The sequence below is a fragment of the Leiobunum rupestre genome, chromosome 9, assembly GCF_980474605.1.
Source record: "Leiobunum rupestre chromosome 9, qqLeiRupe1.1.hap1, whole genome shotgun sequence".
NCBI lineage: Eukaryota > Metazoa > Arthropoda > Arachnida > Opiliones > Sclerosomatidae > Leiobunum > Leiobunum rupestre.
Window position 1 is genome coordinate 1730516 of NC_143392.1, and position 72089 is coordinate 1802604.

The window sequence follows — 72089 nt, forward strand, 5'->3', positions numbered from 1 at the left end:
TTGTTGAAAAGCGTTAAAAAATTGACGTAAATATGGTTAATTTCCTAAAAATATATAGATGGCCACCCTACCCGTTTGAATATGCGACATTAAAGATGGCGGCCAAATCACGTAAATTTTCGACGTAATAATTCGATGACATAATTAATAGGTGATTCTCTCGGTATTGTCACTAAAGGTATTTGCGCCGCTCAGTTATTTCTACGCCGAATAACACCTGCTAGTAATCAATCAAACCTGTCACCACTTTAACATGCCCGAGTATAGCGAGCCTGGGAATTCCTTTAAAGGAGTACTGACCCCTTTTCGCGCCAAAACGCCAACCAATCGGCGCCATTTTGAATAATTTCGAGTCAGCTAATTAGCGCGCAGTACACGCGCCGCGCCAGCCAATCAGCGCGCAGTATCCGCGTCGCGTAGTTACCACGTGGTCCCCGCGCCAATCAGCGCGCGCGCGCCACCTGGCGGGAGTAACCTGACACCCGTGGCCACGCCCACAATGTCGCCACCTGCCGGAAGTGACCTAGTTTACACACAGGGGGGGAAGGAAGCGGGGACTTCCAGTGCCGACCCCCTTTCTACCTCTACATTGAAAAACCTCAAAGATTGGGGTACATCCTACTAGCATCCTTGTAAGCAGGATACTGACGCATTCATACCTCCTACCAGACGTGCAAATAGGGTCACTGTCTCCTAGGGGAGTTAAAATTAAATTAAAAATGTAATTAGATATTAGATATATTGTTAATATTTCCAAAACGTTTATCATTTAAATTTGGGGCCCTAGTGACTCTCGACCCTTCTTTGAATGATTTATTTCAAAGGTCCCAGCATTTATTTTGCGAGACAATGAACCCCGGACTGCCAGTAATTGCAAGTCTGCCTACTACCTCATATCCCTTTCTATCCTCTTCGGTTTCGGTATGGAATTAATAGACGATTGTTTAAAGACTATTTCAGCGACGTAGTGACGGACCGAATATTCAACGTTCAGGTGAGGGAGAAATAGTCACATCGCAAGTAGGGCCTTTTTGCATATGTTATAATTGCTCAAGGTAATTTATTGATTAATTATTTCATATATAGGTACTATAATATATACACGGCGGAAATGAATAATAATATTATTAACATGTAAATTCATTTGAACATTATAAGCCTTGAGAATGGTTCTTATGGGATCTGACATCACTGTTCTCAGAGGGTTAACATTACTTTATGAGAATAGATGTAGTAGAACACGCGATGAACGTATTGAGGCGCAATGCGTGTTTAGACAATAGTAAACCTTCTGGTATTACAGTTATCATTAAATTAAATCAATTAAATATCTTTATGGAGATGTTAAATATGTTAAACACATTTTAAAATCTAACGTACAAGTTTAAATATTTATATAGAAATACAATTAATTGTAGAACTTCTATTCCACTAGATGTTTTTAGTTGTTAAATTTATTGAGGACAACTCAGTTTAAGTTATACCCGATACTTGGTGTACAAATGAAAAAAGTTGTAAATGGCCTCCAAAAAGCAGTCATCGGACACTGGCAAAGAAACTAAAAAACTGTGAACCACCAAGACCCGAATGGGAGGACTATTCCATTAAAATCTAAAAAAATGGATGTAAATATAGTAATTTTCACACAACATATCTTGTTTCATTTACTGCCTTCCCCAAGTATATAAAACTGAAATATCTGCTACTTCGCATTTAATATTTAACCTGTCCTAACAAAGAGTTAGACCTCATCAGTTGACAATTGACGTACCTTTCTGAAACATTTTGTTTTCAAAGTGCCTCTTTCGCGAGCAAGATAAATTTGTAGCAAAGGCTGAAGAAGAAGTAATAATTAAGTAAGTGTATTTAGTTATTTAAACTTAATTTTAGTTACGGATTAACAAAATGACAAAACGAAAACCAGCAAGTGAAAACCCAAAATTACTTTACCTAGTGCACCACTGTTTAAGCCCAATATTGAAACGATTGGTATGATAATGGCTATGCAAACTCGTGTGGCTATAGCCATTTAATTTTAATTTTTTGTAGCTACTAATCCTTCTTAAGTTACTCCTGTAATTGAGAAACATTCCAATAAAGCAAGTAAATTGGTGTCTAAAGAAGAACTTCCACAGAAAGAGGGCTCTGAAGTTTATTTTCCAGAAAACGGAAGTTCACCTAATCCTAAAGACATGCCCAGGACATTTGAAATAGTACAACCTGGTAATTGCTTTAATGAATATAGAACTATATTATTTCTTAATACTGTTGTAATTGTATCTCAAAAGAAAACGAGAAGAGCAAAGAAGATGCAGAAAACACCTGTGTGATATCGGTTTTGCAAAATATGAAGAAACCTATTGGTAATTTATTGTATTAAATTTTTATCTCTAGTTTTAATTTCAAATAATTTTCACTAAAATGTGTCTTACTTCTATTGAACAAAGTTTAATTCATCCTTTTCTCTTTAAAAATGTTAATATTTACATTTATTTAGGAATAGATTCTGTAAATGATCACACAAAAGACATTGAAAATGACTTGGAACGTCTAATTATCGATGAAAGCCCACCAGGTATTAAATTAAACAAAAACCTTCTATGATCGCTTCTAACACTGTTTTGTTTTTAGGTTTTGAAGTTATAAACGAAAATAATCATTCAAAGTCAAAGATTCATCTCTGTGTGTTCCATTACGTTAGAGCCCTACGCTTCCTAATGGTAATTATCTACGTATCTCATACAGAGGGAGAGTAAAAAAAAAGAAAAGCAGATTATTTATATATATATATATATATATATATATATATATATATATATATATATATATATATATATGATTTTAAGCAGTGTAGTACTTATAAATGGTTTTTGTTTATAGATGACAAATTTCAGAAAGCGGTATTGATAATGTTTTCTAATATCAAAGCACAAATACATATTATGCAGAAAAGCATTGCCGAAAAATTCGATAGTCCAATTATCACTGGTATTCAAGACATTCCTCCTTTGCCCATTGACACTGAACGTCAACTGAATGCATTAGAAGACTATATTTGTTGTCCAATGAAGCGAAACAAGGCTGTATTACATTCGTATTAATATTATTTGTCTATATTTTCTCATATTATGTAAAATTTACATTTCATGTAATGGTTTTGGGAGGATCGGGTGGGAGAAAGATCGGAGATACAACCCGAAGAATTTTAATGAATACTGTATCCCATGAATTGTCTCTCAAAATGAATTGGAATGGTGCCAATGGCAAAATTGGGATGAAGGACCTAAAACTACGTCGCCTTATTATTGGTTTGGAAATCTAATATCTTTGGTGCTTTAATTTTTAGCAACTGATATTTTGCTTACAGATGCTGTGAGACAAAATTCCAAATTAAGACTTGCAAGAGACTATGATATCGAGCAATTTATAAGAGGGTGGTTGAAACATGCCGGTGATAGGAAAGGTGGAAGATCGCAAAGAACAAGTAATAATAATGAGCGACGAGAAGCTAGAAGTGGTAAAATTGAACGACAAAGACTGGAAGCACCAGGGAAACGTAGAGCAACACGATTCGATTTCAGCCATAGAAACGAAGCATCGGATAGTTTTATTGAAGATAGTGACGGAAATTAATTACGAGCTAAAGAAACTATTTCAAAAACTAAGTCTTTAACATCATTTCAAAAGCAACGAGAACATGTTTTGGTCTTCAGTTCCAAATAATATTTTTTAATCGGAAGTATATAAATGCTTTAAACCCTAGATTCATTATAAATTATCCTTTGTTAAACCGATCTAAAAATTCTTAGCCCTTGTTAACTCTTATTTGAATTACAAATGTGTTCTACGTATTTGCTTTCCATTTGATAAATAATATTTAAAGAAAAAGAGAAGAGCTAAAAATTAAAAAAATATTCAAAACTGGAAAGAATTACTAGTTAGCCTTTTTTCTTACTAATTTTTGCGACAGTGTTGGAAATTGTTTGGTTCCTCAATTTACATATTATTAGATAATCCAAAAATTTGGCCCTAACCTCTGCATTTTGTTTATAAACAATTTTGGATACAATCTAAAAATAATTTGTTAAGAAATTAAATATTTGGTAACCTCAAATAATAAAGCGTAACTTGAAAAATCGAGTTTAAAGTAAACTCGCCCATAAGGTTTGACTTGAAGTCTTAAATAATCTATAAAGGTTCTTAGGTTGAAATTTACGAAGTAAAGTTTAGCCCAAGAAACTCTTTAGATTATTTTAAATTTCAGGTCAAAAAAATGCAACTGACATCTTTTAGTTAGACGCTTAGTCTATTTGTTTCATATTTGATATGAATCTTGAATTTGAAGTAAATGTTTTCAATTTGAAAAGTGAAACTGTTTTATTAAGCGTAAAAGTTACAATTCAAGTAAAAAAGAACACCTAGAAATTAAAAGATTGTTAATGTTTAAAACAAAGTAGTGCTTTTACACTTGATCTGAAAGCGTTTAAATATTAATTTGAAAATTTAAAGTGTAAGTTCCTATGGAAGTGAAAACTAGGAGAAATGTTAGAAATATTAACAGTATTAAAAACGTTTTCTAGTCCGATTTATAGTTTTATAAATTTTATAAACTATTTCTCTATAAATATATTTTTAAGAAATAGCCTATTGTACTGTTTAAATTCTAGATGTATTAATATAATACGTTTTTATAGGATCACACCAGAATTATAGGTCGAATGAGTTCGGGTTGGGTATGACTCCATAACGGGGTCGGGTGTGTATCCGAAACGGGGTCGCGTAAGGATACGAAATTAGGTTGGGTATGTATCTGCAACGGGGTCGGGTAAGGATCCGAAATTGGTTGGGGTGTGTATCCCCAACGGGGTCAGGTAAGGATCCTAATTGGAGTCGCGTAAGGATCCGAAATGGGGTCGGGTAAGGATCCGAAATTAAGTTGGGTAAGGATCCTAATCGGGGTCGGGTAAGGATCCTAATCGGAGTCGGGTATGAATCCGTTATGGCGTCGGGTGTGAATACGTTATTTGGTCGGGAATGAATCCTAATCAGAGTCGGGTGTATATCCAAAATGGGGTCGAGTATGAATCTTAATCGAGTTGGGTGTGAATCCGAAATATGCTCGGGAATCATTGCAATATTGAGTCGGAAAGTAATTTTTTCCGGTAAAATAATTTCCCCGACTGTAATTCGGCCATGAAAAAGTCGCCGTAGGACAGTTGGCCCAACCGAAAATTGGCGCCGTCGGGCAGGCGGCAATTGCTACTGAGGTTACCTTAAACCTTAATACCGAAAATGACTCGCTTACCATTTAGCTTCTTCTTCCCGCGCCGTCCATCCGTCGATGATCTAATGCGTCCTCGCGACAGTAGCCGCCTTACCGAAAATAAAAATAACTACTTTTTCTGTAACCATCAATATAGATAATACTTACCTTTTTCTGTCCACCAAAATTCCTCGTCGTCCTAACGTCGATGATCCAGTCCGTCCTCGCGACAAATATACGACAATACTCACCTTTTTTAATTAAATGTCTGTAATTCCGCGAGCTACTTATCAAATTGATGTAATATAAACAATGGAACCGTTCCAGCCAATACATCCCAAACTCGAATCAAATAACGACGTTACTATAAAGAACATTTATATAAAAGACTAAATAAAAACTATTTTACTATAAAACGTTTTAATGCAAACAACAATTTTTCCCTTAAACATATAAAAATTGAACTATGATTTGCAAATTTTAGTGGCTTTCGGCATAACAAAGACCATAACATCAAATTTCAAGATTAAACATTCAACATTAAAATTAGTATTTTGATTTAAATAATAAAATAAATAATAATAAAATAAAATTAACTATATATATAAGAAATCTCAATAAGATGAAAGGTACTCAACAAAATATTAAATCGTAAAAAACAAAATTGTTAGAAAATATATATTAAATTAAATTATGCTTAAAAAAAGGTTTTAACGGAAATTAGTCAAAAGGAAAGTATAATGAAAATTAAACATTATAGTGCTCTTCGGCAGGTCAAACCAATATCTTCGTTATTAACTACAGTAATCTTAAACATTCCGTCTTACTCGCTTTCTGCATTTTAGGCTTTCTTACCCGATTTTTTCCCTATTCCTTTTCCCTTAACAATCTTTCTTTTCTGCCCTTTCTTCTCCTAATTAGATTTTTCTAATTCAGTTTCATTCTCCTCTTTTTGAGCTTCAACTATTCCTTCTGCGAGGTCAAACACTTTCAAAAATGCATCTTCTATTTTTTCTTCTACGTCAGGGTTACACCGTCTATAAACTTTTTAAAATCGTTCGGATGTTTTATATTTAAGGGATTCCGAAAATACGCTATTGCGTACTCAGTTTTCCCAAGACCAGTCGCTCCCACTAACACCTGAACCCTCTTTCTTAGACTTCGCCCATTGATTGGCTTATATTTGAAATTTTCTAATGTAAAGCGGGCACGATCTGGTTTCGCAAATTTCGCATAAAAATGCTTTTTCAATGTCGACTCCTTGAATGTAAAACGGAAGGTTTTTCCGTTTTAAAAATTGCAATGCTGCTAAAGCATTTTCGAAAGCATTGTCGGCATAAATTATTAAGTTGTCAAAGTTTGGTTTCTTAAACGAAGGCTGAAGTTCCAAATTGTCAGAGTAAAGCCCTTCATTGGCTCGATTAAACCCACTTTTAATATCCTCAATAATTATTGCAGGGGCTGTTTACTGTTTAATATCAAGGCATTTTAATTTGTCTTTCAACACCGTGATTGTTTTAACGCCATCAAACCCGAATGCACAACGTAAAACCGTACCACGTTCTTTACAAATTTCTTCGTTATATTTTTCAAAGTAGCAACAATCTGTCCGAAATGTTCTACGAGAAAAGTCACTTCAAAATTCCTAAACGACATTGTTAACGTCTGGAGACAACGGCTGTTTTCGATCCAACTAAAAATAAATTATAAAACTGTTCAATTTATACCTGTAATAAAAAAGATTACACCACCTATTATTAAAATAACCAACGCCATCTGGTGGTAATATATGGTAACACCAGATGGCGTTGGTTATTGTGCGTGTTATTTAAGTTTCTTTTTCGTCCCTAGATGTCAGGTTGTTTAAATTCATATATGTTACATTCCCAGCAGCACAGTCTAGTCTGTTTTTGGTAGGGAAATGGTTGGAAAGTCGTTTAATGGTCTCGGTCGACAGCCGACCTAAATGCGACCATTGCAAATGGTCAATTTTTAGTTGGCTTTTGGTCATTTTTTGTGAATCTGTGATAGTTGGTACGTGGTCATATTTAAAAACAAAAATGAGTAACACCTACTTTGGGCCAACTCACACATTGATAAATCATATATTTATCAAATATGCATTTAAATTACACGTAAAATACATTGAATTACCTTAGAAGTCAGATTTAAAATATATACACCTGAAAGATTTGACGAGAGGCTAAACTAGTGAAAATAGTTGGGTTTTGACATGGTATCGTTGGGACGTCGTCGCGCCTACGTCGGGATTTTTTTTTTTAAATTGGCTGAAGAAATAATCATTTCGATTTCATTTGCAATAAATGTGCGAAAATGAACTATATCTAAGGATTTTACGCACATATTTTATCAAAAATAATAATCATGAAAATTTATAAATGTCACGATTTATTTTTATTAAACTTTTTCAGTCTTTTTAGGCTATTCATATACAATAGTTGGCGGGTAAGCTCTTGATAAGTCAGCAACACTGCAAATAAACTAAAGATAATCTAGACTACGTCGGTACGTTAGAATTGAATGCATGTGTAAACTTTATCAGCAGGTAATAACGTTGAATTGAATACTTTAATGATATAAAATATTATTAAATATTAATATTTAGAATTACTACATGTATGTAATAGCTACATAAAAGGTAAGATCGTTTGATTTGCGAGCTTATAAGACTTAGCTAAAACTTAAGTTTTGGGCCTCGGTTCCTTCAATGACCTCGGGTGGCGTTAACTTCAAATTAGTGCAAAGTTGCCAGATTGAATATACCAAATATATATGGCATCCACTATCCAAAATCAAGCAATTCTTAGACAAATTATAGCACCTGGACCTAAATAAACCTATATTTATAGAAATTGAGGAAATTGTTGACTTCAAAATTAGGATGGTGACTACAGAATATTTTAAAATCCTTAATAGGAATTATATAACATATCTCAGTGAAATAGAGGAAAATATAAGAAGTCAATTTGGGGATAAAACCAATAGGACACAAATAATTTAAAGCCCTATATCTATAAGCAGACGACGAAGCTGACGCTCGCGGCTCACAGGAGGTAATTGAAAAGGGTAGTTAATATGAAAAAAGCGTATCAAAAGAAATAGTCGAAAACTATCGCCAAACAGTGTTGGAAATAACCATATTTAAAAACTGTTACGTTGGAAAGATTTCCAAGGGTAAAATAAAATATCAATTTTTTAATTTCTTCAGGTTTGGACTTTAAATATAGGGTATTATTGTATTGCAGCGGACGGTGGAATTATTGAACCTTATTTAAAATAAGACCCATGAATTCTGGAAATCTACTATGTAAATTGTATTTTTTCTAAGTAATTATTGAAAATGATTTGGCTTAAAAAACAGTCCCTTTTTTATCTTTACAAACATACGATCATTTCAAATTAGATAGGTTTCTCTTTCTTTTTCATGAGACGTAAACCTTTTTGGGTAGTACCAACTTGTTTTTTTTTCCATGACGTATTATTTCAGTGAAAAATTGTCCGTTTTTGACCAAACCAATTTCATTAAAGGTTTTCGAGTACGCTCTACAACTGTTGATTGATCGTTAAAAAAAAATTCAAAACGGTGAAAAATTTCACGATTTTTCTGAAAAATCCAAAAGAAAAGGCTCCTCCCCGAGAGAGTATATCCTGATAATTTCACATTTCTAGCAACTAAAGTTTTTGAGAAAAATGGCTGGGTCGATCAAATTAAGACACCCTGTATACAAATTTTAGGTACCTGAACTCATTGTGTAAGTCATGTGTTAGTGACTTTCATTCGAATAATGTCAATTACGTATAGTTTCAAACTTTTATGTTAATTAACATACGTTTATATTTGTTCTTAACTAAAATTATTTTGTACCTTAAAAACAAGACGGGGATTTATAACTAAACTATTTTGTATATCTAATTTGTTTGTGCACCGTAAAATGTAACGAATTTAAACGGCATTGATTTGTTTTCCGTTCTTTTTCAAATAAATAATAGCGATGAATACAAAATGTACAATTCTATAAAGTCCAGATATAGCGTATTAAGTTATTGGCGGAAAGATTTCACTAAAAACGATTAGCCAGTATTCTGTATCTTAATTGATTGTTAGAAACACTCGTTTAATGTGATAATTGAGTTCCTATACATATAGTTTTGTGCAATAAATAAATGGTATTAAAGTGAATTAAACATTTCTTTAAAACATGCAAATCCACATGTGTTTAATTAAATTAATTAGTAAATTCAAAGGGTGGATAGGTTTTACACCGTAGCTGTTGGGTTTCAGTACGCACCAACGCTGGTGTACGTCAGACCTACTTATATTTCTGGAGGAAATGTAGCGTTGGTCCGACGTTTAACACCGTTGGACCGACAATATGTTATTGGTTTGACAGTTGGTGTTTGTTTACGTACCAAAGTGGGCATTCGTCGGGCCGACTCATTTTATATTTATGTGTTATGGGGCTGACAGTTGGGGTTTGTGACGTACCAACTTTGGCAGTTGTCGGGCCAACATTTAATTCTATATATGTTATTTCGCTGATAGGTGGGATACGTTACGCACCGACGTTGGCTGTTGTCGGGCCGACATTTATATCTATATATGTTGTTTCGCTGATAGGTGGGATTCATTACGTACCGACGTTGGCTGTTTATATGAAAGTAAACCGTAACGTTGGCACACTGTCCAATGCAACTGTCGCCGGAACGTCGGTCCACGATGCAGTAAGTTAAGTCGGATCAACGTATATCTGATAAGTCGGGCTCAGGTGACATTCGACCCCAGCGGGCCGGCTTTTTGCCCACTAGTCAGGCCTCTGTGATGCCATCGACGTAGGGCCAACTTTTTTGTGCTGCTGGGGATGTATTGAACATCTATATGAATGCAACCTTACATCAAGAAACGAAATATAAACTTTATACTCCAGCCGTTTCAGGGGAATAATTAAAAATGAATACTCACAAATAAATAAGGCAACACGCAACATAACTCAAAACGTCCTGAGCATAGAGTTCATGAACCGACCACTTTCATAATTATATTATCTACCGTAAAAAAACAAGCTAACATGTAAGATTACTTGCATAAAAAAGGACAATACTCTAAAACACTTCTAGAATGCCGTCGTAATATCGCTTCAACGGCAAATATATAGTTTACCCACTGTCCACCTTACACGCGGTATTAGATTTCAATATTAATCTTCAATAGAGCCACCGAATATAACATTTTATACCTAGAAAACTACGAACATCTTACTTGTAAATTTCCACATAAAAGAAAATAAACACCTTAAGATGGATCTTTCCTTTGCACAACTAAGAGCCTAATATAAAACTTAAATTCAATGCAATAATTTTACTCCTCCGTCAGAAGCTAGCTATTCACCTCCTAAACCTCTCCTTCGGTATAACGATAAAGGTTGACGAGTCCTTCCTATAGACCAACCTTATTCCAACGGCATTTTACAAGAATAAAAGTTACGTTTATTAATTTTACTCTTCCATCAAAAGCTAGCTATCCACCTCCTCCTAAACCTTTCCTTCGGTATAACGATAAAGGTTGACGAGTCCTTCCTATAGACCCACCTTATTCCAACGTCATTTTACAAGAATAAACGTTACGTTTATTAATTTTACTCCTCCATCAGAAGCTAGCTATTCACCTCCTCCTAAACCTCTCCTTCGGTATAACGATAAAGGTTGACGAGACCTTCCTATACACTTGTTTATTAGAACCGGCGTCACTAACAAACTATAAATATAACACCTGCCTAACAAGTAGTCTTACACATAGCTAACTTGTGTCTTATACATCACGCACATTCACGCACTTTTCACGTAGACTTACGTGGGCCTTACACCTCGCTTTCTCGTAATATTCAAGTGTCCTTAATATGGCATACACATACAAGTAACACGTAGACTAAAACGCAACTTACAACTACCTTACATCTAAGTTATACCTGGCTTAAATTTCACTTACACGCAACTAACACCTAGCTTACATCTGACTACCAACTGGCTAACATGTGGGTGGTCACCATCGAAACATAATTCGAGAAACGAAAAACATAACACCTCACGTAGTCTTAAACATAGGATTACACGCGAATGACATCTCGTGTTAGCTATGTGTAAGTTCTCATGTAACTTCTTGTGCAAGCTACGCGTAAGCTCTCGTGTAAGGTGGTCAATGCATAACTTAGCAGTTGCCGTAAAATTCTAACTTGAAGCGCCAGTACTTTTAATTTGATAAACCAAGCACCTTACACAGTTTAACTTTCAATCTCAAAAGGTACGTGAGGCAGTGAGTGCCCAAAAAAATTAATTTCCATTATCTCGGTTATCGGAGTTGAAACTGTTCTATATGATACTTGGTTATTATTTAAAAAAATATTACTTATTAGGTAGACAAAATTTCAACTTGAGGTGCAAAAAAGATATCTGACTCCACAAGAAGAATTATGCGAAACGTAATGACAAATGAAGTTGCTCTAAATTGTAACTGGATCGGAGCAAATTGAAAAGAAGCTTATGTTAACATGCTAATTAACTTTTTTATCATTGGTATAGTGTAAATAATAATAAATGTTTAACAATGTAACCTTATGATTGGTCTCTTTTCTAGAAGCAGTAAAACGGTCAACCAATTTGAAACTGGGAAAAGATATAGATGTAGAATCTGCAATAAAATTATGGTTCAAACACGCGAAGGATAGAAACTAGGGACGCCTAAGGAGAAGCTTAAAAGCAATGGAGTCAAAAGACACTGACAAAAACGACCAGGAAGATGGTGTTTAAAAACTTATTTGGTATTAATAATCATGAATTTAAAGAAAATGAGACATGTAAAATTAAAAAGACAAGATGTTTCATGACTAAAATCTAATATTTATATAACATTTTAATTTCAATAGGCGAGCTTTCGAACCAAAATCCCTTTTCAAGCCATAGTTGGGTTAACTCCTATTAAAAATAAAATATTACATTATTAAATTAAAATTTTAGTCATGAAGCATCTATCTTTTTATCAATCATTTTAAATCAGTTATTTACAGTGTCTAAAAGTTGATCTATTAATATATCAAATTGTTCAACTAATTTTTTTCGAGCATAGCAAAAGTTTTTTAGCCTAAGTATTTAAATATGTTTTTTTTTAAATCTCTAAAACAGTTAAGAATGTATGTTTGTCATTTAATTATATCCATGTGGAATTAAAACTGTTAATTGATATATTGGGAGAGCCTATGACTATGCAGCCTTAATTTTTGGTCGGCAAAACAGCATAATATTGGTCGGGCTGACTGATAAGCTTGATGTTTGGTCGGCAAATTTACTTATATTAAGTAGGGCCGACTGACATAGTCTTGATGTTTGGTCTATAACGTAACTAAAAATAGGTAGGGCCGACTGTTATGCAGTGGTTTATTGGTCAGGAAAGTTACCAAAAAGTGGTAGGCCCGACTGATGTAGTCTTAATATTTTGCTAGGCAAAGTGACTCCATATGGGTAGGGCTGACTATTACACAGTATTGGTTTCTGGGTCGAAAATTGGTAGGGCCGACTGATATTTTAGTAAGCAAAGACGTTCAATAAGGGGTCATACAAATACAGCGACTCTCTACCGACCATAAAACAGGCTGTGACATTTCGACCTGTTAACCAGCTGAGGGCCGACTACGACCCGACCAAGACGATCGGCTACGGCCCGACTATGGTCGACTGATTTTATACGTCCATCGGCCCGACTAAATTGTGCTACTGGGGCAGTGGGGCTTCCTGCTACTTCTAATTGTTGTAGAAGAGATAAGCCATACAAAAAGACTGACTGGAAACATAAATTGAAATTTTCTGCTTTTCTAGCGAAATCTCTGGCAACATCTGATATGATTGTCACGTGACTATGATATGTGATGTTGCAGTTGGCCATAGCTCCCATTTGGAAAGCCCGAGAAGGCAATCGATGATTAAACTCACCAGAGTAAACTGGTCTTGTGTACTGGCTGAGCTCGTCTGGCGTTATAGTTGTTTTTTCTTCTACGAATTTGGCTAACAGTCGTTTCATATTGCAATCACCAGCTACCCAAGATTGAAGTTGCAAAATTTTCATGAAGGATTTTATCATAGAAGAGACTTCCACGACTTGCAACGGAGCTTTTTTCTCCCTCACTTCTGTGACAGAACCGAAATATGAGATTTTGGGTCCTTTTTACTGGAATGGTAGTGTTCTGACTATAAACAGAATAGATCTGGCTGGCCAATCTATTGGAATCTTGTCCCAAGGGAGTAGTTTGCATGCTTCTTGAGTAGCCGCCATGGAGGGGGAATTTATGGGTCGATCCGACCATTTTTCTTTCAAATCATGGCCGAGTTTTCCAAAGCAGCCCTCATCAAGGGGGAAAATATCTTTGAAGGTCTTGTTTGTTGGAGTTTTTCCCTTGTATAACGCACTTTGAATGTCTTCCATAAATTATATTCTGGCTAGCAGTTTTAGCTCATTTGACCAGTTAGTTAGGGCTGCATCACTGATAGATTTAGATGTTGCAAACTTCCCTATTATTTTTTCTTCGAGTCCAAAGTTGGAGAGAGTATACAAGTAAATAATAAAGTAAGCTAGGATTTCACGGGGTCATAGATAGGCAATAATTCATAAAGTCTTATCTAGAGGTCTCTACCATGGGATCAAATAAGGGCTTTATGTCTTAATTTTTCACACAAACTTCTAGACCCTCTCTTATTTCCTATCTTAACATATTGTCTGCCTGGTGCGGAGGGATAACGGGAGACTTAGAGTATCTTTTATTAAAATGGATGGGTCAGGGTTGTTCTTGAACCTAAAGTGAATGCATGCATCCAAATGGAGTCTTGGTGTAGGACCTCAACAATTATAATTTAGAGCTTAAGGGGTCCATGATAGCTCGAACACAGAACTGTGGATATACCATTATTGGGAATCCTTTTAGGTGTCTAGTTATGCAGAGTGATAGCTGTCCTAAGTATATCTTATTTTTTTATACCGTGGATGCCTTTTACGCAAATAGAAGGCAGCTTCGAGTGAAGTCACAAAAAAGCTGAACAAGGATCTGGATCTTCACCAGCTGCAGCCATACCTGTGGAATAGATTCTCGACAGATCTCCGTTCTCAGTGGGTACTTCCTGATTGGCTTCTGTAGCTATTCTGTTTATTCTTTTGAGAGCAGAAAAAACTTGGCACCCATTAAAGAAATATATTTTTAAATATTCAAATAAAGTCCTAGAAACCCATGTCTCATCTGGCTTGATCACCATTCCAGCTTTTTCAGAATCGAAGGCTATTAGTTTAATGAAACCATCAATATACTGGTCAGGGGTCAGATACTGAGGATCTAAAACGCTGTAAAAGGGAATTTTGAGTAATACAACTTGGTTATCACCTTGGCCCATCAATGTGGCTATAGCTCCATATTTCCAGGCTGCTCTTAACAATAGACACATAGTGACTGTAGTCCATCCTTTTTGTCATAGTCCCTCAAACCAAGCCTCGACTCCTATGAAGCACCTTTTAACAAGGAATGGTCTACAGGCGCCTTCGTTTAGTGGATTGAATCTATATTGTATGAGTATGGTGCTCTCCATGGGATTAAGATAACTATAAAAGAACAAATTTTCGAACCCAAACATGTCATCAAATGTTTCAAATGTCGGAGTTGCACATTCGTATCTAATATTTGAACACAACGAAGAAAAATCTATCACTATAAATGCATGTCCACTGGATTGTGTGAAATGTCCGACATCACTTACGACGTTAGTTTAATCAAATTCAAATTTTTGTTTTATGTTTTTTTACAATGGGGTTAAGGGGCCAAGTCATCTTGCGACTTATAGCCCTCTTATTTTTAAAGTTAATACATAGTTTTTAGATGAACAATGGTTAATATTATATTAACTAAGAAAGAGAAAAGAAAAAAAAGAAAATATACTTGTAATATTAGAAGAACAAATATAAATATACATAAAAAACCTTATTATTTATACAGAGCTATTGATAATTTTATGGATTCGTAATGTTTTCAAACACATATTCTTTTAGGAATTTTTTAACAGCTTGGTATGTTTTAAGACTTTTGATTTTTTTATCGGTTTCGTTATACAGCTTTACCCCGTTGTAGAAAACCGAATTATTTTTTTTGACGTTTTACTTGCGGATGGTTTTACAAGGTACATGTAATCGTACCTAGTTTTAGATTTTATATTATCAAAAGTAAATAGATTTATATTGTTATAAGTAACGTTTTTGTGTATAAAGTTAAGGCTAAAGTAATTAAAAATTTGGTAAATGTTTAAAAGTTTACTTTTTCTGTACAGAGGCTTAGTAGAGTCAAGCCATGATAAATTATATATGTTTCAAAGTACGCGTTTTTGTAAAATATGAATTCTACGCATATTATAGCCCGACGTATTGCCCCATGAAACTACGGAATTAATTATATGGGAGTAAAACATACCGTAATAAAGTTCAAACAATATTTTTCTGGGAAAAAACTCCTTACATTTGCGAATCAGGTAAGCCGAGCTTGACAGTTTTTCACAGATATGATTATTGTGCTCGTTCCAAGTTAGATGGTTATCAAACCACACACCCAAGTACTTAAATTTAAAGACTCTTTTTATTTCAAAACCATTTATATATAATTTGCATTTTTCGCTCATAACTTTTTTACCAAAATTAGAGAAAACTATATATTCCGTTTTAGACTTGTTTAACTTGAAGCCATTTTTGATAAGCCAATCATTTACAACCTGGATATATTTGTTTGCTTGATTAATAAGAGGTTCTAGATTGATATTTTCTAATAATATAATTGCGTTATCTGCATACAGTTTAATAAAGTCAAGTGGAAAATACTGAGTTATATCCTTAATATACAAGTTAAAGAGCAGTGATGAAATTATGGAGCCTTGGGGGACCCCAATTGTGATATTATTTGCTTCTGATAATATTTGATTAATTTTTGTAGCTATTTAACCAGTCATGTGCTAGTCCTCTTATACCCATTCGGTTCAATTTTTGTAGTAGTCGACTATGAGGGACGCTATCAAACGCCTTTTCAAGGTCAATGAAAATTTCCAAGCAATAGCGAGATTTGTCTAAGGCGTCTAATATAATCCTATATACACTAGAAATTGCTAACTTAGTTCCCCGTTTGGCTATAAAGCCGAATTGGTTGTCTGATAATAAGGTATGTTTTTCGCAGAAATTATTTATTCTAGATAGGAAGCATTTGTCGTAGATTTTGGCGAAAAATGAGAGAACTGAGATTGGTCTATAAATAGTGAAAACTTCAGGGTCTCCTTTTTTTAAACTGGGGCGATGGAAGTTCTCTTTAGCCGATCCGGGTAAATTCCGTTGGCGAATGATAAATTAATTAGAAAATCTAATGGGGTTAGAATATAGTTGGCGATGAACTTAATTGGTCCAATCCAGGCGCAGTTTAGTTTGGCATTTTTTTATTATATTTAAAATAACGGTATCTGTAACATCATATAGGGCACAGGTTGATAGATTAGTTTGGACTTCGGTAGGATAATCGAGTGTTTGGGTCGAATTAATTATTGTTGTAATATAGTTATTCATATCGTTAGACGAAATATTATCAGGTATTAGTTTTTTATTATTACCTTTACCAGTTACTTCATTAATTACTTTCCATTTATCTCTACTAGTTTTAGAGTTCATAATTTTATTATTTAGAAATGTGCTTCTTGCGTTTCTTATCTGGTTATTGCAGAAGTTCCTATATAAGCCAGGTGGTTCGCGGTGTTCGGGCTACGTTTAAATTTTTGTATATAGTTGACGTTTTATTTTTATGATTTTTTATACTTTCGGTTATCCATGTTTCTATAGTAATTTTAGTTGTTTTTAGCGGGAAGTTTTTAAGGTACGCTTGGGAAATAATGTTTTCGAAGCGATTATAGGCACCGTTAGGGTTATCATAACAGTAGAGATTTTCCCAATTAATTTCCGATACGCTTATTGCAAAACTGTTTAGGTTATTTTGGGTTGTTCATATTCAAGCATTATGGGGTTGTGATCCGAGACATCGACGTCTGGGACTACTTTTGCAGTCCCTTCGATATTAGAGAAGATATTATCGATACATTTTGCTGTCTTATTTGTATTTCTAGTCGGTGTATCAATAATTTTTTTAGGCCATAGCAGTTAAAGGTGTTTAGAATAGTCGTTGAGCCGGGTGTGTCGGAATTAAGATCATAGTTCAAGTCACTCCCGATGATTTTTTTACATTACAATTACCCATTCCATTCATAATTTCTTCGCATTTGCTGATAAAATTGTTGAAGTTTGAGGAGTGGGTTCTATACACGACTACTACATTGTCACCGGCGGGTTCCATTTTGATACAGTAGCTCTCGATATAAGAGTTCATGAAACATAGTTCATGTCTAACCGTGTAATGAATGCTTTTTCTAGTAGAAAAACCGACACCACCGACCTTTCGATTTCCGATACCATTAAAAGTATAATTAGATATATAAGTACTATGGCCGTGTCGAAACCATGTCTCGTTTAGAGCAAAGATATCGATGTAGTTATCGGGAAAAGTGTTATTAGCTTTCGAGATTACAGTTCGCACTTCTCACATTAGCATAAATTATTTTCACCAGGACATATAATTTTTAATTAAACTCGTTATGCATTTTATAATTATACAATTTATGTGGTTTTAACCTCGACTTTAGATTTTGTTTAGTTATATACGTAGGTTACGCCATCTAGTTCGACACAAAATTGGGAGGAGAATTTAGCTTTATCGTTACCTTTGGATTTAATAAATTGCCTGAGGTGGTACCTGGCAGTTTCCTGCCTAACAGTAAAATCATGAGATATATATATATATATATATATATATATATATATATATACGGGAACCTTTTAATTTGTATGCGTTTTGTATGATTTCACGTTTCAAATTTGGATCTTCCAATTTTAGAATAACTCGACGGTTTTTCCCTCTTCTGTATACCTGATGCGGCGAGATTCTAACCTCTATTCCCAATAACTCTTTGAAAAGATCACGTACGGAGAAAGCTAACTTAGCTCTGTCCTCACCGGCTGCTTCTGGCATACCGGATATTATTACATTATTACGCCGCCTATCCGCTTCTAATGACTAAATTTGATTTTTTAAGTTCAGAATTTCCTTATCTTTGTCGGTAAAGCGGGATTCTACTTGGGCTTCGAATAATTCGTTTTCTGTTTTCAGGTTATTAAGCGAGTCAGGGAGACCTTCTAGTTATAAAATTCTAGTTTCATGTTCGTTAATTTTCCTATTTATTTTATCCATTTTCGTATTGGAATCTTTAATTGCAGTATTTATCGATTCAACTTTAGAGTATAGCGGTTGTATCTGATTTCACTTCCGCTCGAATTTTATCAAATTCGGTCTTGTTATCAGCCCTCAGGTTCTTAATTTCATGTAAATAAGTTTTAAGTTTTTGTCTTTCTCCGTTGTACAGTAGTACTTAAGGAGTTTCACTTATATGTAGGAGCAGTCACTATACAGTTTCCGTTATATGTATGAGAAGGCACAATAAAATTTCAGAGAGCACCAGCAGAAATTCTAAAGAATATATTTATAAAAAACGTTGTTACCTGAAATATAAATAGCGAGTTAGATCAATTTCCAGTTGCTGGCGCTTTGAAGTCGACAGTGTGTGGTAAGCTCCATGGGGGCGTGGTTTTCCCGTAATAAGTTTTTCCGATAAGAGAGAAAAACACACAGAAGTATCTTCTTAATCAGGCGTTGATAGTGACAGATGATTCGTGGTCAATAAAAAACCTTACGACGCCAGGGTAAATTCGAAGTGCACTTTCACACCAAAATATAAATTGTCACGCGAAGAGATGATGTGACTAATTAATTAGAACGCCGACCTTCTAGAGGATATAATTTTAGGCGGGTATTTTGACACGATAAAAGTGATGTTGATTTTTTCTTCCGACATAAGAAATTGGATGCACTAGGCGATAATCTGGGCAGGCTTGAGTTTCACTAATAGTAGCCAGCAGAATTTCGACGGTTGGGTGGTCCAGACTTGCAGTAGGCGATAATTTATGTGGCAATGCAGGACAGCTCTGTTTAGTTCAGATCTCCTGAAATATATATAACGAGTTAGATCAATTTACAGTTCCATAGTTCTTAATAATTCACCTTCTGACATAGACATAGATTGATTTTTTAGGTAGGGGAAGATTTGAGATCCTATGTTTTTCTCAGTTGCTGTTGCCATAGTCTTATTTGAGGAGTCTGCTTTGCAAAAAATCTCACATTGTTGATTTTAAACTCTCTCTTTGGGGCAAGCTACGATTATTGGCCAGCCCTCAGGGATTCGTTTTGTGTCTATTTGGTTAAAGATTTCTTCTTCGCTCACATGTTCTTCTTCTAAATAGTGAATCATAACCCTTTTAGTTTTCCGTTCTCGTCCTTTAAAGAAGTATCCATAACGAGTCCTATGACACTGTCTATCAAACTCAAATACCCACTGGTCATATTCGTTGATTATAGACTTATCATTGAGTTAATTTATCACATCTGGGAGCATATTAAAAATATAAAACTTGGTGAAAAAGATGTGCTTGAATCCTCTAGCCACTTATTCTGAAGAATACTGTCCTCTATCTCTTTTGGGACTGGTCCGGTGTAATAAGTAGGAGGCCAATTTCATGTAGTACGTGCGAGTAAAAATTAGCCTAAGTTGTTCAGCTATTATTTCTCCTTGCTCCTCTATTCCTTCTTTAAGTACTATCGTGTTTTGAGCGAATGACTCACTACTTGCATCCTTGTGTATATTAGGATGTCCAAATATCTTCCATATTCCAGACATCTCTAATCTAAGATGACATTGAGCCCTTGTGTAGACTCTAGACGTCATAAACATCACCACCTGGGAGTGTTTAATGAGACCTAGGTATTCAAGAACTTAGTAGAATGTTCTTGATAGTGCAAGATAGAACTTATAAGGGCACGACTTCATAATAGCATAATAATCTTGTCCGTACTGTCTTATGTCTGATAAAGCGTATCCTATAAATTGAGAAGCTGCGTACTCTTGCATCATTTCAGAGCTATAACAAATCCGCTAGAATACTTTTAGCTGCAAATAGTTCATACAACAGCTTGGGAGGATTTATTACAGATTTTCTGGTTATGTGTGGATTCCAATTCAATGAACCCCATTGTCCTGTCTTATTTGCAATACTTAGGAGATAATTAAACTCATCAGTGGTTGGTTTGAAGTCAATAGGTATTAGAGATCGCCATTGGGGGAGGCATTCTGGCAGAAATTTCTCTTATGCCTTTGGGGTGAGTTTTTTTTTTGTTTCTATATCATTTAGGATTTCTCTATTCTGCCATAGATAATCGATCTCTGTGACAACTAGTGGACTTGACAAATGCCTATCTTTTCTGAATACAAGGTGAGATAATTTATCTTTGGGATCATTTAATATAGGCTAAGGTTTGATAGGCCCCACATAAGTCTCTCCTCATCGGAGTCCATAGTACTGGTTGTCGGCGCGAGGTGTCAGTGCTTTTCGAGTCAGAAGACGCTTTCCGCGCTATCCCGGAATCCTTTCCAAATACTCGAAGAGATTTCAACCGATTCGCTTCTCGATCCATCTCTCAACAGCGTCGCATCTAACTACCTTAACGTTTGGGTCGTTTGCAAAGGTCGTCGTTCTAAATTTCCAAACGACAATCAAACGAAAAGGAAGCTACCGAAGAAGCGCCTTTACGACCCTCAGAGAAATTCGTGGGCTGACCGAAAAGGCCCGTTCAAGCCCGCGTTTTCTCACGATGACGTCACGCGCTTCATTAAGCGTGCTCTCGGTGACCCCGCCCAAGTGGCCCGTACGATCTGCGGCGAGTTCGCCAGTGAAGCCTCCACACTCCACGCTTTGTCAAGGCAAATCCTCCTAAGTGCTTACACGGACTCTGCGATTGCGTCTATCTCTTCTGACTTCTTTCGTAAAAATGAGAGGAACCGCTATTACCGCTTAAGTACAACGATACGTTCTATTTTTGAAGACTTATCGGATGTCGATAGTTCTCAAGAAAATTAGATCGACAAATGATAATCTCTTTTCTCTATCTCATTGTACAGTCTGTTACAAAAGTCTTCGACAAAGGGAGTTTTTGCATTTTTCTTAAATTTTCTCGAATTGTGTAAACGATAGAAAAATGACACCAGAAACAATTTTTAATATTTTTTTGTTTCCTTTCACGTGGAGTTGTCGGTTTTTTTCAGAGCGACAATAGTTTCGGCGGTAACTCCAATGTCGTTTTTGACAACTTTTTTAATAATGCCGTTACGCCCCTGAAACCGGAATTTTCGGATTCAGGGTGGTCGATTCCTATTTAGAAAGTGTCACTGTCATTGATCTACCACCAACGGTTGATGAGCTATAACCGGTTGCAATTTTCGATACAAATCACTGTGAAATTTGCAAATTAATTTCACAGTGATTTGTATCCCCAGTAGGTGTAGACATAGGGAAATTTCGGACCCTTCCCAGAACAATGTTTAACATAAATACTCTTAAAGGGCTATTCCAGCGTTTAAGTTTATTTCCTACCGACTGAAATAATCCGTGACCGCAATGCGCTTGCGTGTTAGCTGAAAATTCATCGGAGTTCCGTTAGTCACTTGGGAAAATTAAACAGAACTTGAAACGCTGTTGTGAACTTTCAATATCTGTCCCTTCTTAGCCGTAACATTTACAAGAATAAACACGGTTTTTTTTTCAGTTCAGAGAACTGTTTTTCTATAATTTATCTATCTTTCTCACCTCGTCGTATTTTCCCGTAGCGTCCTCCAACAGGTTTGTCTCTAAATTTTTTTATCCAAGAACCTTGCTACGGGAATGGCGGGTGGGCGGGTTACGCTCCCGAACGACTTCACTGACTCTGAAAATGGAGATGGATTCTTAGGTAAATCCGACGTAATGGATATTCCACACTCGATGGAGTCGTAAATAAAAACCGACCGTACGAAGTTCTTATTCCGAGTTCTCGTAGTCAATTTTCGCTAAAGCTCTTTCTACATCCCCCCCCCCCCCCCGATATCGACATTTAGTTATATCTCGTATTTATGATAAAGATAAGAGATTAGCGGAACATTTGCTTAAGGATGATCTTGTAGAACCTCAAAGTGGTGGAAAAAAATCAGCTGAATGCATTGAAAATGCTTATGTCATTCGTACTTTGGAAAAAGGAATTACAGTAAATACGCATGAAGAACATAAATGTAAAATAACTGCTAGCTGCGGCATATTGAAACCACAAACTGTTGTGTGTTTGACTGGAATTCAATCAATGGAACTTCTTAATGAAATAGTTAAAGAACTTCCAACTGAAGATTTACCTACCGGGAGAGTGTTAAAATTAATTAGTCCACTTTTCATTAAGAAAGGCAGGGCAAAAAATTAAGACGAGGGCACAATTTTCCCATTAAGACGCTTTGCTTACATAAAAAGTTGCTAGTGCAAGTGTTCATGTCGAGCGTATAATTTAAAGATTTAAAACATTTTTCATAAAAGCATACCCTGGGATTTATTACCATGTGCTGATAAAATGTTCACTGTTATGAGTGCTGTAGTAAATTTGTCAACATCTATTTTGGCATTTAATAAATCTTATTTGAAAAAATATTTAAAATAAACATATTGCAATTGAAGCATAAGCTTATGAACAAACTCTTTGTCAATTTTCAATTCAATTATTTGACAGTCATGCTTTTCTTTGAATAAATGACTAGATGCCCTACGGAGAGGCCTAAAATTGCATAGTTTAGTTGCAAAGTTACATGATGTTGGATCTTCGGAAAATGAAATACTAAAGCCTCTATTTTGTAATCTTACAGTTTGTCAAATACTCCAGTAAAATTACATGATAACTTCTTAGTTTTCCTCTCCTTGTTGAATACAATTCACTTTGTTTCGATAATGGTAATCTGATTTCAACTGTATTTTTATAAAACAAAAACCTCATAAAATCATGTGGGCAATAGGTCATGGCTTACTTCATAAATTCATTTAAAAAAAATTCACCTTCAGTATTGAATATAAAGTCGTACCACTTTCTTCCTTGCTGATGATTTTTACAAGAAAAAGTATTTAGTAATATCATTAATTGATTGAGCAATGATATTAATGAAGGAAACTCCATGTTTATATTTAACTGTCCTTATCTGACCGATTTGTTCCTTGAGATCGTAGTTGGGCTTCATCGCCACTAGGTGGCGCTAGTGAAACTTTTCGTTGCGAATAGGTCCTTTAGACGCATATGGTGTTTCAACTCAATGTACACCTGGTACACTTTAACAAGTCGCCCCAGGCCGTAATATTAGTTCCACATCAGTGTATTCGAATGGGCAAAGCCATACACCCTTAGTAGACACAGGTAGGCAAACTAATACAAAGCTTTTGAGGCTGTGTGATTTCTTATCGTTGGATATATAAATTGCCACCCTAAGTGAAAGGGTGGATGCCGCCCACCATCAGGAGACCCGGGTGGGCAAACTAATATAAAAACTGTTGAGCCCATGTGATTTCCTATAGTTAGATATACTATTTACCATCCTATGTTAAAGAGAGGCCACCGCCCACCCTCAGGATACACGGGTGGGCAAACCAATTCATAAGCTGTTGAGGTCATTTATTGACTTAACTTGCAAGGTAATTTGACAAAAAGCTATATTTTAAATTTCGATCTATTTGTGGTAGAGCTATAAACGGGTAGTCTTTACGAGAACGTGTAAGTTAATATACCTAAGTTTTGCGAATGGTATACGGCAAAGATTATCGTAATAAAAATTTACCTTCATAGATATAAAACTACATATGCCCGAATGCCCCTAGTTTTTGGATGAGTATGGGAGTCCAATAATTAATAATGGCGGTACGTAAGTGTGTGAAGGGAAATAGAGTCTTCAATGCTTTAACTTTTTAAGCGTACGCGTGTTCTTAATAATATAATACCTTCTCCCGATAGTGACTTCAATTTATAATTGTTTATCTATGGTTCTATTGCTTTTATTACCCAAAAGGAAGTTCGTCAGTGTGGATTGAACTCGTAGTTTGTCTTGAACCTTTTGTTTGGTGTAACGAGTGATGAAGTTTTTTAATGTCTCTTGTTGATTTATTTAAATAAGAAAATAAGTATCTCATTGGTGGGCTTTTAGAGCATTTATAAGTACATATGGGCATTTAAAATTTTCGAGCTCGTTTATTCGAGTACTCACTTTCAAGCGAGGCATCTTAAGCGAGCGTGCCCACCAACCACTGCTCACCACCCGAACATTTAAAATTTCCAAGCTCGTTTATTCGATTACTTACTTTCGAGCGAGGCATCTTAAGCGAGTGTGCCCACCTACCACTGCTCACCACCCAAACATTTAAAATTTTCGAGCTCGTTTATTCGAGTACTCACTTTCGAGCGAGGCATCTTAAGCGAGTGTGCACACCACCCACCACCCACCACCCGACGCGAAGTTTGAGGTTCACTTGACCTTAAACTCCGAAAATATACGAAAAATAAGGCGTAAAAACGGACGAGAATTTCGACAACTTAACTAGCCAACTCCCCCCGCGTCGCTAAAACTGACGAGAATACAGTAGAAGTTCCGAACAAATTTGGTAAGCTTCCAGTGGCCGAGAGCGTAAAGGCGTCAATAATCGAAGTTTTTAACTGTGAGTTCGAATCCCGGTTTCGCAAAAACTGCAAATTATTTTCGCAACGCCATCTGCCGTGTCGTTGCTTTCCACACCAAACAAACAAACAAACAAACAAACACACACACAACACTTAACGACAATCCGTCCATAGCAATAGTCCCACTTCGATATATATATATATATCTCGATGTGGAACTAAAAACCCTGTCAAAGGACGGACGGATCTCGTTTTCATAGCGTTGGGAATTTAATCAATGAATAATATAACATTTTCGGTAGAACAGAACCAAAGATGTTACAAGTAATGGATGAAATTGCAGACTCCGGTATATTTGAAGCTCTTTTTTTGCTGAATTAGTCACAATTGTCGAAAGATATTTTTAATTAATATTGATTTTCGCCAAAATAGTATCTTACTCTTATACGAATTCAGACGATAATTTCAGGTAGGACTACTAGGATATTAATTTTCACTTCAGTTACCGTTGCTTTATATTAAAGTTCGTAACAAAACTAACAATCAACTTATGTCAAATTCTATTATTGGAGAAATAGATTGAAAAGTTAGTTTATTTTTGCCTTTTTTGCTACATGATTACCAAATACCATATTCTATTCCATACTCGCACAGCGCTCGGTAAGGGGCTCCGTCTTCTTTTCCGTTTCTAGTCGAGGACACCCAAAGGAGCCAGTTCAGGCTGGATTTTGGTTTAGAAAATTTAACATTTAGAAAAAATTACTACTATTCCAGTATGTCACCCAAGAAACTGAGTGGGGCGCAGCGTCGGAAGCTTGCTGAAGAGAGCGCTATTGCAACAGAACGTTTGCTCACTAAAATTTCAAAACTCACGAGTATGTGGTCCCTGCCTTCAGCTTCACCCATTAGTGCCGATTCCATCGCTCAAGAGTTAAATTTTAATGACTCTGAAGTGCGTGTGAGGGCTGTTGCGGACGATGAAACAATTGACCTAAACACAGAGTTGGTCATCGAAGCAGTGAATAGAGATCCTCCACAGATTGTTGATGACAGTAGCGCTTGCGCAGAAGCCTCTGGTATTGCCGACCCCAAAGTTCTTGTAGGGATAGGCATTGCTCTTAATGATCATGAATTATACAATCTAAACGCCGGGTTGATCAGTGGAGGAGTTGATCAAGAGGCTAATCAGAGTACTGATGGTGGACAAACACCACCAGCTTCAAGTACTACGTCTCTACCTGTAAATACTGATATGAGTAGTAGGTAAGTCCCTTTTAACGAGTTCAATGACCGAAATCCAAGATGGCGGCCGATAGCTTTGAACAGTACTTATGTTTCCCAACCTACGTTAACTGGTTTTTCCTTGTGGCCACACCCTTGTTTGGAATGTGGTAATACCTTGATTGTTCGAGAGACCCATTCACCAATGATGACGTCAAAAAAATTGAAAAAACCAGTTTTGACCTTGGGAAAAAACAAATTTTTGTTTTCAATCTCAAATTTCACCTTGAAGATGGTCTTTGACCTCGACGCTTGACCCCTGACCACAACCCCTAAGCCTCGGTCTATCACCCCAACAAGTTTGGACACGATCGAACAAGCTCGGCCCGAGATATCGGCGGTAATATGTGACCCCCCCCCGATTACCTACGTTAATTAACTTTTGATATCGTTTTTTTTTATTTTTTTCGTTTTTTAGCCGTTTAAAATGCTAATTAGTTATTTGCGAGATAGGGAAACGAATTCGCGACCTTCGCTTTATAGCCTTCACAAGTTTGTCTGTCACGTGCTATCTAACTTACCCCTGTCGAAATAAAATACATATTTTAAAACACAACAAATTGCAATAGGCCTGATTGGTCAATATCCGCCCAATAACTTATATTTTACCCCTGTTGAAATGAAACTTTATTTACTTTTGGAGATAAATAAATAATAAAATAACGACATAATAAACAATCAATACATATTTTAAAAACACAACAAATTACAAAGGCGCTGATTGGTCAATATCCGCCTGAGATATAGCCAATTTTGTTTATAATAAATAAAATAAAATGTATTTACTTTTGGAGATACATTGTTTTTAACATTTGCAATACAAAGGTATAATTTTATCAGGGAAATTGGTTTTCAATAGTACACTAATACATTCTAAAATAATATAATCAAATAAAAATCTGAAAAACAATTATTTTAAAATAATAAATTAATTACATAATCAATCAATAAACATTATTAAAACATTACAATGAACTTAATCGGGTGATATCCGCCAGAGATATAGTCACTAATGTATTATGAAAAAAATTCATTTTATTTAGCCATTCAAAAGTATAATGTTATCCACCTACAATAAAAACGTATTACTTTACCAATATAAAAATAATTCTTACATTTTTGAAGATACAATGTTGTTTTTATTGATACTTTTACAAGTGTTCGCAATTGTTTATTCATTATCCACAAATTTTCCGATTTATTTTAAAAAAAGATGGGAAAAAGAATATCATTTTAACTTATTTATGTTTATTACGCGACCATGCATTTATTTGAATAAAAGCGGTATTTATTTAAGTAATTGTTTGTTTTTATTTAAATAAAAGGCTTATTCACTTTCAATTATTTAAACATTTTGCAATTTTTATTAAACTATTAGTTATTTAAATAAATATTGAAATATAGCCGAGCTTATTTTATTCATGGATTAATCGACTGCCGAGCACTAACTTTTGCAACCCAAAAGACTATAATTTTACCCAAATGGATGTCTGGTTAATTTTTAATAGTAAAATAATATATTCTAAAGTTGGAAAATCATTTTTAAGTTACGTAATCAATAAAAATTCCAAAAACCATTTATTGAAAATAAATAAAAAATAATTAACTTTTTTAAATTAAAAATAGAAACATGGTAAATAGAATTTTCTCTGACTATACACAGTGAACGAACGGGTGTTTAACGGTGGCTAAATTAAAACAAAATTAAGTTTAATAATTTTAATTATTTTTCAAATAAAATAATACTTACTTTGATTTATAAGTTTATTTTTCTGCTGAACAGCGTTACCAGAAACACGCAAAGCCATCGTACAAGACACGGTCTATGAAATTCTGCCGGATTGCGAGCTATATCTTTAAATTCATAAATTATAATTACCTCTAGGATATAACTGGTTCAACATTGTAACCTTGTAGAAGTAATTTGATACCCACCCCTTAATTATCGTCACGTGTAAACGTTATCAACTACAATTACAGCCTTCTAAAACTAGTTTGGATTTTTCAGCAATTTTCTATCACACTTTCACGCAAAAATGTTTATTAAAATCGATTTTACCCTTATCTTGTCACCTACATTATAACACATCTCCGCGGTAAAACGATAAAATTATTAACCCAGATCACGTTTCGCCAGGAGACATTCAACAGAGCCAGTGAGAAGAAAAAATTGGTTTTTACAAACAACCGCTAGATAATTAATAAATCCTCTAATTTGAAAAAAATTGTAAATAAAACTGAATGGTTTTAAAAACAAAGCTTCTTGACCATTTACTTTTTTAAGATACAATCGTTTATAATACTTAACAACTATTGATAATAATAGTAATAATAATAATACTTCTTTCGCAAAAGACTAAATGTATTGGCTACCAGGATAGTGTAATAAATAAGATAAAAAATGTACACCAATAAAATTATTTTTTAAACAATTGCAAATTAAATTATACAATTAATAAGCATTTTTTAAAAATAAGACAATCACAAATTTGTACAAAATAGCCTATTTAATTAAGAGATAATTAGTAATATGAAAAAAAATTAAAGGTTGTAAAAATAGAACATTAACAAAATTATAAATATTATAAGGATACAATTAAATATATTTATATTTACCTTAATTCGTAGAAGATATTTCTTTACTACGAAATTAGGTATCAGGTTTGAAATTCGGGCTAAAACTTGTAATTGTTAATTAGTATAATTAAATGAATATAATGATAAATATTAACTAAAAAATTATTTGATTTTATGCTGTTGTAATGTGTTTACGTAGTTAAAAGAGCGGTTTTTATGCTGAATTCTCCCTACACATTACATTTGAACAACAGCGTCATTGCTAATAATGGAATGTATTTGGTTTTGAATATAAACATGTTTTTAAATTTAATTATTAAAAACGTAAAAATAAATAAAAAAGTATCATTTTTGTATTTTTATATTGTAAGCGTATTTTCTATAAATCAATTATCTGTAAGAGCTTTTATTATAATTTAATATAAGAATCATTATAAAAAAATAACCAGATTTGGAATGTCTCACTAGAATAAAGTGAATTTTCTCAGGCAACGTCACTTGTTGAACTTGTGTGCTTTTTCGAACGTACGGGCGCAACGGTCTTAGATTTTGTTATTCTAATAAATAGATAAAAACTAAACATTAATTAACACAAATTATATTCTGTTTTCAATCCAAGGTATCAGATTATGAACAATTTAGCTTAAATTATTATTTACTAATTAGACGACATGTTCTACAAACTGTATCATATAACCGTTTTATTTATGGATTTCAGTTTAAACAGCAGACCAGTTATCGTATTCCCAATCACATAGACATTTCAACTGTTAAGTACACGTTTTTTAATTTTACATTAACTGTGGAATTCAAAATATAAATATTAATTGCAGAAACATGATCCTAAAAAAGGAAGATATTTAAGTCGATTATTTTTTGAATTTTAAACCGTTATTAAAGTTTCATTATTAATTCTGTTAAAATCACAATGCTCTTCTGATTGCATCTGTTTGTTATTAAAATTTAAATTTTCAGTTTTTTATGATTGCAAAGCGAATTTCGCCAAATATAATTAAAAAAATACTGATAGAGTTAACATATTAATTTAAAATTGATAAAAAGTAAATAAAACCTTGTAAAGAATCTAGAGACTTTAGTTGATTAATGAGAAGGGTTGGTTTCTTCGTAATACACATCTGACAGGTGGTTCGAAAATTTCTACAGTCGGTGGTAGGATAATAATAGAGCTAATACGAGATTAATAAAAGATCAGTTTGAATGGTCTGAAATTCCATATAAAGCCTGCAAATAAATTGACAAAAAAAGAAATATAAGGGTAAAGTAAACTTAAAATCAGATAAATTAATATTGTAAGGTACCAGACTTTACGTTCGCATTATTATCTGGAAATATTAGGTGTCTTAAGTACTATATGCATATTAAAACTTAATTTCATATATTTGCCCGCATGAAAAATTTGCATTCGTGAACTTTTACTCTTCGAGTATTGAATAAACGTAACAAATTAAGAATAAAAGTTCTTATCTTATCTTAGTTTGTTTATTGTATTTGTACATTTTCTGGTTCAATAGGCTACAACAAGTTTTGAAGATGACATATGGGGTATAAGATATTTGAACCGTATTGTATTTAATAACATTTTTACATAACTTTACCACTAGAATTAATTATGGATTCATCTTTTACCCGATTAATGTTTTATTGCATTTATCAGAATTACGTTAACATAACATGAAATATTTGACTTGATTTCATTTTGTCTCGGTTATATTTTAGAATAAAATGTTTTAATTTTTATTAATTTTGTGTAAAACATTTACAGTTACACTTTCTGTTAAAATTATAGTTCATATATATCTTAAATCATAGTATAATGGTTATTTATCTCCCGTCTTTTAATGTAAACAGCGTATATAAATATAATTAATCTTAATTGTTTTTAAATTTATTTAATAAAAGGTTAAAAAATGTCAATAAAAACAGTTTATAATTTTGTATTTTTATATTGTTTCGAGGAGTTTCTATACATCCTTAATTTTAATACAATATTCTCGTAAATACCTATTCCTTTTTGAAAACAAAAAAGTTGTTTTCAAAATAAATTTGCTCAGTTTTTAAAAAATATTTAAAATTATAACTATATACTTGTATCTAAAATACCGAGCGTTAATTATAGTAGAAATTTTTATATTCCAATATGTATAATACGTATAGATTTATACATGCTTTAACAATCCAATTAAAAATCTAAGAATTTTCTAATTTAAAACTTATTCGGAACTTAAAAAATAGAATGTAAATCATTCGGGGAAAAAACGGATATTAAACCTAACCACGTTTAAATTTTTAACTATACATACAATTTCCGTGAAGATATTTTTTTCCCAAAATCTCTAGTCGCTTATCTCTTAATAAATCAGAACCCAAATGACAAACAAATTACTGTTAATTGAATATTATTGGTACGAGCTATTTGTAAGTTTTTAATTGTTTTTTAAATTTGTTTAGGGTTTAGTTTTTATCCCTTTTCATAATGGAGCTAATTATATTGTTCTTCGTTGTACCGACCACACAAATATGATTTTCCTTAAAACGTGAAGGAATGTTTGACAGAGATTAATAGAGCGGAGTCTGTAACGTATTTTTCTTTCACAATATACATCCCTTTTTATAATGAATAGATATCCCGAGGGGTTCTGGATTTAACAAGTGGGTTCTATAATACTATGTAAATAACGGGAAAAACTCCGTCTGTATTGATAGAGTTTAAAGTGCAAGTTTGTTATATGTAATTTTTTTAAATTATGTTTACTATTAAATCTAGAAGTGACATACAACAATGTATCATTTTAATCAGTGTTTACCTCATGGTTAATTTAAATTATTTGAGTAAACTCAATTCAAAACTTTATTTTTTAGCTTAATTTTTACCAAACTTTATTTTAAACATAATACCCATCAAATAATAAAAAAGCAACTATCTAATTTAAAAAAAAATAATATAAGAAAGGAGAAACATGAGAGTTTTGTTTTATATTTTATATTTTTGGGAGGTTGAACGTGTAAATTATGTAGGTAAAGTAACATCTTCCAAGTACGACGGAAAATTTCAAGGTGATTGCCCTTAAATGCAGCAACTTGTCTCGATTGTCATAATAACAAATGTTTATTCTAATTAACAGATTCGCTAAATGATATTCGAAAATAGTACGAATGAAATATGTCAACCAACCTCCTTTACATTGTATTAACCCGTTTTTTTTCCTTTGTATAACTACTTAACGATTCCCTACGATAGAAAAACAACATAAAAATTAATTATTTACAGAGTAAAAACAACCAGCAGCGTATTTAAATAAATTTGTAATTGAAATTTTATAAACTAAGTATACAAACCGTCAATTCGCGGAAATTGTTTATAAATTGAAATTTGCAAATAACAAAAAAAATTAAGAAGCGTTTGAAGAATGATGAGCCACTGATGCACAATTATTAAACCACATTTTGTAGTTTGCCATCTGTTATTTATTAGATTATAATTATTTTTTGGCGATAGTTATAGATGTACAAACCTTAGAATTGGCGACACGGATAATGGAGTTCAATATATTCAGAACTTAATTTGAAGAAACCGTAGCAGTGGTTGTTGATTTTAAAAGTGTTTCTCAAAAATAGCAAAAAGTAATTAAAATGTTACATAAAAATATTGCTTTTAGTTTTTTAGTGATTAATATATACACACATAATAAAAAAACAAATTTATTTAGTTATTAATATATACACACATAATAAAACAAATTTATTAAGTGATTAATTTTTGCATTGTAATTCAGTTTCCTACACAGTACCTGTTTATTTATTAGTTCGGCTTTAAAATACAAATTGTCTGATTATTATAGGACAAGAAGATTTACACTTATACGAAAATATTAGTATATTTTCTAGAAAATCATATGTTGATGTATTATGCAGTAACCGTATGATTAAATCTTATAAGAATTAATCTCGTTATCGTGATGTTTAGGGTTATTTAAAACTTTAAATACTTGAATTCGTAAAATATTTCAAATATAACAACAGTAACCGGGGAGAAGTGTATATGAATCACATAAGCGCATTCTAGCCTTGAGCGGTACTATTAAAGGATATGGTAATAGACTTCTAGTTGTTTTACCTTTGAGTAAAAGTGATGAAAATGGAGCCAATCAACCCTATGGTAATATTGTGAGGTTAGTGGGTTGCCGATTCTGTCAACCTTGGTATTAGGCGATTATTAAAGTATTTGCCATATACACTTTATAGCGTTAAGGTTTTAAAATTTATTTAAAAATGGTGTTCTATGTAATATATTGCTAGGTCAAAAAAAGCTTTATTAGATAAATGGCCAAAGTTTAAAGATAACATTTTTTAAATTTTAAAAATATAAAATGTTATCATAACATATTTGACATACTATATATAACATTGTGGCGCGTAGTAAGCTTTAAAAGATGTGATAATTATTTTTCGTGTTATTTTATGAAAATTATAGAAAAATATCGCATTAAGAAACATTTTCATAGAAGACGTTTTTAATGGAATATGCAATTGTCATTATAAAAGTAGTAATCCATCAATTTGATATAATAGATGTAAGAACTAGATGTAACATAAAACAAACCAAAGGGAAAAGCAAATTAATATCATTTTGTTTACAATCTATTAATTTTGACTAAGTTCAATTTACAAGGTGTAAATTCATTTACTACTGGGTTCATAGGAATAATGTGGGAAAAATTACATATTATCTGGTTAAAATAAATATTGGATAAATTTGTGTTTTATTTTTGTAAATAAATGAGTACTTGCAACGTACAAAATGACAGAATTGTTGTAGAATAATTACGGATTTTATCGGAGCATGATATATTTTGCAAATTTTTGTGCCAAGTGTTTTTAAAACAGTTGGTATAATCTACCACTAGGTCGAAAATAGGTAGCTGTTTTAAATTGCCCTATAATATTAGACATCTCTGTAAAACTTTGGCTTTTCCAGTAGCATTATTATTATTATTAAATAATCCAGTTTTTTTACAAACTTTGTGGAATATTTTATTAATACATGCTCCACATTTTCAATGATTTAAAATAATTTTGTGTGGAAATATAAATTTAGATTGAGGTCGATGCGATCAATTGTTAATAAAAACTTATGCGTTAGTGACTTGTTATCACTAAATGATTGATTAAAACAATACCAATTGTGCTTCCCTGTATGGTGTTTTTAGTATTTCGATAAAAGATCTGAATTCCACGACGAGTATGTTTGATATATAGGCCTCTGTGATAATTCGTTATTAACGGACGGCATTATTTTTCATATAGAACTTTAACAAAAAACAATTAGTATTAACCGGCTGGTTTTTTAAACGAAATACAAACAAATACCTAACTAGCGTTATATTTTGAAAAACGTTTGAACAACGCTAAAACCCAAAATGGGGGTAAGACAAAACCTTTGCAACCCGGTTTTATACAGTAAATTATCAAATTGTGTTCAGGAACTGCACCGAGTGTCTATTTTTACTTAAAGGAATACGACTTATAATGGTACGTCGTTCAAACCTTAATGTTATTTTGTAGTTTGAAGTGTTTTCTCTATCAAGCGAGGATAATTTCACAAACAAAAGGGCATTAGAAATCTCATGAATCGAGCCGAATTGTTACGTTTAAGGAGAAAATTAGTTCACATTGGTCGTGAGGCGGTAATTATGTCCGTTTAATTGCTTTTTTTGGTCTTCAACTTTTGTAAGGGCCCGAAATTGTGTGATCCTAAACATTTCCACCTTAGCGGTAGTTTGAAGAACGTTTATAGTTTTAGAAAATGATGGCGTATCGGAGAAGCTTCCTATAATAGTGTTTATATAAATTGTTTCATATCTCAGTTGTTTTACGTTATTCGAATTTGTTACTGCTACCGATTATTTGTTTGTTTTATTTTTTACGTTTTTTTACTTTAGCTTTCAATTTAAAGTGAAAAATAATTTTTCACTTTAATTTTTTTTGTTATTTGCAAATTTCAATTTATAAACAATTTCCGCGAATTGACGGTTTGTATACTTAGTTTTTAAAATTTCAATTACAAATTTATTTAAATACGCTGCTGGTTGTTTCTACTCTGTAAATAATTAATTTTTATGTGGTTTTTCTATCGTAGGGAATCTTAAGTAGTTATACAAAGGAAAAAAAACGGGTTAATACAATGTAAAGGAGGTTGGTTGACATATTTCATTCATACTATTTTCGAATATCATTTAGCGAATCTGGTAATTAGAATAAACATTTGTTATTATGACAATCGAGACAAGTTGCTGCATTTAAGGGCAATCACCTTGAAATTTTCCGTCGTACTTGGAAGATGTTACTTAACCTACATAATTTACACGTTCAACCTCCCAAAAATATAAAATATAAAACAAAACTCTCATGTTTCTCCTTTCTTATATTATTTTTTTAAATTAGATAGTTGCTTTTTTATTATTTGATGGGTATAAAGTTTGGTAAAAAATAAAGCTAAAAAATAAAGTTTTGAATTGAGTTTACTCAAATAATTTAAATTAACCATGAGGTAAACACTGATTAAAATGATACATTGTTGTATGTCACTTCTAGATTTAATAGTAAACATAATTTAAAAAAATTACATATAACAAACTTGCACTTTAAACTCTATCAATACAGACGGAGTTTTTCCCGTTATTTACATAGTATTATAGAACCCACTTGTTAAATCCAGAACCCCTCGGGATATCTATTCATTATAAAAAGGGATGTATATTGTGAAAGAAAAATACGTTACAGACTCCGCTCTATTAATCTCTGTCAAACATTCCTTCACGTTTTAAGGAAAATCATATTTGTGTGGTCGGTACAACGAAGAACAATATAATTAGCTCCATTATGAAAAGGGATAAAAGCTAAACCCTAAACAAATTTAAAAAACATTTAAAAACTTACAAATAGCTCGTACCAATAATATTCAATTAACAGTAATTTGTTTGTCATTTGGGTTCTGATTTATTAAGAGATAAGCGACTAGAGATTTTGGGAAAAAATATCTTCACGGAAACTGTATGTATAGTTAAAAATTTAAACGTGGTTAGGTTTAATATCCGTTTTTTCCCCGAATGATTTACATTCTATTTTTTAAGTTCCGAATAAGTTTTAAATTAGAAAATTCTTAGATTTTTAATTGGATTGTTAAAGAATGTATAAATCTATACGTATTATACATATTGGAATATAAAAATTTCTACTATAATTAACGCTCGGTATTTTAGATACAAGTATATAGTTATAATTTTAAATATTTTTTAAAAACTGAGCAAATTTATTTTGAAAACAACTTTTTTGTTTTCAAAAAGGAATAGGTATTTACGAGAATATTGTATTAAAATTAAGGATGTATAGAAACTCCTCGAAACAATATAAAAATACAAAATTATAAACTGTTTTTATTGACATTTTTTAACCTTTTATTAAATAAATTTAAAAACAATTAAGATTAATTATATTTATATACGCTGTTTACATTAAAAGACGGGAGATAAATAACCATTATACTATGATTTAAGATATTTATTAACTATAATTTTAACAGAAAGTGTAACTGTAAATGTTTTACACAAAATTAATAAAAATTAAAACATTTTATTCTAAAATACAACCGAGACAAAATGAAATCAAGTCAAATATTTCATGTTATGTTAACGTAATTCTGATAAATGCAATAAAACATTAATCGGGTAAAAGATGAATCCATAATTAATTCTAGTGGTAAAGTTATGTAAAAATGTTATTAAATACAATACGGTTCAAATATCTTATACCCCATATGTCATCTTCAAAACTTGTTGTAGCCTATTGAACTAGAAAATGTACAAATACAATAAACAAACTAAGATAAGATAAGAACTTATATTCTTAATTTCTTCCCTTTTTAGGATCATGTTTCTGCAATTAATATTTATATTTTGAATTCCACAGTTAATGTAAAATTAAAAAACGTGTACTTAACAGTTGAAATGTCTATGTGATTGGGAATACGATAACTGGTCTGCTGTTTAAACTGAAATCCATAAATAAAACGGTTATATGATACAGTTTGTAGAACATGTCGTCGAATTAGTAAATAATAATTTAAGCTAAATTAGTCATAATCTGATACCTTGGATTGAAAACAATATAATTTGTGTTAATTAATGTTTAGTTTTTATCTATTTATTAGAAAAACAAAAACTAAGACCGTTGCGCCCGTACGTTCGAAAAAGCACACAAGTTCAACAAGTGACGTTGCCTGAGAAAATTCACATTTCAAATCTGGCTATTTTTTAATAATGATTCTTATATTAAATTATAATAAAAGCTCTTACAGATAATTGATTTATAGAAAATACGCTTACAATATAAAAATACAAAAATGATACTTTTTTATTTATTTTTACGTTTTTAATAATTAAATTTAAAAACATGTTGTTTATATTCAAAACCAAATACATTCCATTGTTAGCAATGATGCTGTTGTTCAAATGTAATGTGTAGGGAGAATTCAGCATAAAAACCGCTCTTTTAACTACGTAAACACATTACAACAGCATAAAATCAAATAATTTTTTAGTTAATATTTATCATTATATTCATTTAATTATACTAATTACAATTACAAGTTTTAGCCCGAATTTCAAACCTGATACCTAATTTCGTAGTAAAGAAATATCTTCTACGAATTAAGGTAAATATAAATATATTTAATTGTATCCTTATAATATTTATAATTTTGTTAATGTTCTATTTTTACAACCTTTAATTTTTTTTTCATATTACTAATTATCTCTTAATTAAATAGGCTATTTTGTACATATTTGTGATTGTCTTATTTTTAAAAAATGCTTATTAATTGTATAATTTAATTTGCAATTGTTTAAAAAATAATTTTATTGGTGTACATTTTTTATCTTATTTATTACACTATCCTGGTAGCCAATACATTTAGTCTTTTGCGAAAGAAGTATTATTATTATTACTATTATTATCAATAGTTGTTAAGTATTATAAACGATTGTATCTTCAAAAAGTAAATGGTCAAGAAGCTTTGTTTTTAAAACCATTCATTTTTATTTACAAATTTTTTCAAATTAGAGGATTTATTAATTATCTAGCGGTTGTTTGTAAAAACCAGTTTTTTCTTCTCACTGGCTCTGTTGAATGTCTCCTGGCGAAACGTGATCTAGGTTTATAATTTTATCGTTTTACTGCGGAGATGTGTTACAATATAGGTGACAAAATAAGGGTAAAATCGATTTTAATAAACATTTTTGCGTTTGAAAGTGTGACAGTAAATTGTTGAAAAATCCAAACTAGTTTAACAAGTTTATAATGAGTGGATATACTCTTCACGTGAAAATAATTAAGGGGTGGGTATCAAATTACTTCTACAAGGCTAATGCAATAGAATGTTGAACCAGTTATATCCTAGAGGTAGTTTTTATTTATGAATTTAAAGATATCGCTCGCAATCCGGCAGAATTTCATAGAGCGTGCTTCTGGTAACGCTGTTCAACATAAAGTTAAAATAATCAATCAAAGTAAGTAATGTTTAATTTTGAAAATAATTAAAATTATTAAACTTAATTTTGTTTTAATTTAGCCACCGTTAAACAACCGTTCGTTCACTGTGTATAGTCAGAGAAAATTCTATTTACAATGTTGCTATTTTTAATTTAAAAAAGTTAATTATTTTTTATTTATTTTCAATAAATGGTTTTTGGAATTTTTATTGATTATGTAACTTAAAAATGATTTTCCAACTTTAGAATATATTATTTTACTATTAAAAATTAACCAGACATCCATTTGGGTAAAATTATAGTCTTTTGGGTTGCAAAAGTTAGTGCTCGGCAGTCGATTAATCCATGAATAAAATAAGCTCGGCTATATTTCAATATTTATTTAAATAACTATTAGTTTAATAAAAATTGCAAAATGTTTAAATAATTGAAAGTGAATAAGCCTATTATTTAAATAAAAACAAACAATTACTTAAATAAATACCGCTTTTATTCAAATAAATGCATCGTTGCGTAAAAAACCTAAATAAGTTAAAATGATATTCTTTTTCCCATCTTTTTTTAAAATAAATCGGAAAATTTGTGGATAATGAATAAACAATTGCGAACACTAGTAAAAGTATCAATAAAAACAACATTGTATCTTCGAAAATGTAAGAATTATTTTTATATTGGTAAAGTAATACGTTTGTATTGTAGGTGGATAACATTATACTTTTGAATGGCTAAATAAAATGAATTTTTTTCATAATACATTAGTGACTATATCTCTGGCGGATATCGCCCGATTAAGTTCATTGTAATGTTTTAAAAATGTTTATTGATTGTTTATGTAATTAATTTATTATTTTAAAATAATTGTTTTTCAGATTTTTATTTGATTATATTATTTTAGAATGTATTAGTGTACTATTGAAAACCAATTTCCCTGATAAAATTATACCTTTGTATTGCAAATGTTAAAAACAATGTATCTCCAAAAGTAAATACATTTTATTTTATTTATTATAAACAAAATTGGCTATATCTCAGGCGGATATTGACCAGCGCCATTGCAATTTGTTGTGTTTTTAAAATATGTATTGATTGTTTATTATGTCGTTATTGTATTATTTATTTATCTCCAAAAGTAAATAAAATTTCATTTCAACAGGGGTAAAACATAAGTTACTGGGCGAATATTGACCAATCAGGCCTATTACAATTTGTTGTGTTTTAAAATATGTATTTTATTTCGACAGGGGTAAGTTAGATAGCACGTGACAGACAAACTTGTCAAGGTTATAAAAAGAAGGTCGCGAATTCGTTTCCCCATCTCGCAAATAACTAATTAGCATTTTAAACGGCGAAAAAACGAAAAAAATTAAAAAAGTGACACCAAAAGTAATTAAGCGTAAGTATTTGATGGGATCACATATTACCACCCATATCTCGGGCCGAGCTTGTTCGATCGTGTCCAAACTTGTTGGGGTGATAGACCGAGGCTTAGGGGTTGTGGACAGGGGTCAGGCGTCGAGGTCAAGGATAATCTTCAAGGTGAAATTTGAGATTGAAAACAAAAATATGTTTTTTCCCCAGGTCAAAACTGGTTTTTGTGGAAAAAATTTTGACGTCATCATTGGTGAATGGGTCTCTCGAACAAAGGGAATTTCCCCTTGTACAATAAAACTTCGCTTTAGCCAATTTTTGGCTAAGCAACGGCCGTTGAAACAATATGCCATAACTACTTGTTACCTTTTTTCTAGCTGGAAGATGCGGAGCAAAAAGCTCGAGTTGCCGAGATGTACCGTGATCAAAAGAACAAGCAAACTATCCTAGTGGCGCAAAGGCGCAAAAATATAATTTCAAATTTCTCTATTGGAGGCCAGCCCCTCTCGCAAGTGGCGAAACAAGGTCTCATGGGGCCAATTACCCACCAGTCTCCGTCCACCTTTTTGGACAAACCTTAGATGGCACATTGCAGGAGATGGCCACAGCCGCTTCGACTATGCAATTAATCGTGAAACATTTTTACTATCATGAAATTTTATCAACGACTCGTGCTGACACCGTATCTTGTTGAATCAAGAGTTGGGAGGAGTGGTCGTGGGTGCCGGGCAGCGGCTGGCAGATGAACCCATATTAAATCATCCCATCGTTTTATTTATTCGACCACATTTTAATTTCGTAAAAAGTTAAAAATAAATAAAATTTATCAAGTTAAAAGTGCAATTGTTTTTAGACATAAAAGTAGCTTAAATGCATACCTTAAAACGTACGAAACCCTAATTTTGATTAACTGTGAAAAAGCTTACAAAGATTGTATAGATGGCTGGTTTTCCTGCTTGGAATTGCGATAACAAATATAATGGACAAAGTCTTATCACATAGGTTTCTCAATTTTTAGGATACGCTTTATGAGATATAAGACAGTAAGGACAAGATTTTTATGCTATTACTATCAAGAACATTCTACTAAGTTCTTGAATACCATGCTAGAGGCCCTAGGTCCCCTTAAATACTCACAGGTGGTGATGTGTATGACGTCTAGAGTCTATACAACGGCTCAATGTCATCTTAGATTAGAGATCCTAATATAGACATGAATGCTAGTAGTGAGTCATTCGCTCAAAAAACTTCAGAACTTAAAGAAAGAATAGAGGAGCAAGGAGATATAATAGCTGAACAACTAAGGCTTACTTTTGCTCACACGTACTACACGAAATAAAAATTGGCCTCCTACTTATAACACAGGACCCGTCCCAAAAGAGATAGAGGACAGTATTCTCCAGAATAAGTGGCTAGAATCAGATTCTGACCCTTGGGATAGTAGAGGATTCAACCCCATCTTTTTCACCAAGTTTTATATTTTTAATATGCTCCCAGATGTGATAAATTAACTCAATGATAAGTCTATAATCAACGAATATGACCAGTGGGTATTTGAGTTTGATAGACAGTGTTATAGGACTCGTTATGGAATCTTCTTTAAAGGACGAGAACGGAAAACTAAAAGGGTTATGATTCACTATTTAGAAGAAGAGCATGTGAGTGTAGAAGAGATAATAAAGCAAATAGACACAAAACGAATCCCTGATAGCTGGAATGATAATCGAAGCTTGCCCCAAAGAGAGAGAGAGTTTAAAATCAACAATGTGAAATTTTTGGCAAAGCAGACTCCTCAAATAAGTCTATGTCAAACAGTAACTGAGGAAAATATAGGATCTAAAATCTTGCCCTACATAAAACATCAATCTTTGTTTATGTCAGAAGGTGAATTAATAAGAAAAATGATTTGTGATCCCGTACATTTAACACTATCCAGTGGACATGCATTTATAGTGATAGATTTTTCTTCGGGGTGTTCAAATATTAGATACGAATGTGCAACTCTGACATTTAAAACATATGATCACATGTTTGAGTTCTCTTATAATCATCTTAATCCCATGGAGAGCACCATACTCATACAAGATAGATTCAATCCACCAAAAGAAGGCCCCTGTAGGACACCATTCCCTGGTAAAAGGTGCTTCATAGCAGTCGAGGCTTGGTTTGAGGGACACAAAGGATGGACTGCAGTCACCAGTGCCGGATTAAGACCCTGGGGAGCCTCTAGGCACAAGACTATCGGGGGCCCCCTTAGCACCAGTAACAGAGCGTAGCTAAACTAACACCTTTTGTAGATTTGACAAATTCGAAACTGAAAAACCATTTTGCCTCGCATTTTGTATTTGGAAAAATGCTTTTCACCAATTCCCTCTTTTTGAACTGGATCTAAATAGACAAAAATCTAATTTCTCTGTATTTTCCCCGTGTAAAGTGAAGCACTTACAAACGTCAGTGATTTTCACACGTGGACTGCGACAACGTAACAAGAATGTATTTATTTATATTAGGAAGAATAGGTATGTTGCGACAATCGTCGGGCACGTTGAACGCCTTTGCTCCGTCTCGCGCGGGGAGAAAGACAACGTAACTTTAACCAAAACTAAATGCCCTAGCACCCACTTAAAGGAATGAACTATAATTAAGAAATTGTTTTATGTTTCAGATATTTACTTTTCTAATTTTTGCAGCTGCAAATCTCTCAATAATTACAGAAAAATCTATATCTTTGACAAATTCATTTTCAATACACATTAGGCTCAATGCATTAAGACGTTCTTGATTAATTGTAGTTCTTTTCTCATTTTTAATGTGAGCCAGTTTTGAAAATGATCTTTCACCTTCGCAGACAGAGCATGGCATTGAAAGATAAATTATCATTGCTATGGACACATTGGGAAAACATTTATAACTTAGTATTCCTTTCATGATATCTAAAATTTTCGAATCTCTTTCAATTCAGTTAGTTCTCCGAGCTTATAAGCATCTTCCTTAACTTGTTCGTGAAAATGAATTATTTCGTTCTCAAAATCTTCACTGATGTCATTTTGATATTTTTCAATAAAACTGTGGGATAAGTTTCTCTTACGAACTAAGTCTTCGTTAAGAAAGTCAAATATAAAAGAAAACGTTTGGTGTACACTGTTGTAGGCAATAACACGTTTGTCTAATTTTGTAATGAGGCTGTCACAGATAACAAAAAATGTTTGAGTCTTAAACTTTTCTTGTGGGGTAAAGTTGTGTTCCGAATTTGATGTTTCGTCACATCGTCTTTTTCGTTTGTGTTTGCGTTTCCCCTCAGCGCGATATAGTGATTGATTTACCTCTTCATTTGAATCTTTCCTAGTCGTCATGAATAAACGTTTGGCCGCTTCCTCAAATCGAATAAAATCATTGCGAACCACACGAAGGAACTCTGCTAGAGATTTTAGATGGTCCACAACGACCTTTAGCTGAAGTCCTTCGGTTTGCAATAACTGGCTTACATTATTCATACGTTCTAATTTAGCTTTTGAATTTTTTGATTTTAATGTTTCCACTAGAAGGTTCCATCTGTAGGTAGATCCCGATAGAAAAGTATACACCTTTTGAACAATGCCGAAAAACGATACAGCGTCTGGGCAAACACTGGCAGCAGTTTGGCCTACGAGATTAAGAGAGTGAGCGCTGCATGGCACATATTCGGCCAAGTGATTGTGCTCTTTGATTTTGTTTTGCACTCCATTATATTTACCAGACATATTAGGTGCGTTGTCATAGCTTTGGGAACGACAGTTCATAATGTCCAAACCACAGTCAGTTAAATAACTTATAATAGTATCTGATAAGTCTTTCCCTTTGTGTGAGGTTATCGGAATAAATTTCAGGAACCTCTCTACAGGCACTAAAGTTTCCGAATTTACGTAACGTATAAAACAAGTGAGTTGATCAACATATTGTAAATCTGGAGTTGAGTCGACAATAATTCCCAAATATTTGGCTTTTTTTATTTCTTCTAAAATTAGCTGAAGAATGTGATCTCCTATTAATTGAATTAATTCCTCGAAAATAGTAGATGACAAGTATGACTGTTTGCCACGTCCACAATTACCATATTTTTGAATATGTTTTGCTAAAAAAGAATCGTATTTTGACAACAATTCTAAAATTCCCAGAAAATTTCCATTTCCAACTGAACCAAAGAGTTCATTTTCTCCCCGAAGCGCGAGTCCTCGTTGAGCAAGGAACAAAATAACATCAATAACTCGTTTTAATACGTGTTGCCAATATTTAAATTCCCGTTCATAGTTTATAGATAATGCATTTTCCAAACATCCTTTTCGAGATCGATCTGACCATTTTTTAATTGATTTGCAGTGGTCAGTGCTACTTTCGTGACTTGATATCCTAGCGGACGCGTTCTTCCAATCGTTAAATCCACTATGAAATTGATCGAAGTTGGAAGAAAACAATTTGCAAACGACGCAGTACACCATTTTGTTTTTCGGTGAGAAAATTAACCAAAACCGATCTACCTCTTCTCCATTTTGTAAATTTCTCTTAAACATTGATTTAGAAATAAATCGTTGTTTGCCACTTATTGATTGCGATGTGGATTTAACGAAATCGGCGCAATAAGTTATTAGATTTTCACTTACTTTCCAATCAGCTGGGTCGTCACCAAATACATCACTACAGACTGATTGTTCGATTGTTGTTACGTAATTAGTACGTTGAACATCTTATCTTGTTCGCCCTTTGTTTCAGTTTCTTTTCTTGAATTATTGTTTAATTCCTGACCTTGTTCCTCAATCGTTTCTGTAGCCTCTGCCAATGGACCACTATTGTCCGCTGTTATAGTTTGAGTATTCAAACTTGTTGGAGACTGCAGAACTGTTGTCAATTCAAACCCCAAAGATGTTAACGGTTTTACACCTTCTAAAGATGACTATCTTTTTTAATTGCAATTTTCGTTTAGCCGCACCACTTTGGTAGTTTCTTTTATCCATTTAGAACCGTTAAAACCAAAACAATCACGGAAAAAAGAAGTAGTATTTACGAAACAAATTAACAGAACTCATTCCTCTAACACTGGGAGCTAGAAGCAACAAACACAGAAAATAACAACGCTTTAAAACCGACTGCGACCGCTCGACTGCGACTTCCCGAAGTTATAAAGTTCGGACCGTATCCAGCGAATATAACGGGGAAATCGTACCAATGGAGAAGTGCATTGTTTTTGAGGGAGGGGGATGACATTCTGCCGCTAAAGGGGGAAATCTTGAATTACCAATATTAGGATTATCAAACTTCTCTTACATTTTTGACCCTCGGCACGATTTTTGGAATGTTCGATTTTCTGCTACGAGGTGGGGAAACTGGTGAGGCGCTTTTAGAACATTTTAGGAGGTGCAAAAGTTTTTGATTGCAAGGTTAGAAGGTATTCGTTTTCGGGGCTGTCTCACCTCTCGAGCTTTCCGTAAATCGAGAAACAAGCTCAGTAGCGTAGGATCTTCAGGGGCCCCCTGACCGTCCGGGGCCCCTAGGCACTTGCCTAGTTCTTAATCCGGCACTGGCAGTCACTATGTGTCTATTATTAAGAGCCGCCTGGAAATATGGGGCTATAGCCACATTGATGGGTCAAGGTGATAACCAAGTTATATTACTCAAAATTCCCTCTTAGATCCTCAGTATCTGACTCCTGACCAGTATATTGATGGTTTGATTAAACTATTAGCCTCCGAATCTGAAAAGGCTGGAATGGTGATCAAGCCAGATGAGACATGGGTTTCTAGGACTTTCTTTGAATATTCATAAAGGTATTTCTTTAATGGGTGCCAAGTTTCTTCTGCTCTCAAAAGAAGCTACAAAAGCCAATCAGGTAGTACCCACTGAGAACGGAGATCTGTCGAGCATCTATTCGACAGGCATGGCTGCAGCTGGTGAAGATCCAGATCCTTATTAAGATTTTTTTGTTCTATTTGCGTAGAAGGCATCCATGGTATAAAAAAGAAAATATACAGTTTAACTAGAAACCTAGGAGGATTCCCAATAATGATATATCCACAGTTCTGTTTTTGAGCTATCATGGACCCCTTAAGCTCTAACTTATCATTGTTGAGGACTATAGCTCAAGATCCTACAGCAAGACTCCATTTGGATGCATGCATTCACTTTAGGTTCAAGAACAACCCTGACCCATCTATGTTAATAAAAGATCCTCTAAGTCTCCCTTTATCCCTCCCGCAGCAGGCAGAAAATATGTTAAGAAAGTAAATAAAAGAGGGTCTAGAAGTGTGTGAAAAATAAAGACACAAAACCGTTATTTGATCCCATGGTGCAGACCTCTAGAAAAGACTTCATGAATGATCTCCTATCTATGACCCCGTGCAATCCTAGATTACTAAATTACTTGTATACTCTCTCCAACTTTGGACTAAAAAATCGTAGGGAAGTTTGCTACTTCTAAATCTATCAGTGATGCAGCCCTAACTAACTGGTCAAATGAGCTAGAACTGCTAGCAAGAATATAATCTATGGAAGACAGTCAAAGTGCATTATACAAGGAAAAAACTCCAACAAACAAGACCTTCAAAGATATTGCCCCCCTTGATGAGGGCTGCTCAGGAAAACTCGGCCATGATTTGGGAGAAAAAAGGTGGGATCGACCAATAGATGGCAGCCTCTCAAGAAGCATGCAAACTACTCCCTTGGGACAAGATTCCAAAAGAATGGCAAGCCAGATCTATTCTGTTTATAGTACATGACTCGGTCAACAAACTAATATTCCAGTATAAAGGACCCAAAATCTCATATTACGGTTCTGTCACAGAAGTGAAGGAGGAAAAAGCTCCGTTGCAAGCCGTGGAAGTCTCTTCTATAATAAAATCCTTGATGATAATTTTGAAACTTCAATCTTGGGTAGCTGGTGATAGCAATATAAAAATACTGTTAGCCAAATTCGTAGCAGAAAAAACAACTATAACTCCAGACGAGCTCAGCCAGTACACAAAACCAGTTTACTCTGGTGAGTTAAATCATCGATTGCCATCTCAGACTTCCCAAATGGGAGCTACGGCCAACTGCAACGTCACATATCATAGTCACGTGACAATAATATCAGACGTTGCCAGAGATTTCGCTAGAAAAGTTGAAAATTTCAATTTATGTTTCCAGTCAGTCTTTTTGTATGGCTTATCTCTTCTACAACAATTAGAAGAAGCAGGATGCCCCACTGCTGGTAAATGGGGCATTGTAATATCCTGCTCAGATTGTCTGTGGACTATCCCGAGAGAATGTTTCCTAATGAGAACACCTACTTACACTCCTATACATTGTGGATTCACTTACTTGTAAACAAGAAGTCTTATATACTCCTGATCGTACAATTGGCGCCGAGGCCTCTTATTCTCATTTGATAGCTCATGAGTGTGCCAAATATGTCCAGACCCAAGGTAGAGAATCTCTGCTGCAGAAGCCCAGAGTGCAGAGCTAGTCCATTCAGCTCCTTTCATCAATTTGACTGATTTTAGCATAGTCAAAGTGGATATATTCATCCTCATTATAGCTATACTCAAGTCTGCTGACTCAAGTCGAGGAAACAGAAGTTCGACTGGCATTTCAGGAGATATATACTCCAGGACAAAAATAAATCCTTATGATTCTATAGTAGATGCTTTCTTCAAAAAAATCTAATAGATAAACTAAGCTCTTATGCAGGCGGCAAATTGATGATCAATTTAGGAAGACGAGAGGGAATGAGAAGGTTATTTTTTTGCGCATTGACAAAAAGGATTAGCTTTAGGACTCAAGTTCATTTTTTCAACTAATTTCACTTTGTCTCCAGATGAATATTTAGCTTTCATAGCTCATGCTATAAGGAGAAGGTGCACATTACTCAAGTTTAGATGTCCCAAGCTTCCAACTGACTCTACAGAAGATATAGTTAATCTTTTAACTGAGACCAATCAGGCTATTTACAACCAGATATGACTCTGCTATTGAAGCAGTTTAGACTAGTTGAACCAGTGGCGCCCATTAAGATCTACCCTGTAGATAGGTTACATGACCCCAATCAAGGGTTTAACACCACAGAGCCTTCCCGTGATGTGCCACTTGGTTATGCAACTCCAGGAGTTGAATCTTTGGCCCATATATTTGGACTAGATCCAGTTATTTCGGAATTACTGTCTCTTCAACATTATTGGGCTTCTCTGATTCAAGAAAGTCTTGTAGAGGGTTACTTCTCTCTAGTAACGTACTCCGACCAACAAGGAGAACTTTACACAGCAGCTTGTCACTACCTATGCTCCATAGGAAGAAAGCCGGCATTAAGAGGGAGCACTCCTACATGGGAAGTGCATGAATATAAAATTGAACAGGTGGTCAATACTGGACCTTCATTTGTGGTCATGGATCATTGTGACATTCTATAATGAAAAACCTTTATTTGTAAAACAAGCTATATCTCAAGCTGTTGATTTTACAGATGTTACTTTTTTTATACTAGAAGGGAAGAACATACATGAATTCTATTCGAGTTGTCGTTTATTAGTACTACAGAAAGTAAATGGAAAATATGGCTAGTAAAAGAAGCCTTAGTGCTAGGCAAATGGGCTACTGCTGTTAGGACAAGGTCGATAGCTGATTGGATCCTGTATCTCATTCCTCCTAATGAGCTCATCTCAGAATCCACGAAGTTTGTATCTCCTCCTAGGGCCACAGACCTCCCGCCTCAGTGATAGAAGCCCCTAGATATTCAACTGAGACACTATAAGCTAGTTTCTTCTCATGTATGTCTATCGTAGAGCTAGGAGGAAGTGGATATACATGTGACTCTGTGGGTAAACTGCTACTAGATAAAATATCGCTTTTAAGAAAAACGGTAGAAGAAGGCACATGGGAGAGACTAGAAAGTCGAAACGAACTTATTGTGAGAGGCAGAACAGAAGGCCAAACCCACATTTTAAAACAAATTTTAGAAAGAATCCACTTGTATCTATTCTTGATTCACCTCTTGATAACTGTAGATGGACTAACTCATTTGTGCATAACTAGGCATCAATATCTACACCTGGATAAAGATAAGGGAAATGATCATTTTTAAATGTGTCTTAACAATTGTAGACTATACAAGTTTTTATCTCAGGATGATCATTTGGCGCACGAAGCTCCAAAGTGCGCTTACATGAACATAAATGGAGATCTCTTATAACTTGGATCCAATCCAGATCTCTTTTAGATAATAACTTAAGAATAGAATTGTTTAAATATAGGACACACTCATTACCTGAGTAAGATTATTAAAATAATAAATAACTGTGATTAATTTGATTGATATTCATCATATTTTAATTTACGAGTTAAAACAGTTTGATCTGCCACCTGTTGGTAGCGTCTATTTCAAACGGGGGAACTAAAGTCCGTAAGCCTTCTACCATACAAATATCTTTCCGTGCGTACCACGTGATACTCAGAAATCAGGACTCTGAGAGAGAAGTATTTCGGGGAAAGCCGATAGCTGCTCGCTGCATGTCGTGGCCAAAAGTTTAAGTTTTACTTTATTCGACCATCTTAAATTTATATCTCTATGGTGTAAATACTTGTAATGATAATTTAGATAATTTTTGAAATTTAAGAAGTTGAAAGATAACAGTGAGTTATTATCTTCTTTAAAGAGCTATTATTTGTTTGAAAACAAGACAGTCGTAAACGATTAAACGTGTCCGTGACTGGTAAATTTAAGCCTTTGCTATATCAAATAATCATTTACCAATGCTGTGTAATATAGTTAAGCGAATTAATCATAATTATTCAGGTGTGTACTCAGATGTCCAACATTTATCTACCAAATATTGATTCAAAATATTTTAGCTGGATATAGTTCAGCTGATGATGTTAGTAATAAGCTAAAGAGCCGGCGAAAGACAGTTAACGTGTAATCGTTATAAGATAGTGTTACGACTGAAAGTTTCAATTTTATTTTAAAAGTGAGTGATCTGTCCTGTAATATCAAAATATTAGTATTCTTAAGAATTTTTAATTTATTTACGGTTTTCTTTAATTGATTTGAATGTTTTTGACGAAATTGTTAAAAAAAAAGGTTTGTATTAATTTTTCTGTATATTCCTGATTTTTGAAAGTTTTTAAGACATATGCTACCATTTTTTATAAAAAAATGGTAGCATATGTCTTAAAAACAGGTAACTATTTAGCTCCTAGAAATAACCAACTGGAAGTCTCTTAAGTTTTTGATTATTTTTGTTATATTGTGAATTGTACAATCTATTAACTTAAACTTATACCTTTGCATCTAAACCAAACTTTCATTAAAAAATTATTTTTGACTTAAGCTAAATGAAAGTTCAGAATAATATTATTTTATGTGATAAAATACTCTTATTAAGTAATTAGTTTTGCAATAAATTAATTTTCATGAAAATCAGAAATGAATTTTATAATTAAATTGAAATTGTTTGCAGTTTCTTAGGGGAGATAATTTGCCAACCTTTTCTTGGATAGAACATCCCGACAATTTTGGGTGGTATCCATCATACTGAAGGCTCGGCAATAAAATGACCTAGCAGATAATACTGTAGGCCAATATCGAATTCTTAGGTGGGAAAACAAACATTTAGATGTCGGCCAACTATAGATCTACTGGTGGTTAATTTGTATATTTAGAAAAGGCCAACAGTAGGGCCGACTAAAAAACTACCAGCTGAGCTACCCACAAATAATAAGTCGGAAAAGAGGTCAATATGCTGTCGGCCAGTTTGTGTTACTTTTATTAGTTGGGCCAACCATGGCGCGGGTAGGACATCCCGACTAATCGCCTAGTAGTGTATAGACACCAACCCCAACTTAGTCCCGACTAGTCGTCCCTACCAAAATCGTAGCGTTCGGGCCGACTGCTTTGTGCTACATGGGTATGCATTTCTAAGACAATATATACCTCTGTAAAAACTCTAATATCGCTGGACATTCTATGGGGTAGTGCCCAGCAAACACAAATCGTCCCTGGGACGTCCCAGCATGGTCCATAGAGCCCAGCTTGGTCCCCTCCAAAATTCGTCCTACGGGACGAATAACGTACGTCCCATTTTAGTCCTCGTAGTACCAATTTCGCAACATCCGATATTCAGCCCAATCGACGTCGCATAGATCTCCAATATTCGTCCGAAATGTTTCGTCCATCAATGCTATCTAGAGGCGCGTTTATCAGCAATTAATTTTAATTTGATTCACCTGTATTTGTATTTGAGCTGATAATGATTAATGAACCACAAAATAATAATTTTATTATGTATATTTTTATTTAAATTTACGAGTTTATTTAACGTGAATTAATGAAATTACGTGTTAAATCAAAATTACTTAATTATTTAATTAATTTTATCTGTTCTTAATTTTTATATTTTTTATATTATTATTTTCTTAATTTTTATTTCCATTATTTCATTTGATGAATTATTTCTACAATCACAGCCAATTACTGCGAAAAAGCTGATCTAAGTTGGCAGCGCTAAAGTCCTTTTAAAATATCTAGTAGCCCAGTTTGTACGACGCCATTACTCGATAGTTTGGAATCGGTCACCATAAAGTCCATCATGCGTTCTACACAAACGTTTAAGATTATAACATAGTAATCTCTAGTATCGCTGATAATATATCATAAGAGTAAGTATTTTATTAAAAAACTGTTTGATTTTTTTAATGATTTTAATTCGATTTTTTTAATGTGTCTTTTACAGAGGTAGGAAGAAAATATGTTTGATCAAAGTCTATTTTGACTCGTTACCTTTATGGAGTATTCATCTTCACTCTCACTGAATGGTGGACTTATAGCTCAAATGTGTTCCGTGAATAGTTTAGTGAATTTGTATTTCCGAAAGTTAAGGAAGGTTCGGTGTTTTTAAAGTTCATTTTGGACCTGTACATGTTTCAATTTAACTTTTTAAGTTTATTATTCATTACTCTCACTGAACGGTTCGCCTAAAGCTTTATTTCATACTGTTATATTTTATATATTTAATTTGGAATTCCAAAAGTAAGATTTGCAGTGTATTCCCCGAAAGTTAAGGAAGGTTCGCTGTTTTTAAAGTTCATTTTGGACCTGTACATGTTTCAATTTCACTTTAAGTTTATTATTCATTACTCTCACTGAACGGTTCGCCTAAAGCTTTATTTCATACTGTGATATTTCATATAGTTAAATTGTAATTCCAAAAGAAAGATTTGGATAGTTAAATGGCTTAGTTTTATTTTGCTTCTGATTTTAAAATTAATTTTATTGTTTTTTTTTACATTTGTAGAAGGAAGGTTATTTAATTTTTTAATAGATTAGTTCGAAATTTATTTTGTTATATAAAAATTAAATAACTATATAAGTTTTGTAATTTATATGTTAACTGCTAATACTTGAGTTTCCAACTTTCGAAAACCTATTGTAAAAATTTAATAACCTTATATAATAAATTTACATTCTTAATTTGTATGCAGAGTTCGTTATATTACAATCAAATTGTACACTTGTTGCTGGATTTTTTCCATTATCTTGTATTTTAATGTTTTGAATAAAATTTTAATGTCAAGTTTGACTTTTTAAATTATTTGTTCAGAATACGATATCCAATGAACGTCCTAGTTTCATCCCTATTGAGCCATGATTGAACCAAATTAAAGGCCTAAAGACATTTCTAGGTTTTATAGAAAGACATCCAGGGGACGACCGCCGTAACCGCCGTTGGACGTCCGAAAACTCGTCCCTGGGACGTACTACGGCTATAGACAAACCGGACATTTGGACGTCCTTTAACGTCCGACCGACGTCAATCCCGGATTTTGGGATGTCCTACGGACGAAGGCAAGATCCGAGTGTGACGTCTATCGGAAGTCCAAAGGATGTTCTTGTGTTTGCTGGGTGCATGTTCATAATGTGATAGATCCCGAAAAACATTCCCATTGCTAATGCTATTTCATCACTTGGAATGTATTCGGCTAATACTGCATTATCTGCTACCAACATATAATGTGATGCTGTTGTCAAGTTCTCTCCTAAAAAAACATTAGAACTATAATTATTTCCACCCTTTAATTATACATAAGACAGTCAAAATTGGATATTTTTCTGTTTTCTTATAAATATCTGTTGTTGAAGTGCCTGGCTACAAAGAAACGCCAAAATTACTATAGAATAATATTTTAAATTCAGATTTAAATAAACTTACTTCAAATTTAGGGAATATTTTTTGGGAATCTTCCCTAAAATGATTTATGATCATTAACATTACTGATCCGATTACTTCAGCATCGGTTACTATTTTCTATTTTCAATTTCGCTATATGTTCTTTACATATTGATTTTTGGCTCTGAGTAAAAAACGTAGAAACCGGGTACATTTTTCTTTAAAGAAATCAATGAAAATTTGCATAATGTTTGCCCTAAAAGTTCTTCTACGTGCACTTTTATTCAACAAAAACCGCCATCTAGTTTTTATTACGCTAATATCAGTTCCCTTAGTAGAAGGAAAGTGATGGCGAGACTCCGATCCCGGGGACGGGGTCAGTTTCGGGATCGGGGTCCGGGATTTAAGGGGTGAAATGGGGGTAAAATCGTCGAAAAGTCAATATATTTAGGGTATTTCTCGCGACGATTTGTTTTCCCGTATATCAACATATTATGTCCAGGCCAACTTGTTTATTTATATCCGCTTATCTCGAAAGATACTTTAACGTATATCTTATCAAGTGTTATCGTACGGAATAAGTTGAAATGATGTAAAAATTGATAACCTAGGCGACGCGTGCGCAGATTACCCCGGGGGACGCGGTTAATTTGAATTTAAGAGTGTTTTGACGTCATGGAATATTCGTTGTTAAAGTAGAATGGAAATATTTTTAAACTTCATTTTAATATCATTGTAGTACGCTTGGCACTTGAACCAATTTCACGAGTATTTCTTAAAACGAATATCTCGATCGCGTTTTATCGTACGAAATAAGTGGAAATTATGTAAGTTGTATGATACTTGATAACCTAGGCAGGAAGATAGCGCGCGCGTGCGCGGATTACCTGGGAGGCGTGGATTGCCCGGGCGCGCGGTTAATTTGAATTTAAAACATGGATTCCCTCTCCGAAATAATTCATGTACCCAAAATTGGACCGCAAGTTTTTTTTCTTTTTAGGGGAATCTCTATGGGAGTTTAACATTACAATAAAGCTAATAGGTCCAGTTTGGGGTACTTTTGGTCCGAAATGGGGTACATAGGGCCGAAAATGGTGACTTTGGTCGTTTTTAGGGTACTTTTGGTCTAATTTGTTCCATTTTTGGGTACATCAGAAAAGCAGTTGGAAAAACGAAGAGCCTTTTTTTTCTTCCACCCATCTCCAAACTCCAAAAATGTATTGCTTTAATTTATTTATCGCTTCCGTAGGTATAAAATAAGATAAAAACCACTTACCTATATTTTAATTACGGTAAATTAAAAATACTTAATTAGTGTACTAAGTTACGTTTAAAAGAACCTTTTGTAACAATTCCAATATGTAAATATAGGTAAGAGACAAGGCTACCATCTATAGAAGCGTTTTACAGTTCATTTAAAAATCTATTTTTTTTTAAATCATCATCTCGTTCGTAATTGTCTTTCTATCTCTTCAATTTTAAAAGTATCCGAATTAATTCTATATTTTTAACATTAACAAGTCTCCAAATTATACGAACTTTTAACCAATTTTCCCCAATTGTACTAATTTTTAACAGAATTTCCTAAATTATTCTAATTTTACCATAAGCCAACTTAATTTCAAAACTATTGTCTATTTATGAAAATTGAGTTTTGTACGTATTTTGAATCGTTTCATTTTTATCCCTAAAATGGGTGATTTGTAGGAAATTTATATTATTTTTATTGGCTTTACGATATTTCAAGTTAATTTATAAAATTTATAAATGAGTTTAATTAAATTAATAATTAAGTTTCGGTCGTATATTGAATCGGTATTTATTTATAATAATTTTTTCACATAAAATAAAATGTAAGTAGGAATACTCGGTGATAATTCTTAACTTTGTCTTAATGTATGTATTTTATAGGAATTGTTCATTTCCTGTGTCTGCTGACAAAGGGTTAATCGTTTAATTTATTAAATTAAAAAATATATAAATATAATAAAAAGTAAATTACATAAATCCATCGGAATTGATTTGCGGGTGTTCGAGGATTTGATAAACATCGTTAACATTTCTTATTGGACGAGGGTATGTACGTTATAATGCTATATAAAAATAATTTTTATCTAATTGTGGTAAAACAAAATAGAAAAAATGTAAATAACTTCTAAAAAGTTTTAAAAAAGTTTTGATATATTTCAAAATAAAATACCGGAGGACGCGGTTAATTTTAATTTAAGAGTGTTTTGACGTCATTGAATATTCGTTGTTAAAGTAGAATGGAAACATTTTTAAACTTCAATTTAATATCATTGTAGTACTTAAATATGCTTGGCACTTGAATCTATATCACGAGTATTTTTTTTAAAACGAATATTTCAAGTTTAAGTATGAGAAAGGTATCGTTCTCAAGTATTGTAATTGTACACGTGATTCCGTATGATGACCGGATAAATTCCTATATACGTAACGCGATACACTTCAAAATGCGTATACGTAGAATGGAATTAATTTTAATCCCCATTTTAATAAATAATATATCGAAGATCAATAATTTCAGAGTATAAAAAGGGAAAAACGTATAATAGTTAGACCAGATTTCGAAAGTTCACCATCTGTATTGTATTGGAAGTGACTCCGAGGAATCTTAAAATGTAAGTAGGAATACTCGGTGATAATTCTTAACTTTGTCTTAATGTATGTATTTTATAGGAATTGTTCATTTCCTGTGTCTGCTGACAAAGGGTTAATCGTTTATTTTATAAATTAATTTATTAAATTAAAAAATATATAAATATAATAAAAAGTAAATTACATAAATCCATCGGAATTGATTTGCGGGTGTTCGGGGATTTGATAAACATCGTTAACATTTCTTATTGGACGAGGGTACGTACGTTATAATGCTATATAAAAATAATTTTTATCTAATTGTGGTAAAAAAAAATAGAAAAAAATGTAAATAACTTATATAAAGTTTTAAAAAAGTTTTGATATATTTCAAAATAAAATATAAAGAATAAAGAAATTATACACTAAGGTTTATAGTATAGCTAAATATTAGTTATTATTTCTATAGTGAAATGGCATCGAATAATCTTCGATCTTTATCTGGAGAAATTGATACACCTTCATCAATATCTATTACAAATTCGGTAATCTATATAAATAAAATAGTTTTGTATTTATATTATATAGTTACATAAGTAATTATAATTTATTTATATTTAGATAATCGGAAGTAATAATGAATCTATTGAATCCAATGTAAAGAAAATGCATCAAGATATTAACTTGGAAAATCCAAAAGATGATTCACCAGTAAGCAGTATTCAGATAATTAAAAATCATAAACAAAAACCAACTGATTACGGTGCATCAAGAGATTATATTTGTATATCTTCGAAAAAAGGTGAATCATTAAACATCAACAATGCGGTAATTTACTTATAATATATTTTATATGAAAATAATTTAAGGTTTTATAAATGATTAATTTATATTATAGATTATAGGTGGATCTAATAGCAAAATAGTATACGTCCAGGTAAAGTATTGTTTTATTTAGAAGTTTAAATTTTAAGTTAATGGTTTATTTTAGAATAACTATATGTTAAATGATTGATTTTAGAATAGCGTTGATACATATGGTGGTAGGACAACATTAGAAAGTAGGTATATTGATTTAAAAAAACTATCGATTAATTAGACATTTTAATAATATTTTTACATAGCTTCGATAGTATCCAGAGATTGTACGATTGTTATTACAAAATGAAACTAATTTATTTTATAATCTAATTTGAATTATTTATCAATAAATATAAAAAATTGTTTTGTTTTGTATTTAAATGTACACATTTTCATGCAAAAAAAAAAGGTTTTTTTTATCATTTTCTAGTAAGCGATTGTAAATTAGTTATTTTAACTCTTGCTAATTTTAATTCCTAGCCATTGTATTAGTAAGCAGATTTTTGCTCGATCCATTGTTACGTTTGTTATATTTTGTGTGATATGGTTAATGAAAATAAAAAAGGTCTCGACTAGCTCATTTCAAATGGGTATACGAATACGTTAAATTACATTCCGATATACAAATATATACTCTTTACGTTCAATACGTTTAAATAGTTTTCTAAAATGTAAATATAGGTAGTAAAATACTGCAAAAGCCTCTGACTCTACGTTCAATACGTTAAAATAGATTTCAATACGTAAATATAGGTGAAAAAATACTAGAAAAACACGCATACTATTATTTTTTTAATTTTTGGAAATACACAACATCCACCAGTTACTTCGCAATATGACGAACTGGCTGCTCTCTTTGTCCCTAACATATCACAATTTAAACACAAATATATGCGTGGTAATGCTTTTAATACACCTGGTGGAATTCTTATACTCAAAATTCTTTTAGATTGGAAATAAACAGCTTTACGATACTTCAAACAGATTGAGTATCCGTCACAGTACCATGCTAACCCTCCGTCAGTTGGAACATGAAAAACTGAACCGTCACAATATATACAGAAGTAGTCACCAGTTCTTAATAATGACGTGATTCCGTCTTTCTTCAATTCTTCGACAGATATTGCATTCACTAGTGGTAAATATACGCGTGGTTATAAATTCATATATAATTCTTATAATAGTTTCTAGTGAAGGCTACCATTAATTAAGAATTAACAACATCACCAAACTTTAACATTACAACTAAATAATTAAATATAAAAAAAATTGTAATTTCTAAGCTAGCTTTAAAAATACCCGAAAACAATCTTACTTTTGAAAAATGACTCTTTAATATCATAAATCGTCTGTCATACTCGGAAACAATTATTTGATCACTGATGTCGTTTCTAATATTTCTTCAGCTTTTAAAGAAAAAAAGAAATACTCGAGAATGGTAAAATAGTCTATATTGAAATTTAAAGTGCGTTTAAATTGAAGTGATTCTTATTTTGGATTCCACTTTCACAATGGGAAAAGCGTCTTTCTCAAATGTTGTAATTGTACTAATAGATATGATTTTAAGACCTATTTTAATCAATAAGATAGAATCGTTCAATACTTTGCAGGTATCAAAAGAGGGACTCTTTCAAATGGATAAATCCGTTCGGTCTAATAGTAGATTACACACCTACAATCCATGATGTTTACATTTAAATTCAAATTATAACGAATTGAAAGTTTGAAGAAAATATTAATTTAGTTTGTAAATTAAATCCTTTTATAGTACTTTGAAGGACTCTTTATACGTTTTGAACTTGAATAAAATTAAAAACAATAATCTAAGATACCCTTTAAAGTTAAATTCCTTTAGAGTTTATCAGTAAAACCACTTACTTTAAGTATTTTTTAATCCGTTCGGTCTAATAGTAGATTACGCATCTATAATCCATGATGTTTTCATTTAAATTCAAATTATAACGAATTGAAAGTTTGAAGAAAATATTAATTTAGTTTGTAAATTAAATCCTTTTATAGTACTTTGAAGGGCTCTTAATACGTTTTGAAATTCCAAAATAAATTAATGTACTAAGTTACGTTTAAAAGAACCTTTTGTAACAATTCCAATATGTAAATATAGGTATAAGGATTGAAAAAATACTTAAAGAAACTCAGCGTAAATTAGAATGGAAATCGGCTCCGGTAACGGTTTCACAAATTTTAATTCTAATCTCAGGTTACTGTTTTTTACAAGATGCAAGTGATTAGCGGTGTTATTAAGCTCCGAGGTATCCAAAATCAAAAACCGGCTTTAATTTTCTATTTTTGTTTGAAAATAACCAAAACTATGCAGTTTTTTTAAAAAGAATCTCGCATATTATACTAACTTTTAACAAAATATCCCCAATTATAATAACTTTTAACCAGGGATAAAAATGAAACTATTCAAAATATCTACAAAACTCAATTTTCGTAAATAGACAATAGTTTTAAAATTAAGTTGGCTTATGGCAAAAATTAGAATAATTTAGGAAATTCTGTTAAAAATTAGTAATTTTAATATTTTTATATTTTTATATTTTTTTTATTTTATATCATTTTATTTTATATTTTATTTTATTTCATATTTTATTTTATATTTTATATAACAGGTTTTAAGCCAATCAATGATATACAATATTATTACCTTTACTTCTCTGCTCCCTTCCAACTATCTTGCAATATTTTCAAACCAATTGTATTTGGTTTTATATCTTTAACTTTATTTCTCAGTACAATTTCCTTTTGACAAGCTTCTTCTAACTTCAATTCCCACTTTTTTAAATGCTTCTCCATTTCGTCCAAATGCTCTTTTATTTCTTGTATATCTAACCACGTCCTATTATACTCTTCCACTATTTCACTAACTTCCTCGAATGAATGGAAATCCATATGACTATAAGTAACAGAACACAATAAATATAAAACGTCCAGCTTAACTTAATTATTAATTTAATTAAACTCATTTATAAATTTTATAAATTAACTTGAAATATCGTAAAGCCAATAAAAATAATATAAATTTCCTACAAATCACCCATTTTAGGGATAAAAAAAAACGATTCCAAATACGTACAAAACTCAATTTTCATAAATAAACAATAGTTTTGAAATTAAGTTGGCTTATGGTAAAAATTAGAATAATTTAGGAAATTCTGTTAAAAATTAGTACAATTGGGGAAAATTGGTTAAAAGTTGGAGACTTGTTAATGTTAAAAATATAGAATTAATTAGGATACTTTTAAAATTGAAGAGATAGAAAGGCAATTACGAACGAGATGATGATTTAAAAAAAAATAGATTTTTAAATGAACTGTAAAACGCTTCTATAGATGGTAGCCTTGTCTCTTACCTATATTTACATATTGGAATTGTTACAAAAGGTTCTTTTAAACGTAACTTAGTACACTAATTAAGTATTTTTAATTTACCGTAATTAAAATATAGGTAAGTGGTTTTTATCTTATTCTATACCTACGGAAGCGATAAATAAATTAAAGCAATAAATTTTTGGAGTTTGGGGATGGGTGGAAGAAAAAAAAAGGCTCTTCGTTTTTCCAACTGCTTTTCTGATGTACCCAAAAATGGACCAAATTAGACCAAAAGTACCCTAAAAACGACCAAAGTCACCATTTTCGGCCCTATGTACCCCATTTCTGACCAAAAGTACCTCAAACTGGACCTATTAGCTTTATTGTAATGTTAAACTCCCATAGAGATTCCCCTTAAAAGAAAAAAAACTTGCGGTCCAATTTTGGGTACATGAATTATTTCGGAGAGGGAATCCATGTTTTAAATTCAAATTAACCGCGCGCCCGGGCAATCCTCGCCTCCCAGGTAATCCGCGCACGCGCGCGCTATCTTCCTGCCTAGGTTATCAAGTATCATACAACTTACATAATTTCCACTTATTTCGTACGATAAAACGCGATCGAGATATTCGTTTTAAGAAATACTCGTGAGATTGGTTCAAGTGCCAAGCGTACTACAATGATATTAAAATGAAGTTTAAAAATATTTCCATTCTACTTTAACAACGAATATTCCATGACGTCAAAACACTCTTAAATTCAAATTAACCGCGTCCCCCGGGGTAATCTGCGCACGCGTCGCCTAGGTTATCACTTTTTACATCATTTCAACTTATTCCGTACGATAACACTTGATAAGATATACGTTCAAGTATCTTTCGAGATAAGCGTAGATAAATGAACAAGTTGGCCTGGACATAATATGTTGATATACAGGAAAACAAATCGTCGCGAGAAATACCCTAAATATATTGACTCTTCGACGATTTTACCCCCATTTCACCTCTTAAATCCCGGACCCCGATCCCGAAATCGGAGTCTCGCCATCACTTTCCTTCTACTTCCCTTGTTGATATCTTGCCTTTGTAGAGAATACGAAGCTCGCAGTTTCGATTCAACCTCATCAAGTCTGGGATTCAATTCCAATTGAAGATCCATAAGTTATTTTCTTACCTTCAATTAATATGTTTGTTTTCGGGTTAGATCTAAATTCCTAAGTGTTAACTAATTTTATACTTGGTGCTTACTTTTTCTTCGGGTCATTAGAGCTCGTCGTATCATTTCCGGTTTTACGATTCACGTGATCACGTCTACGATACAGCTGATCGATTAAATAATTCCCGAACCAATTCTTTTCCGCGTATTTCATCTGCAATTGCATTAGGGAAGCGTTTAACAAACAGGCTTCCAAGTTTTCGCATATCGTCCCTGCATGGCTTGCTGGTCCAACGTTTCATAGCATCATCAACTAACAGTCTGACAACTAAACTGCGAGCACTAATATCTAATTTTAGGTTACGTAAAAATGTTTAATTTTATTTGGTATTTATTCGTCAAGTTTTTATCAGCGTTTTCCGAATCCTAAAAATCGTTTTAATATTTGGATGTAGAATGGATTTTGTTATCTATACCACAATGTTTATATACCTGGCTATGTTCTTCGCCACTTGGACCACTTTAATTGGTCACAGATTTGGATTTATTCGCTTCAATGTTATTCTCCGCTGCAGTGCTATTGTCAACTTCAGATACTTTATGGTTAATTATAAATAAAGTTCGTTATAATACAAATGATTGATAAAAACCAGATTTTTAAAAACTTACTTTCGTCTTCAGTTTCCATTGATTTATAAATCTTTTTAGAACACATTACAAGCTTTTGACTTGCAAAGGTTTTAATAATGCACTACTAAAGTCTGTTTCTGCGATATGCTGTATATCGTCTATGCTTTCTAAACATATTTCAAGTAACTAATTTGCGACTTCGGAAACGGATGATATATTAAGTGTTGGCATTGATTTAGCTATGAATTTTTCCATTTTTGACTTTAAATTAGATTCCAAAGTATCCGAGTTACATGTTTCTTTGCCGGTTGGCATCTGGAAATTGTAAAGTTGACATTTTTTATGTATTCAAAAGTAGTCAAGTTATTGTCTTGCTTTTTTAAACATTCACGCTAGTTTGGTTACAATGAAAGGTTATAATTAAATTATCTTAAAATTATTAAGTTGGTTTTAAAGAAAACCAAAAAAAATATATTAAAATAGGCTGCTATTTACGCATGCATGTTAAAAGTTAGTCAACATGCTATTTAGAATATGAATAAGCAAGAAATTGCATAGCTCTTTCAAAGAAACGTCCAGAATGGGTAAAATATGTGTCTATTTGAAAAGGTTGATAAAAAATATTCAAAATACTTCTATACTTAAAAACATGCTTATTATGCAATATTGTTATGCAAAGATCTTTGATGATAAAGTTATATATTTTCAATAACCCAACGTACTTCATTCCTAGCAATGATGAACAGTGTGCTTTAGTGAAATGAATTTATGGCCAAAAATGTCGTAGCACTGAAATGGGTAATAATCAACTAAATCGCTGATATCAGGAGAAAATATGGGGAGTAGCTCTTTAGAATGGTTTGGCGGGGCGTTACCTTTCCAGAAAAATTCGCGCCTTTTAAGCTCGGTTTTTTGGCGGTAACTCGCGGGTGAATACAGCTTTCGAAAGAACCAAGTGTAAAATAGCAATTGTTGTCTGCAATACAGTCGTATATATCTAGGCTACTTGTCCAGATTTCAAGTTATTGCAATGTAGCAAAATTATTCCTTTTCAAAGGAAAATTTCTTAAATCTTTTAGTCTGGTAAATTATATCTGTTATTGGCTTTTGATATAAAAAAACCCAAGGGAATTTTCCACTGAAGAATTCAAAGCTATTTCGCTTTGTAAAAAGGAGAAATGAATTATAAATGTTGTACAACCACAATAAGAAAGAAGTGTCTAGTCAACTACCATCCTACGTCAAATAATAATAATAATCAGCTAGGCTAATACCCAAGGCGCCACCTTAGGCCTAAGTCATCAAGCGACTTTTGAAATGCCAGAATCTCCAACACAGTCATCTAGAAATAAACAAACATACTCTATTTACGCATCTTATAGATTGGGATAAATTATAAGAAAACCCTACATAAAGTATTAATCAACGAAGTCAATCTAGTCTTCTTCTAAAACTTGCACAACTTCTCCGTGACAATTCGGAAAAAAGCTCGTTGATCCCAAGTGAATTCCATAACATGGACAGAGGCCGAATGCTTTTCTTGAACGAAAGTATGATACCATATACTAAGTCGGTGGAAGAAAACGTTGCCAAGAAGTACAAAGAAGTTTGCAAAATAGATGAGCGAAATGTCATTTGTATTTTTATCTAATGATTATCATTCTTAATTTAGAAAAAACTATGGATTTCTTGTTTGCAGATAGGGACCTGGAAATGAAATTCTTTCAGTGCCTGTGTTCAATAAATGAAGTTAAGGAATTTGAATTCCAATCAGAAATATTGGAAGAGTTTCGACTATTACAACAAAGAAAAATGGGCCATGCACTCCTAAACGACTTTATAAATGCTAAAGTTGACAAAAAAAACTACGTGGACGAGGTGGCCAACTCCTGAGAGACCAACTTTATCAGGTATCGTCAAACTAAAAAAAAGGGAGAGAAAACATTGAGAAAGAATGACAAAACGAAGGACACATCGAAAGCGAAATTGAAGTGTTCAAAGAAGCACATGAAAAAAGCTCTGATTTCAAGCAAGCCCATTATAGAAGATACCGAGAAGTACCTGACTGAAGAGACCACAAAAATGTTACAGCGAAAGAAGGAGCCAAAAAGCGGAAACGTCCTACAAGAAGTGAAAATTTCCGAGGAAACACTAGTCATCTCATCACGAAAAAGGACTAAGAGAGTAAGAAAAAACCATTTAAAAAGATATTTCAATTATTAGTGGTTTAAGTTCCTACGTAGCCAATTTTGACCTCCAATCAAAACTGCGATGTGATGAGATATTTTACTCGCTAAAATAAAAAATAAGTTAGGATTTACGAAATCACGTGTCCCTTTTTTACTGTATGGGGGCTATTGCGAAGTGCGAACCGATGTCTATTTTAGTTGGCCGCAAGTGCTGTATTTTCAGATTTCGTCTAACTTGTAATCTGCTAGAGTTATGATTTCTTTGGGCTTAAGTAGTAAACGCTAATCAGGCTAAGCTTTTCTATTTGAGACTATTTCCATAGTTATGTAAATTAAGGTAAATTGTCCTTCATTTTTCTGAAGGTAAATAAAACATTTATCATTGAAAAAATCTTAATTCAAGTAATATAATCGTTTTTTTTCAATCGGTTTTTTGAGAAATGTCTAACAAGCGCTATGGTCGAAATTTTGTGTGCCAGGCTGCAGATCATATTCATATAGAAACCCTTGTTTCTATGTTAGAGGCTTTAGGAAGATTGTAGAATGAAAATGTTAACTTGAAGGGCTCGCTATGTAAAGTGGAACTTGAAATTAAAGAACTGAGAAAGCAACTTGATCAAAAAGAATCTACAATTTTAATTTATTCTGCAACACAATATTTTTTGAAACAGTACATATTAACTAGCTAGGTAAATCTAAAATAGATGTAACATTCATCTCTACTCCACGGTACAAGCTTTCTGAAAATTTCTTAGAGCTTTTCATGCCCGAGGTAATGAGTAGGGATCTTCGAGCTGGTTTATAATTAGCGCTGGTAAGTTTACCAACCGTTATGAAACGCATCGGACTAAAAAAGGTTTCAACCACACTACCGTTAATTTTTACTGGGTACACATAGAAATTGGGGTTTCTTGGGTGATAGTCATTAATGAAGCCCGTAATTTTATGTCACGGAAATTATTGGGAAGAGGCCTTTAAAATGGCGCAAGTTGAAGTAAACCTTATTCATGGAGCCTTAGATGAAATACTTCTTACACTAAATGGGGACAAAACTAAGTATATTTCTTTCTCAAATAGGAAATTACCATATAACCATAATTATAAACTTGTTCTTCATCACTGTCCAGACATAAATACTTGAAATAATAATGGTAATAAATGTGAAGACCTGAAGGAGATATCGAATATCAAATACTTGGGTATTACTATCGATAACAATTTAAAATGGACTTTTCATATAAATAATGTAATAAAAAAGTTACGTATGTGTTTATTTATATTTTATGAAATTCGAAACTTACTCCCATTACCATCCATTAAAATAGTCCATTACATCTTATGGTATTGTTAGCTGTTTGACCAGTTGGAAATTATGCAACGGAATATAATTAGAATTTGTTTAAAGAGTAACAGACTTGAACATAGGTCTAATTTGTACAATGGCTTTAAAGAATTCACAGTACGACAATTGTATGCCAAGTGTATTTTATTGTTCACTTTTAAAAATAGAGAAGAATTCGTTTTACACAATTTATATAGTACTCGCTGTGTTGTAGACGGAAATTTACACAATGAAAAATGCAAATATCAATTGGTCAAAGGCCCGCTATACAGGGTCTTTTTTTTTGCTCGGAAAAGTGTTTTTTTTCAAAAACTATTTATAGTACCGATTTCAAATTTGGAAGGTCAATTCTCTATACCGGGGGACATCAGTTTGAGAAATTTGAGCGTTTTCGGTAATGTTTTTCACCAATTTTGAAAAATTATTTTTCGACCACTAGGTGCGAGATAAAAAATTTCTATTATAAAGTTGTAGGCCGTCATCGAAAACCCTTAAAAATTGTTCACTCGACGAAAAACAATTTATTTATCAGTGAAAATTCGAGCTTGAAAAATTTACAAGTTGGTGAAGCCAAATTACGATTGTTTGAAACGATAATTGAAACCGAATTACCTAATCCAGTTGAAACTTTGGTTAAAAAAACGACCGGATTTAAAAAACACGAGGCTATAGGTCAATCCTAAACATGCAGTGGGTATTTAAAGGAAAACTTTGGGAGATTATTATCAGTGTTTGATAATATTTCGAACAATGCCTCGTTATTCAGTAGCTCAGCGTACCGAGATAGTTGCCATTTACTATGGAGAAGCAGCGCAAAACCTTAGAAGAGTGACTGAAATCTTTGCAGAAAGACATCCAAATGGAGCACCATCTGTAAATACAGTAAGACGAGCAATTCACGATTTCAATCAATTTGGTAACTTGCAACCTAGGTTTCGCGGATTGGGTCAACCGGATTTAGACTTCGAGAACAATGTACTCGCGTACTTTGTGGCATATCCTCGTCACAGTTGCGCTAACGCCGCTGCTGATTTGGGTTGTTCTGCAAATCGTGTGTGGAAAATTCTTCGTAAGAATCGCTATCACCCATACAGAGCTACGCTCCACCAAGGACTAATTGACGGAGACCATCAAAGACGTTATGAATTTAGCACCTGGTTACTAAATGCTGTCCAAGAAGATAGACAATTTTTGCGCCATGTTTTGTTCTCCGACGAAGCGTCATTTTCTAGAGATGGGCCCTTTAATCATCAAAACAGCCATCTTTGGTCTGACATCAACCCACATTGGGGTTTTGAATATCATCACCAGGTTCAATTTGAACGGGTCAATGTTTGGGTTGGACTTGTTGGAAACCGTTTGATTGGTCCCTTTTTCCTGCCGACGAACCTCAACGGCCAAAGGTATTTACATTTTCTACAGAACGAACTGAGTGACGCAATCGACGACCTTCCATTGGCTGAAAGACGTCAGTTGTGGTTTCAGCAAGATGGCGCCCCTCCACATTTTTCCCGGCAAGTAACTGAGCACCTCAACAACGAGTTTCCTGAAAGGTGGATAGGGAGAAATGGTCCAGTGCATTGGCCAGCAAGGTCACCTGACCTAACACCGCTGGATTATTTTCTCTGGGGATTCGTTAAAGCCAAGGTATACGCCACGCCGATTGAAACTAGGGAGGAACTCATTAGACGAATAATCAGAGCTTGCCGAGACGTCACACCAGAAACGGTAGAGAAAGCGTTTGAGAACTTAATTGTCCGCGCACAAACCTGTGTTGCAGCCATTGGTGATATTATGGAAAATGTTTTGGAAAAATTTATGTGAATAAAATATCTGCATTTAAAAACCAAACGTGTACATTTTTTCAAGTGTGAAAACTCTACTACGTTTGTATTAGACTTGTTCCCTTTTCAATTATCGTTTCAAACAATCGTAATTTGGCTTCACCAACTTGTAAATTTTTCAAGCTCGAATTTTCACTGATAAATAAGTTGTTTTTCGTCGAGTGAACAATTTTTAAGGGTTTTCGATGACGGCCTACAACTTTATAATAGAAATTTTTTATCTCGCACCTAGTGGTCGAAAAATAATTTTTCAAAATTGGTGAAAAACATTACCGAAAACGCTCAAATTTCTCAAACTGATGTCCCCCGGTATAGAGAATTGACCTTCCAAATTTGAAATCGGTACTATAAATAGTTTTTGAAAAAAAAAACACTTTTCCGAGCAAAAAAAAAGACCCTGTATATCTGGGGCCAAAGCTATACAATAATTTAGACAATATTATTAAGCACTGCAAGTATAAATATATTCAAACATAAGGTGGTTGCTTGCCTTGTCATAAATGGTTTTCAATATATACATGATTTTCTATGTGACTCAAACTTGATTTAATGTAGTTTAATTTCATGTACAAATTAATTTATTGCATTTTTCTTTTTTCTCTATGTATTGGATTATAAGCCATAATATACCCATGTAAAGAAATATATATATTTATGTCATGCTCTGACTTCAAAGAACAAAATATAATTCTGTAAATTGTCCCTCCCAAGCACAAGCTTGGCTTATGTGGGTTAGGGAGATGTATTATTCATTGTAAATTAAGTTAAGTTAGCAAAATCATGGCATCAATAAATTATTATTATTGTTATTAATATTATCTTAAACTCCTATACCGACGCACACACAACCATTTCTAACGACGGTCGCTCCATCAGTCCGTTTGCCCTTTCTAGCGGGGTCAAGAAGGGTGACCCACTCTCACCGCTCTTATTCAACGCGCTCATAGACAAGCTTATCTGCCCATTTACGACCACGATTTGCGCGCCACCTCTCAATTAACCCGCTGAAAAGTCAGAGCCTTATCCTTCGCGTCTACCACGGTCGCGTTACATCGGTCACCGTGCCTACCTTCACGATCAACGATGTCCTTATTCCGTGTTTTACGTCAACCAACCTTTTTACTTACCTCGGTGTCCCTTTTTGCCCCAACGGCAAAACCACAGCTCAGGTCTCCAGTCTTGAAGTTCTCTCAGCCGTCTAGCTAAAGCACCTGAAGCTGCTTCTTCTCCGTCGATTTTGTCTTCCCGGCTTCGTCCACATACTGTCTCTGTCCTTAATCACGAAGTAGATATTGAAGTCCTTTGATGCTAAGGTGCGCCACTTCTTCAAAATCACCCTTCGTCTGCCACATCAACCACCGGACTCGTTCATCTACCTACAACAATTTTCCTGGTAATGGTCCAAAAGCATAAAACCTTTACAACCAGCCTAGGCAACCTACCTATGGACCAGGAAATTAAACCTTTATTTGATTGGTAAGTATTAAAATAATGACGTCAGAACAAGCTAATATTCTGACACGACTAGGTAGATATAAAACTGAAAAGTATTATGGGGGAAGCAAGATTTGAGGGGAAGAAGGGCTAAAAAATCTCTCTCGGCTCAGCTCGTTAACTGTCATAAATTAAGGATTATAATTTGATTTATTAATTACTTTAATTTAGCTACGTCACTGTAAGGGAATCAATGCCACACGCAAAAAACTGTCCAAACTTTTTTGTAAATACCAAAGAAAACCCAATTAACGTTTCCAACTGTCGCTAATCACTACAGAATACCTACGACTCAACAACTCACTAACCGCGTTCAACTTATTCGTAATTTGCAAAAAAGTAAGAACTACTGATTTGGTTAATTTACAAAATTTATTTCATATTGTACTTCTGAACAGCGTGCAGCAGAGATCATCAACCCACCGATGACTAGAAGTCTTAATGCTGAAAAAAGTAAATTGACTTGACGTAATGTAACTTAACTCAATAATAAAGAAAATTCCCTAACGTGTCCCAAACCAATCCTTCTGAAGCAGAGACTAACCGTAGAAAACAGAAACCAAGTAAATAGCCGTTAAGTTGCACACCGCTACGGGCATTTAATTTCCGCTTAAGTATATAATAATGATAAACTTAATTGAATTAACGTTTTTCTTATCGTGACTCATTTAACTTAATATATACGAAAGGACTTAAACTTTTCTTTAAAATAGTTGTTTAGATATTTAAATTTTTGTTTATAAAATAATCATGTTTTATATTTTAACAAAATGGTCTGTTTACAAGATGACGAGTCAATGTATTGAAAAGTCAGCCGAATGAAATTGTACCACCAACGCCGAGGGCAAAATTTCCCAAACCAGATGATTTTTCGAGAATGGTGGAAACCAAATTCAAATGGAAGGTTCCAGAAAAACGGATAAAAAATATACGAGACCTCTGGTACCAAAGGCAAGATGCCGAAAGAGTAACCGCCACTGCTCATGGGTAATAACAATAAAACCATCTTATTATAAACAGTTTAAGGCTCTCAAAAACTGAGCCAAATTGGAATTTTGTCGAGCGTAATTTAGTCGCTAACGGGTGGTACAAGAAAGACTTATTGGAACGTGTTAAAACTCAGTGGAAATAATTGGTAAATAGTTTGTTGACTTTTCATTACTTAAATTTTATTATCTTTGTCGTTTTCAGAAAGTGCCAACTCGAATATCTAGCAGTGAAAAAGAAAAACTTTTAGACGATAAAATACATAACAAACTCAATCGAAGTTCGTGAAAACAACCATAACGAAGAAGGGGTTTTCGCCAAGAGATTCATTGAAAAAGGTAGAGACATTTCGATTTTGATACTAAATTTATAATTTGTTCCATTTTTAATTTTATGCGAATATGGTGGGCAACTTCTGCCCAAATGTATTGTTGAGCCCAAATTCCAACGAACAGTTGGGAAGTGTTGTTATTATTACGTAAGGCACGAAGGGAAAGATTTGTGTTTTGACGCACAAGACGGAGGCGAAATAGGATGATTTATTAATCGTCGACGCCACAAATATAACGCGGTGGCTAAAAAAAAGTGGTGGACGGGTCCCTTAGACTAATTTTTTAGTTTAATTAGTTTAATCGATATAAACGGAGACGAAGAATTAAGAATAAGCTACAACACACGCAATGGACCGCCACAAGAAGTTCCGTTTTTTTTATTAAACGACAGCGATTCAGACGATATACATGTACAATTGAATTTCGGAGACACAACTTCCGACATTACATCAAATGAATTTTACTAGAAACACAATCTGTGTTATTTAAAGATTATAAATTTACTTGTCAAAATTCCTTCTGGTCTTTCTTAAGTCTTTTGAATTAGAAGTTAAAATTTTTTTAGAATGTTCCACCCACCCATTACCGATTCCCTAAAGCCCCACCCCATTACCGATTTCTGAGACACCAACCCCATTATCGATTCCCTAAAGTCCCACCCCCTCATAACCGATTCCCTAAAGCCCCATGTGGTTAAGTAGAAAATAATGGAGATTTTCTCCAAGTCAAGTCTCATTTTATTGATCTCAAATCAATAAAGAGGTAAATGTATCAAGATTAAAAATTAGTGCTTACTTTCTGAGCTGAAATAAAATACACAAAAAATGGGCATGTAAATGTGAATCCGATAAATATCGAGCCCTATGGCATTCAAATGTTAAGGCTAGAAATCTACACTTACTCCTAACCACCAACAATTCGAATTATCAAGTTTATTTCTGTGAGAAAAGACACTTATTACCCATCGCATTAGGGTGCATACAAAGAAACATAAATGTATTCATTATACCCATGAATATCGAACTGTACCATATCTGCAAGGTGTTATCCCGATCTAGATAACTTTCGAAGTTATAAAGCTACTACGTCAAAATATTTAACCAATGAAGAGCTAGGGGAAATGATGTCGCCACTCGCTAAACGAGGTTAAAACTTTAGTTTATCCGTCCGTGCTTAAACTTCAGCCTCTGTCCAACATGGATAGGCACATACCTAAAGTAGCTCTTTATGGATAAAATTAATACATTGAAAAAGCGGTAATGACGTCACAAGCCCGTGTTACCAGGTTTTTAATGAGCCTAAAAGTGTATATATATTTTTATTTTTTATTTCAGGTTTATTAAAAATAAGATTTTCAAAGATCCTACTTACATATATCAACACTTAACAACTTTTGTTTTAATGTCCCATTAAACCAGAAGTTCATTTACTTCTGGTTAAACTAAACCAAAAAATTAACGAAATATAATATTATATAGTGATATTATTACAGTTTTTTAAATTTAAATTTGTCTATCGTAATATGATAAGACTGAAAAACGTACTTTTATATTTAAGGAATATGTATATTTATTATAGGGGTCCAAAAATATGTATATTTGTATATGTCAATACTGTTTCAGGTTTTTTTAAATATTCCTATCTTTTCCAATACTACACTATAGCAATTTATCTGTGTTGCCATGAGTCACAAGAGGGAGTAGTCACCTACATAGTTGAACTTTCTACATTCTTTCTTCCCCTTTTTTTAAAATTTGTCTTCTGGTGGTTTTACTTGGGTAAGCTTTAAGTCGGTGCCTAAAGTATCTGCATGATGCCCTTCAGCCACCAACAAATCATCTTCTTTGCTCTTATCTTCTTTATTGAAGAATTTGCCATTTGGTGGTTTTGGTTGGTCCAACTTCGCATCACTACTCGAAGTGTGCTCAAAGTGGGTCCCAGTTAAGGAATAACCACCTCCCTGGCCTTCCACACTCTCCTCTTTCTGTAAGACTTGGTATTTTAGTGGTTTCACTTGGTTTTTCTCAGAATCAGAATAGCGGTCCTTGGTTACCAAATAATCAACCTCTTCGATCTTTTTTCCTTCTTTACATAAGCCTTTGTCCCCTGCTATCAAATAATTATCTGGTAAATCACTTAGCCATGAGTCGTCTTCGCCTGGAAACAATGGGTCGCTGTAATACAATTTTAAACTGTGCATAAATATTAAATATTTAACCATAAAGTATTTCAATAGAATTGAGAAATACCTATCTTCTCCTGTCAAATCGATGACTGTGCTGGGGCATATCTTCCTTTTCTTTGGGGCGTTAAAAGAGAAAGACCCAGATTAAGCATTGGCAAATAGCCCGATTTCTTAAAAAAAAATAAC